General features: G+C 44.4%; 2 protein-coding genes across 2 annotated transcripts; one reads left to right on the top strand and one right to left on the bottom strand.

Moving 5' to 3' along the window:
- Nucleotides 1-1,868: 1,868 nt before the first annotated feature.
- FAH (fumarylacetoacetate hydrolase) lies at nt 1,869-18,436 on the top strand. The gene is made up of 14 exons (XM_015639014.3): nt 1,869-2,043; nt 4,272-4,382; nt 4,977-5,098; nt 6,205-6,254; nt 7,701-7,791; nt 8,292-8,389; nt 8,642-8,694; nt 10,077-10,176; nt 10,860-10,990; nt 11,740-11,815; nt 12,374-12,420; nt 13,440-13,541; nt 14,536-14,653; nt 18,222-18,436. Exons 1-14 carry the CDS (start codon nt 1,963-1,965, stop codon nt 18,299-18,301), a joined length of 1,260 nt encoding a protein of 419 aa, XP_015494500.3. The 5' UTR covers nt 1,869-1,962; the 3' UTR covers nt 18,302-18,436.
- A 6,005-nt stretch (nt 18,437-24,441) lies between these two features.
- CTXND1 (cortexin domain containing 1) lies at nt 24,442-59,127 on the bottom strand. Its single transcript, XM_033517067.1, has 3 exons — nt 58,716-59,127; nt 32,101-32,275; nt 24,442-28,089 (listed from the first exon to the last, which is right to left on the bottom strand). The coding sequence occupies exon 3, from the start codon at nt 28,033-28,035 to the stop codon at nt 27,856-27,858; it is 180 nt and encodes a 59-aa protein (XP_033372958.1). The 5' UTR covers nt 28,036-28,089; nt 32,101-32,275; nt 58,716-59,127; the 3' UTR covers nt 24,442-27,855.
- Between the last annotated feature and the right edge of the window lie 3,072 nt (nt 59,128-62,199).

Raw genomic sequence — 62,199 nt, 5'->3', positions numbered from 1 at the left:
TTTGGTGTGTGTTTGTTTGCTTTCCTCTTTGCTGCTACTTCCCTATTCTCTAATCCTTTCCAGTCACTTTGATTCCTCCCTCTTCCCTATTTCTGGTCTCTCCCTAAGCATGTCCTTTTCTCTCCTGACCAATCTGCCTTTCACCTGACAGTGATGCTTCTGGGCCAGGCAGAGAGAACACACCATCAATTTCACAAGGCAGGGGAAAACCTGTTATATTTGTGTTTTCTGGTGCCTGAAAGAAGAAAAGAAAGGTACAAGAAAAGTATTCACATATTTCCTTTACCACCACCAGTTATGAAGCAACTGCTCCTCTGGCTCTTGATTACACAGTAGAGTCCTCACCTGGCAGTGCCCCTGGTGAGGCAGAACCACAGTAGGGAGTTCTGCTTCCCCACCCATCCTTCTCCACGCCATCTAATAAACCTCCTTTGGCCTGGCTTGAACAGGGGGCTCAGAGTTAATATTGAAGGAGCTTATGGTGGTCTTGTTTAAGCTTACATTTTGACTGGATGTTCACCTTTGAGTGACACCTGAGAATTGTGTGTTAGGATTGCTTTGGCAGTGGCCCTGCATTATCCTGCTGGTTGATCTGCACTTCACTCTGTATTTTGTGTCATCAGCTTGAGGTTAGTGGTTAACATTTTAATTAACACCAGCACATTCACTGCACTACAAAATCCTTGAGTAAATCTGTCTGCTCACGTTGGCCACTGTATTGGAACAGGTTTTATACATGCTTTGTTTCAGTTTTGGAATAAACAGGTTCTATATCCCAGATCCTATAAGTTACCCACAAAACATCTTCACTGTGTTTAAAGCATTTCCAACAGTCAGGGGAAATTTTACAGGAAATCTTTTGCAAGCTAGGCATTGTGATGTTTCAGCAAGACCCCTTTTCAAACAGCGCCTTGTGTCTCAACAAGTGAGCAGCTGTCACAGATGATGCTGTTATATCATCTTGCACTGAATTTCTGGCTGTACCATTTGCTGAATTTCTTCTAATGATTTCTGTCAAAAAAAAGGTTGAGCAGCAAACCAGTTCTTTGGCCTGGCAATCATAAGCATTTTGCTGTTTTTATTGGAAAGATGTCGCCTTTGCTATTTAGTTCTAATTTCAAGGATGTTCTCTCATTGGTTTCTATGTTTGACCATGAGTGAATTTTCTCCTGCAGGTGGGAGAAAGCTGGGACTGGGAGCAGAAAGCACCAGCCTCCCTCTTCTTTCTGGTTGGGTGCACATACGTGTCTGGTTTTAAGATGGTGGAACTGTCTGGAGAATATGGAAGAACTTAACGAGGTGCAGCAGTATTGCAAAACTAAAAACCACAAAAAGGTGCAGTTTGAAGTGTGAATTGTGCAACTTCCCAAGGGCTGCTGAGCCTGTGGTGGGAGAATCAGTGTGGACATAGTCATTTCACCAGGGCCTGGCACATAATGACCCTTCCAAAGGTAAAAGAGGGCAGTTACCTCTGGCCTTAGGGCTGCTGGATCCTTCACCCCCAGCAAGTTACCTGTTACAGGAAGGCCTCAGTTTCATGTGAGGTTTTGTAAAATCATGCAACTTTTAAGGTTGGAAAAGACCTCCAAGCCCAACTGCTCACCCAGCACTGCCAAGTCTACCACTAAATTAAGTGTCACATCTACACATCTTCTAAATACCTCCAGGAGAGGTAGCTGTGAGCAGGGAGAGCCCATTTCAGCAGGGTCACTGCCTGGCTGGGAACAGTTAACAGCTGCTGACTCAGGCAAACCTCTGGCACTGATTAACCACTGCCAGGGACCAGGCAGAGGGGTGGGATGGTGACAGAGCAGCCATTGGTTTGTGTCTGAGGACAGAGGGTGGGATTTGATGCTCCTCTGCTCTGGGTTACAGCAGCTGGAGAGGCTCTTCCTCCGCGGAAGGCGCGTAGCACCTGGGAGGTGGGAGCTGTGTGTAAGCAGGGACTGCTCGGGGTTCAGCATGTCTTTCATCCAGGTAGACAAGGACTCAGATTTTCCCCTCCAAAACCTCCCCTATGGGGTTTTCTCCACAAAGGAGGAGGTGAGTAACAGCAAACTCTGTTCTTGGGCTGTTGTAGTTGTTCCAGGGCTGTGAGAGTGCAGAATTCCCAGCAATGGGGGATAAAAGGAAACTTCCCAGCCTGAGATGCTCATGGCTTTCCTGACCTGATGACAAAGCTGTAGCTGCCACATTGTCTGTTTCCTTAGTGGTAACTTTGATTACAGCTTCTTTGAAACTGTGGAAAGAAAATCAGAAGTGTGAGTACTGATAAGAAGTACCTTGGCTAATATGTACAGTAGTTCTTGTGTGGTTTTGATCATTTTTGTGACATCATTAAATCACTGTTTGACCCTTCCACTCCCTATGTAGAAGCATGGCACATTTCACACTCAACTTTTTATGTTTTTAACTCAGTCTTTCATTTTCTTGGTGACTGTAATCACACCATCACCCTTAAGAGGCTCCATTAACTCCTGCTCTTGGGGAGTTTTGGTGGTTGCCAAAGCATTAAACCAGGGCATCAAATGTGTGTGTTTTACCTGTTTTTGCAGCTGACCCATTGTGTTCTATTGGGTGTTTATTTATGCAGTGCTGCATTTAATGTGTGCAAATGTGTCATGTTTAAAGCTGGGCCCAAAGCCTGCAGCTTGAGCCAGCTCCAGGCTTTCTATTTTATGATCACATAAGAAAATGGGGCTCATCCTTTCTGCCAAGGAAGTAGCTCCCAATATTCATGAGAACTGAGCCCAGTTAGGCTGAACCTCACACCTCTGAGTGCCTGATGGGATGGAGCTCCAGAGATGTGTCCTCCTGGAGAAAGAGAAACAAGCCAAGAGCTGCTTCTCAGAAGGAAAAAAATGGAGAATTAATTTGTTACTGCTGATGGAAACTTCATGATTATCTCCTGGTTTCTGCTGGTTATCCATGTAGGTTTAAAAAAAAACCAAAAAACCAGAAGATTGTGTTTTCTGATGTGGTGTTTTCCAAAGATAAAATGAGATGGTGCATTCAATCTATTCCTAGATGTGCGTGCTGTTATCTAACAAGTTTGGATTATTTTTCTGCCTTCCTCAGTAACTGTTGTCTAAAAAAAAGTCTTCACTCAAACATTATGAAATGACAGGCAAGACTTAGAGAAATTATTTAGAAGAATAATATTCTGATAATAGCTGAATGTTTTAATGATTCCAGGCTAAAACAATTGGTGTCATTCCTGACTATCCCAGTTACAAATTAACCTGACATGACCTTTAGCTTTTATTCTGTAGGAATGTTTGCTGAATAAATACTTACTACCACATTTGGAATCTTGTTTGGAAGTTAAAGGTTGAAAAATAGGTTTAATAGCATGGATCTTTGAAGATGGCTATTTTGGTGAGCTACTTTTCAGAGTGGCTGTAGTAGTTTGTCTCTTTTTATCCAAAGACACATATAATGGAGGCTGTGGTGTGTTTTTACCCCGTGCAGCTGCCGTGGGTCTGTCACCGCTGGCTCCGCAAGCACCCGGCCCATGAACAGGAGCTTTGTCTCCTGGGCTGCATCTGTCACATTTCCCCATGTGTGGGATGATGATCCTGCAGCAAGGATCCAGCAGGGATCCAGGCTGGGCTCAGCATGCAGGTCCTGGGCTCCTCGTGTGGTGTGAGGACGGGTGATGTAGGGCAGCCTCATCCTTCGAGGCACAGAAATCATGTGCCTAAGCATGATGTGCTCCCTGGTATCACCAGGGGAGTCAGAGCACCCTCAGTCCTCTGGGGAGGAGCTGGGCTGCAGAAACGCCTGTTTCTCCAAAGGCATGACTGCAGGGATGGGATCCATCCTCTGGTAGCCTCTCTGTGCTTCCGTTCCCCGCTTGTGGAAGGAGCAGTGGTGTTTTCCTGCTTCACAGCATATTGCAGATGTTTGGGCTTAACATGCAATGCTTATCATTAGTGAGGGGTGTTAATGAGCAAGTCAGCCCCTTTCTGAGGGAAAGAGGGCAGGGAGAGAAACCTCTGCTTGTTGTAATGTAATCCCAAAAGATGGGACTGGGGCTCTTTCCCACCCCTCAGGATCAGCAGGGAGTCTGCAGTGATGCTCTGCCCATAAGGCTTAACGTTTGTCAGCAGCCAGACTCAGACTGGCTCTTGATGGCCCATTGCTGTGGTACCAGACCTTTGTCCTGGATGGGTTAAACTCTCTGTGGTCACTGTCTTCTTCTTTTCTCTCTTTGGGGCATTTTTGGGTACAAGCATAAACTCTTCCACCCTCCTCTTGCTGCTTTGCAGCCTCGGCACAGGCTTGGGGTAGCAATTGGAGACCAGATTTTGGATCTCAGCGTCATTAAACATCTTTTCAATGGACCAGCTCTTGCCAAACACCAGCACGTCTTTGACCAGGTATTTATCAGAGCCTATTCTAATTTCCACATGCATATTAAAAGTATTCCATGAAGCACTTTAGCAACTTGTGGTGAGATAATGAACATGAACTGGAAATGGGTTGTCAGGCGGGTTCTGGTAGAGCAAAAACCATCAAAGGTTCAAGGAGAGCAGGGGCATCGTGCATCTAAAAGTCATTTTGCAGGAAAGTGTCATCAGCATTTGGCAATGCAGGTGTCTGACACAAAGCCTAAATGTTAATTCACTCCTTTTTGTGCCTTTAACACTCCATGGATGGGATATTAATGACAGGGATGTTTTGTTAACAATAAAGGTGAACACAAACCACCTTTGGCTACAGCTGGTTGAGATATCAAAGCCACCAGGGCCTGCAGTGGTGTGTTAGGACGGGGTGATGCAAACATGCTGCAGGTCCTGCTGCAGAGGACTTGTGGGGTGTGGATGGGGCTGTGGGCAGCCATGGGCAGGGTGATCATGGGCCACATAACCCTGGCCACGAGCATCTGACACCGGGATGAGGGTGTGGGACATCTTCCTGCATGATAAACAGAATGTGGTCTTTTCTTTCCCCCACCTCTGTGCCACTGTCAGCCCACCCTGAATGCCTTCATGGGGCTGGGCAGGCCAGCGTGGAGCGAGGCCAGGGCTTTCCTGCAAAAGCTGCTGTCAGCTGGAGAGCCCACCCTGAGGGACAGCACGGAGCTGCGGAGAAGGTGAGGGAGCGGAGAGTGGCTGCAGGCACAGTGAGGTGGCAGCTGTGCCCTGTGTCACCTGGGTGACAGGGCACCAGAACCCACAGTCTGACGTGGCCACCTGCCTCCTACGTGGGAATTAACCGGGGTTTGTGCACATCGAGTGCTTCCTTCTCTTAATTACGTAAAGATTAATCTGTGATTAATCCCGTGACTGCCCGCAGATCCAGGGTGTCACCCTCCACCTGGAAACAGCGAGCACCTGGAACACCCTGGGGTGTGTCCAGACCTGCTGCCTCTGTGGGGGCTGAGCAGGGCTGCCCAGGCCGGCGTGGGCTGCTGCTCTGACCACGGCCCTTCCAGCATGGCATTCCATGGAGACACAGCTTCAAGGGTCTCTGCCTCTTCCACCTCCCCCAGTGCCTCCCTCCCTGCCTGTCACAGCTGGAGCAGGTGTGGGGACACCCCCCACTTTGTCCTCAGCAACTCCTGGATTTTGCTAAAAGTGAGTGTGTGGTCACAAATTGGCCTCAGATTTGGGCCTGTGCTGTGGTGTAGGGGCAGAGGGGGAGAACTCTGTGCTGTGCTGCTGGAAAACCTGTGTGTCCATTAATCCCACCCCTCTCGTTTGTCCAGAGTGATCCTTTAAGCACCACAAGTGCCTGTCCTGGCAGTGAGCAGGAGTTCTTCCTCCCTGTCCTGCCAGGGGGATTGGGAGGATGAGGAGGAGAGGGGTTGAACTGCTGCTTGCCACGTGGATCTTCCCTGAGCAGGGCCAGCAGTTCAAATCAGACACCCCAGGAGCCATCCTTCCCACACAGCAGAGGCAGTGGTGTCCTGGCTGTGGGCACTGGGGGTTTCTCTGTGTCCCTTGGGACTCCAGCCAGCCCCAGGGCTGCCCCCTCCCCACTCACACCCTGAGGGCTGCTCCTTTTGGTGTAGCCATCCCAGGAACGGCAGCCTGTGCAGCCACCTGCTTTTCTGCCAGGTTTTTTGTTGGGGTTTTTTTTTTTTGTGAGGCACAAAATTAAGGAAGGAGCTGGGAGGGCAAGTCAGCCTCTTCCATGGTGCTTACAGGTGGGAGCTGCAAGTTTTCTGAGATCTGAAGGCATCATTTTTCATTTCAGAGCGTTTGTACCCCAAGCTTCTGCGACGATGCACCTGCCTGCCCACATTGGTGAGTCCTGCACAGCCCAGGGCTCCTCTCTCTGCCCTTTGCTCCCACACGGAGCAGCTGCTGCATTTCCAGCTTGCTCAGACAGACAGATCATAGCTGTGACAGGGAATGGGGTTTGCAGCAGCCACAAGTAGATTATTGTACATAATGAAAAGTTGGTGCTGTCTGTGGCACAAGAATAAAAGCCTGGGGAGGCTCAATAGCAGCCAGAGCACTCCTGGATGCAATTTCCACTAAATCAGGGATGTCTGGTGGGACATAACTCCTGTCATCAGATTGGCATCACCAAAGGCCTTTGTGACTAGAGCCAGGAAAGAAATGCTCAGTTTCCAACGATTTCCCTTTCTGCCATCAGAAAATAATTTGGGTGTTGCAAAGTTTCCAAGGCAGATACTCCAGCCTCATAAATAAGCAGGAGATTCCACTCCCAGACCATTACTCCGCATCCCAGATCATTGCCATGGAGCCCTGGACTGCTTTGGGATTACTGTATTCTTACAGCTATGTTGAGAGTTTCCTGTTTGTGGCAGGAGTTTGTTTTTGGACCCAAACCAACTTGATCCAAGTCACCTGAGGGCATGACCTTCATGGGGTGGGGATATCAACTTGCCCCTTTTCTATCCAAGCTCTGTTCTGAGTTGGATTTTGCCTTCCATGGGGCACAACCCTGGTTTGGGACAAAGTCTAGCCTGTCCCAGAGGAACCACGAGGAGTCCCCATAGGTGTGATACCTTCCTGAGAATAGTTTCAGGAATGGTTTCAGTTCATGTCCTGTCAGAAAATTGCAGGCTCCCGGCTCTCCTGAGTGCTGGGAACAGAGCTGTGACCGAGCTGTACCACACAGACACGTGCAGGCGTTTAGGATTCCGCAGCACTCGGGTGCAGCTCTGTCCTGTGGGTGGTTCTGCTTCTCCCGAGTGGCCGGGTCCTCCTCTGGGCGGCTGGAACCGGGGGATAACCTGCTGCTGGAGCTGCTGGATGTCCTACTGAGCTCGCTAACCAGCACCATGTCAATTCCCGCTGGCAGGGGTGTTCTCCCCCGTCGCCCCGCTGTGCCAGGGATGCGGAGGGCGGGAGCTGTTTGCAGGGATGGCAGCAGAGGGCAGCAGATGTCCTGAGCATCCCCGCCGGGTACCGCCGGCTGCAGGAACCGCTGCGGGAATTGCTGGGCCCTGGGAGCGGGGCTGCAGCTTCATGTCCTGCGCTTTCCAGCCTCTTCTCTACCGGAGACTAAGAAAAAGAATAAAAAATACCCATTTTTGTCTGCATAATTTATAGATGAACTGTTAATCACCCCTTTATGCTATTAATGACATCCCCTGAGCGCTCCTGCTGGATCCCTTTCTGCTCTTTTCATTGCCAGCAGCGCATGATGTGCTTTAGCCCCCTCAGATGAGGGACTTTGCTGCCACTGATCCCCATTTCATGGCTTTTTTCCTCGTGCAGGAGATTACACTGACTTCTATTCTTCTCGCCAACACGCCACAAACGTTGGGATCATGTTCAGGGGGAAGGAGAACGCTCTGATGCCGAACTGGTGGGTGCCTTGGATTATTCTCTAGTGCAGCACTATTTTGCAGGCATATCTGTACATATACATGATGTTTTAAAGGTCTGAGTAGTTTTGCAGGGTCACACTTCAGTTCCTAGCAGATGAGAGTCGGTGTTGTCCAGAGTTCAAACTCCACACATCCCCAGCCCCAGCTGAATCCACCCTGCCCTTCACTGCAGTGGCCACACCAGTTACTGTGCAGCCCCCTGTTCAAAGACAAACATACCTAAAAAGTTAGGTTTTGCTGAGTGACAAGAAAGCAGGTTTTAAGATCCAAGGAATTAATTGGAGCAGCTGCACAGAAGTGCATTAAGACTGCAACAGGGCTTTCACTTCCATCCTTATATCACCTGGAGTAAGGTGCTGAGGTCTGTGCCCCTGTATCCAGAGCTCCTTCTCCTTGTACCTCACACTCGTGCTGTGCTTCCAGCCCCAAAAGCTGCTCTGGCACACAGCTAACCCCAGCACTGTGGTGCTTTCTCAAGGCTGCACTTACCCGTGGGCTATCACGGCCGGGCATCGTCTGTTGTGGTGTCTGGGACGCCCATCCGGAGACCTGTGGGACAAACAAAACCTGACAATGGTGAGTCTCTGGGAGCATTTCAATGTGCATTCTTTTTGCTTTTATTCTTTAATTTTGCTCAACATCACAGCAGTGGAGTGGAAGGGTCTGGGATGCCTTGCCCTAAAGCCCAGCCTGGGGTCAGGGCAAGAGAAAGCCCTGGTTTAAGTCCATCTTCTGTTCCCTGTTGAGCAGCACAGCTGTTTCTTCTGGCCATTATTCTATTTTCCTAGCTGCCTCCCTGATGTAAAATATTCTTTCTTCTACCCACAGATAAACCTCCAGTGTTTGGTGCTTGTAAACGTCTGGATATCGAGTTAGAAATGGTGAGAGGGTTTTTTTTTCTCCTTATGACTTGAAAAAGGTTAAAATAGAAACAGGGAAGAAAGGGTGGGGTTTGGCTTTTTCTAAACTGAATGTCCCATAAGGTCCATTCCTGTGCTCCCCTCTGAGCTGTCTGTGCTGCAGGCAGTAAAGATTTCTGTGGAACAAACCTTTGCTTTGGATGAGGAGCAGGGTGCCTTAGCTCATTGGGAGGTTTGCTCAGACAGCTCTCAGGCTGGAAAAAGCTCACCTGGCCAAAGCTGAGCACCAGGGGTGCAGTCAGGCAGCAGAATTCTTTTCATCAGCCACCCCAGGCTGTTTCCTGGTCAGCAGTTACCTCTGCACTGCAGCCAGCATCTGTCAATGGACACTGGGGTTTGGCAAGTCCAGCCTGTCTGCACCTTGTGCTAGAGCAGAGGAAGCCCTGAGTTCTTGGCAGTGGGATTCAAACTCCTGATTGTCCTGCCTGGAAAGTTAAAACCTGTGCTGTGGGTGTTGTAAAAAAATATGGTGGGTTGGCACATCATGCTGTGGCTTAGTGTGGTCCAGAAGGAAGTGTATCATAGAATTGTATTAAGATTTATATCATTTTAATGGCTTATATAATTTTTGTATGTTTTATTCCCAATCTTTTCCTTTTAAAAACAAAAAAAAAAAGTAGTGGAAGAAGTGTAATATTGATGGAAATGGTTATAAAAATGTAGTGAAATGCTGTGTGCTTTGCCAATCACTGCTATAAGGGGAGATCAGTCCCATAACGTGGGGTTCCTGTGGTGCTGCCATAGCTCTGCTTTCCATCCTCAGTTCTACTGCTGGCTGCTGCAGGAACAGAAGGGAAAACTTCCATATTGTAGACAGAAAGAGACAACTGAGATTTCCTATAAAATCCTCTGCATGAGCAGGCTGTGGATTCCGAAGGGAATGAGTGCAGGCACACAGTTCATGGCCTACTTTACTTAGTGGGCACATTTCTCCACCTGCCTCTTCTTCCCCACTGTCTCATCAGACTCCAGCCACGTTCAGTATCCCCTTGGATGACTTTAAACTCCTTCCTGTTCACTGTCTGCACCAAGCAGTCCTTCAGTGGGCAAACCTGTTCTGCATCCAGACTGTAATTAGGAGGGACCATTTTAACTCCTGCATTTTGACAACATCGTGCCCTTGTTTAATGCCTGTCTCTTAGCAACACAGAGCCCTTAAGTAATTCAAGCCTGCCAGCTTCATGGAGGGGAAGAAAAGGGGACTAGCCATGGGTTTTGTCCAAATGTGTATGGGAATTGGTGCAGAACTCATCCTGCCCAGCCTCTGTTGCTGCTGTAACTCTCTGTGAAGTGAAGATTTTTATCTTCAAAAGCATAACCAACATGTTGCTTTTTGATTTCAGGCATTCTTTGTAGGTCCTGGAAACAAGTATGGGGAGCCCATTCCCATCAGCAGAGCCCAGGAGCACATTTTTGGGATGGTCCTGATGAACGATTGGAGCGGTAACCGGTGCTGTGGGGATCTGCCTGGAGAGGGGCTTACAGCATCATGGGAAACCCTAGAGAGGGTTTTATTTCATATTTAATGGCAGAATGCTGATGGCTGAAAACACTGGGTTCTGCTGAAAGGGATGAAGTGTTGCCTGTATTTTTCAGTGTCTGTATCAATCCATCTTCGATCAATTAGTAGAACCAGAAATTGCTGCCTAATGAAGATTTATTTACTTATGAAAGAGTTAATATCAGTCTAAGCTTCTTCTGGGCAGGGATGGAGGAGTCCTAAGAATGGTGATACCAATGATGGTGATTGATTTCAGTGTCAGGAAAAGGAAAAGGATTTGGCAGTCACAAATCCCTCAGTCTCTGCAAAGATTTAGCTTGAAATTCCCCTTATGGCTGGCTAAGGTCATTAGCTGGGTATAAAAGGAATAATTAAAGTCGGGGTAAAAATACTGGTTATATGGGGATGATCTGGTTTGTTTTACTTATTGCTGATTTATCATCCTAATCCAGCTGATCTAAGAAAATTGGGTTGAAAATGGATGGGTTTAAATTGGGATTTGGGCACAACAGCTGGAAAAGGCTGGGGATAGCAATTTCAATTTGTGTTACTCTTTCACGGGTCTGATGGATGTGCAATTCCTAGGGTATGTTTAACTGCATTGCATTCAATGTTCTCTTCCCAGCCCGTGACATCCAGAAGTGGGAATATGTTCCTCTGGGTCCTTTCCTGAGCAAAAGCCTTGGCACAACCATCTCTCCATGGGTTGTCACCATGGAAGCTCTCATGCCGTTTGTGTTGCCAAACCCTGTCCAGGTCAGCAAGAGAAAAGGTTGAAATAAAGGAAAAGGCATTGCTAGAAAAATGTCAGCAGAGCTGGAAGGTCCCATCAGTAGAAATCACTGAGCTGCATCCATGCCAAGGATTGTCTCCATGGAATTTACAGATGTGATTCTGCTTCTGGGCAAATGAAAGCACCCAGGGCCCTCTGACTTCAAGTGCTCATTGATGTCACTGGCCCTGGCACATGTTGTGCTCTCATCCTGCTTCAGCAGGGCGGAAAAATCATCTTTAAAACACTTGGAAAATAAACTAATCAGAGCTTCTTCAGGGTCTTTGGGAGCACTTAGCATACAGTAAGTGGTGGAGAGAGGGTGGAGTCAAGCCAGAACACTTTGTTCAAGCATTGCCAGTTGTCTCCATTATGTAGGTGTTAAAACTGGAAAAGATAACAGAGTCTTGCAGAGGCCTCACCATCTTCTCTGTGTGGGCACAGAGCAAAGGTGTGCTGGCACATTATTTGTGCTGGATTAATATCCATGCTGAAATGATGGGCATGGCTTTTCCAAACCTTGTGAAGAAAAAGGAATTAGATTATATGGATATCATGTCTGTTCAGAAAGATCTTTAAAAGTGTGTGCATGAGACCAAGCAAAGCGAGAGCCTGAGCAGTAAGAATGGTGAATGGTTGTGCAGCACAGGCTGGGTACACCAGTACTCACTGGAATGTCTTGTGGATTTTTAAATTTATTTTTGTTTAGACTATGTGTTTTATGTGCTTTTAGGATCCTAAGCCACTGCCCTACCTTCAGGATAAAGAGCCCTACACTTTTGACATCAAGCTCTTTGTTGCTATTAAAGGTATGGCAAAGCTGAGCGGGTTGCAAAGCTGAAGTTGCCAATTAAATATTGTGGCAGCACCAATGTTCAGGCACTTTCTCTGGGCTCTGTGCTCCTTCTTCTCCTGCTTTTCCCAGATTGCTTCTTTCAGAACAAGAGCAGAACTCCTGTTCCATGCAGCAGTGTGCCAAGCAGGGAATGTCCCCTGTGGTCAGTGTCCCTTGAGGAGTGTCCCTGAGGGGTCTCAGGGGATGGAATGAGCAGATCTGGGTGGGTTCCAGGTACTCACCCAGCTCAGCCCCCACCTTATGGCCCTGCTGGCCACTAGGTCCAGGTGTTTCTCCCACAGGAGAGCAGAGTAGGAAATGGGCAGCTCGATGCTACTCCAGTGCAAGCCACACACTTGATTTCTATGAAATCCCAGTGTTTGTAGCAATAGAAAATGTTATTACTGGTTTCTCACAAGGGATTACAGTGATAAAAGAAGCCTCCATTCATCTGTAAAATAAAAAGACTCCAACATCATTCATCCAGTGCAAACAAATTGCTTCTCACTTTTTTGTCCTTTATTTTCTGCAGGAGAAGGAATGACTACACCAACTACTATATGTAGATCCAATTTCAAGGTAAGACTCCAGTATCTTTTGTTTATTTGCAATCTTGCTGATGCCATCAGCTCCAGTCCAGGCAATTTCAAACACTGCTTTTTTGCATTAGACTCATGGAATAGAATCACAGAATCACTAAGGTTGGAAAAGACCTCCAAGATCATCGAGTCCAAATGTTAACCCAGCACTGCCAAGCCCATGATTAAACCATGTCCCTCACATCCTCACACCTTTTGAACACTTCCAGGGATGGTGAATCCCTGAGCATTCTGTTCCAGCACAGCTGAAGATCAGATCTGAGTGACTGCATACGAGACAGAGGGAAATTTTCAAAAAAATGAAAATCTTTCAGGTGTTTCCACCTCACAGGGGAGAACCATCACCATCTTCCAATGGTGATACACCACTGGAAACACCTGAATGCCTGATGGAGGGGACAGCTCTTTCTGCTGCTCAGGTTGGGGTGCTCAGAGCATCCTTAGCTGTGTGCCCATTTGGCAGGGAGCCACGAGAACAGAGGACTACAGGAAGAGGGAATTGCCTCTTGCAATACAGCTCTAATTTAGATGCCACTCACTGCTGCCAGCCTGGCTCTGCCCCATCCCCTCTGTGGGCAGCGTGATGGCTCTGCCTCCACCCACTGATTGAAGCCAGGAGATTTATGTGCCAGCTGCAGCAATTCTCAATCAATTTCATATTCACATTTGGCTCTTTACATAGTAATTACCTTAATCAGTAAATCAGTAGTCAGCAAATCAGTAATAAGTAGATTTTTCTACAAGGCTGTTAAAATACTGGGTGTAATCATGGAGCCTAGGTCAGCAGTACTGGTCTTAGGGAGGAAGAAGAGGCAAAAATGACATCCAGCTGAAATAAGAAAAATTTTAAGGGGCTAAATTTCATGTTAAAATGTGGGGTTTATGAATGCCTTAGGCCAGGCCACATGGCTCCATTCTGCACAGCCTCATGGCCCACCAGAGAAGTCTGTCCTTCCTTGTCCTTGCTTTAGCTTCTCCTCCTCTTCCTCCTTCCTCCAGCACATGTACTGGACCATGAAACAGCAGCTGGCTCACCATTCCATCAATGGCTGCAACCTCAGACCTGGGGACCTCCTGGCCTCTGGCACCATCAGTGGACCTGTAAGTGTTGGAACAGTCACAGCCACTGCTCAGCAGCCCAAAACCAACAGAGCAGGGCTTGGGGCTAAGCCCTTCCTGATCTGAGCACCATGAAACCATCTGCAGCTCTTTCCCAGGCACGCTGGGGTGCTGCTGTGACAGCCCCAAATTCACACCAAGGAGAGGATTGGTTTGGGTGGGGTTTTTGTTTGGCTGGTTTTTATGTTGTTTGGTTTTGGGGGTTTGATCTCTGCTGTACTTCTTTCCCTAAGAACTATTTTACAACAGATGCAAATTAACTTCTATGTGGAAGCATACTCACTATCCATTTACCCTCTATGAAATGCAGCTTTTTATTTCTGAAAGAATGTAAAAGGTGCCTGGGTATAACTTTTAGTTTCTCCAATGAAGTTGGAGCCAGCTTCACAAGCTGTTGCTCCCCATGAGCTGCAGTTTGGACAGTGGCTGCAATATATGAGCAACTCTCACCTCTGAATCACCAAATACAAATCCTGTGTATGCTGTCACAAAGACAGCCTCAGATAAGTTGTTTGTAAGTTGGGATGCCTGTACTTCACTTTTGAGCATTTCTGAGGTGCAACAGTCTTCAGATTATTGTACAGTATTGTACTGCAGAATGACATTAAAGGCTCACAAACACCAGCTTTGTTCTTCTGAAGAACAAAATGTAAGTAAAAAACTGAAAGGTGACTACATAAAAGCACTGGATTTGAAGAAGTCTCCTCCTCCTGTTTCCATTCTTGCTGTGGCAGACCCAGACTGCTTTAACAGGTTGAACTCTGTGTTAATTGCACAATAACAGCTGTAAGCATCACTACTAATAGCCAGCAAGAAATTAAAATGCAAAGTCAGGAAAAAGACCCAATGTATCAATGAATTAAATCAACAGCAAAACTGTTCTGTGAAGGTAACATACTTGTGTGTCTGCTCTCAGCAGCAATAAGCTGGGAAGATACTAAAAAGTAGTTTATTTGTTTATGAACTCTTGCTGCAGGAGCCAGAGAGCTTTGGCTCCATGCTGGAGCTGTCCTGGAATGGAACAAAAGAAATCCCTCTGGGCAGTGGACAGTCTCGTAAATTCCTGCAGGATGGAGATGAAGTAATTTTGACAGGTAATGGCTGGATAACTGCTCTTACACTGCAGCAAGGACACATTTCCACAGGCTGATCCCAGCAGGACAGACAGCTGGTGTGGAGCTGGGCTATTCTCTACATACCTGCCATGCAAGCACAGTTGTTTCCATCCTACCTGTGAGGAGGCTAAAGCAAGTGGATGGAAATTTCCCTGCCATAAATGCTTTCTAGATTAGATTATTTGCTTTGCTAAATCCTTAATGCTCTTGCTTATGCTCCTGTGTGAGCACCAAGGAGATGATGGAGGTAGGTTTGCTGTTTTTTATTATATTTTTATTTTACCCATTTTATGGGTAAAATACCCCAGGACTAGGAGCCATTGATGAATTGTTTCCAACACAGTCCAAGTTTGCATGTGGAGCAGAGCTTGATAAATGCTACAAAAAGTTATTTTTCAAATAATATTTAATTTGTAACCTACATGTATTCGATGAAGTGTGTTGCAAATCAAGTATGTGGGAAACAGCTTGAAGCCTTCTAGAGCTGACCAGCTCCCTTCTGACAAGGGCTCTGCTTGAGAGCTGTTTCATGCTGAGACATGGTTTTAGTTTTCATCTTGATAATCTAAGGATTTTATGAATTAAAATCTACCATGGTGTTTTGTGATTTAAATACCACTCCTACTTCTTTTTAACCCAAAGCCTAGTGCAAAACAAATCTATTTTTTCCTTTCCTTTCATCTTTGTGGCTTTGGGGCAGCAAATATTTGGCAAGAACCAAAGAGAGTGAGGAGTGTTTGTTCCAAGGCTCCAATGTCTTTGTTATGTGACCTAGTGGGATTCTAGGGAATGTCCTGTGGGATGTTGTGTGTCACCAGCTGAGACCCAGCCAGTGCCACACCTGAGCAGCTCCAGCCTGCTGATGTGAGCAGAGATATCTGCACAGGAACAAATGGCTCAAGCAATGGCAAAAGCCTTCACAGGTGTGACTGAGGGCAGAGAAAACGTGAGTGACAAACACCCAGGCAGCTGCCTCATGCTGTGATGCCAATATGTGCCTGCACACCTGGGCCTGCTCAGTCCAACCAGGACTCCTAGGATTTTTGACAAAACAGTTTAAAATTATAATTTTTTTTTCCCCTGAAAATATATTTAATAAAAGCCAAGATTTTAATTCTGTGAATTAAAAAAACCAAAACAAAACAACAAAGTAATGTATGTATTCCAGCCCCCTGGCAATGACTCCATAGTGGTTTTGGTGGTGCTGCAGCCAGAGCCCCAGTGCCTCCTGCCTGGCAGCCCATCCAATAGCCTTGAAAATCGTGTTTCTGTCAGCTGCTGCCAGCTTGACAGAGGAAGATGCTGAGACAACTGGAGGTTGAGGTGTACTAGAGAGAGTCATGAACTCTCAGGTGATGAACCTGAGGAGTCCCCAGTGCCTCTGACATCCTTCAGCCTCCCAAGAGCCCAGGGACTGCTCATGCTGCATCGTGGAGCCAGCTGACACTGCCCTCAACAGGCTCCCCATATATCCAGGGACACTCCTCCAGCAATTCAAAGTGCCCCTCTGCCCTCCAGAGTCCCCAGTCTCCCTCCAGCAGCTAAATTAGGGTACAGCAGGGATGATGGACATCCCTGTGGAGTTACATGTCCCTTTTGGCAAGGGGCACCGTGCAGTTTGGGAGCTGCTGGCATGGGGAGCCAGCTCAGGGACAAATGGGACCAGCCCATGAGCCATGCTCTTCATGCCCATGACAATCTGTGTTAACTCATGAAATACTTTGAATCCTGAATGTCTTTAAGGATGGCATGATGGCCTTGCTGCTAAGCTGGGGGAAGGCAGAGGGACAGTCCCATGTCTGCTGCTCCCACGAGCACAGTTTGTGGCTGTGGACACCAGGGCGTTTGGGAGCTGCTCTATTTATTTAGTGATGTATGGCAGGTCCAGGGCCTTAAGGCACCCTTGAGGCAGGGCTGGTGCTATTCCATGCTCTTGCCAAGTGCTCAACACATCATTTCTGGTTTCCTGTTTCAACTTTGTATTCTTACTCCCCATGTGGGACCTATTTCAGAGATCTAACGCATAAAATGAGAGAAATGTATTTCTCCCAAGAAGTGTCTCAGGGAGGGAGCACGGCAGGGGAAGGGCTCCTGGTGGTGCTGGCAGCTGCCTGCAAAAACCTCTCAGGAGCTCCTTGGCACACACAGAGCTCAGGCCAGGGCTGCTGGCAGCACAGGGCTTGCTTTGTTCAGTGTGCTGCTCCTTGGTGCTGCTCTAAATTGTGCCTGGCAGCAGGGAGAACCAAACTGGACTGAAGTAATCAGCTGCTCCTCAAAGGAAAGCTGGCAGTGAAGCCTAATGAATCAAATGGAAGCTGAGCTGAGCCTTACAGTGCCTTACTCCACTTCTGCTTAGGGATGAGGATTACCTGGCAGATACCAGGTGTTGTCTGTGGCTTTACACAAGCATTTAGAGACACCCCTGTCCTTGGAAAACTTCATTTCAGCCTGGCTCTGAGAGCTGCACTGTGGGTTAGAGCTGGCAGGGGCTCTTTGAACTGAGTAACTTTGGCTGCCCTGCAGCCTGAGCCCACCCTTTCTCTTCCTTGGGAGAGTTTTCCACTGGGAATTAGGGTCTGTTCTGTTGAGCTCCTTCTTGGCTTCTTGAAGGAAGCTGTTTTTTTGTCATATGCAGGTGATGTATTCCATCAGGAAAATCCATCTCTAACTATAAAATCAGTCCTTAAAATTCAGCATATGTCACTTGTCCTTCCTTTGATCAGCTTTGGTCAGCTGCTGTAGCAGAAGGTCTCCTCAGCTGTTCTTCCCAGAACAGACTTCTCAGATGGGCCAGAAGGCCCTGGCTGTGTCCCCTGCCCTGCTTTGCCTGCAGCTTTGCTGGTGGCTGCTGTTTGTGGAGCAGCTTGGCTGGCCCATGGCAGCGAGAGGAGCTGCAGCATCCCTGTCCCAGTGTGGGAGCAGGGAGAGACAGAGCTGTCCCACAGTCAGAGATGCTGCCACAACCCTGTGAGTCTGCAGCAGCAGCCAGCAGAGCTTCCACGCCCTCTTATATAACAGGATTAATGGGAACTTGGAGTCAGATGCTGAATTTCTCATGGAACTAAGCCACTTGACTTTAGCAAGTGAAACAGCTCCTGCAAGGGGAGGTCCTGCTGTTTGAGGGGGTTTAATGACTGCCTTTCTGGCTGTCAGCATCCTGATATCCCAAGAGCAGCCCTGATGCTGCAGAGAGAGAATCCAGATTTATTTGATTAATTGCAGGGCTGGGCCAGGCAGAGAATCAGTTTGCCAGGTAGATTGATGGTGCTGCAGGTTTGGTTTGAAAACAGAAATATTGCTGGCACATCTTGTTTGTTCTTTGATCAATTCACTGGACTTGAATATTGCTGTGTTTAACAGTTTGTGCTTCTTTTTTCCTCATATTCCTGGGCTTGAACTCTTCCAGGTGTTCTTCTTTTTTACCCCTCGTTGCATATCTGAAATGTTTTCACTTGGTTTTGGTCTCTTTATGCCTTTATTCACTTTTATCCCTGGCAAAATCCTTCTGTCCTTAGGGAACGAGCTGTGTGCTGTTTTCTGTCCCCAGGTTACTGCCAGGGCAATGGATTCCGTGTGGGATTTGGCCAGTGCTCGGGAAAAATCCTTCCAGCCCTGTCGAATCCATGAGGACTGGAGTTACATCCAAGGAGGAACCCTCCTCCCACCTCTACCAGTCTTTCTGCTTTAGTCAGATTTATTATTTTTATATGAGTGATTGTAATCTCACTATTTTTAATTATCAATAAATATCTTAAAGGTGAATGTTGCTCTCTGGTGTGATAAGAAAAGGATTTCAACTCTAGCTTAAAATTCTCAGAATATGAATAAGATGATTGAAATGGAAAGCAAGATTCTTAACTCTCCTACCATATTAATGTGGGGTTTTTTTTATAATTATAAAAAGAGGCTTTCAAGTAAGCTTAAATATTCAGAGTACTAGGCTGATGATAAGAGCTGAGATTCCATGCTGACTTCCTTTTTCCACAGTGTTAATATGCTGGAGGTGAAATCCTGAAGGCGAGTTGCATATGGATGTTAAAACTTGTAGACCTTCCTGAGCAAGAATTGCATGACTGTGCCCTAAAATAAGTTGCAACAGAGCAATTTGGAGATGTGATAATCAGCACAACTGAAGGCAACAGGCAGGATGCCCCTGCCCCTCCTGCCCTTACATAACCAGAGGCAGCTCTCCTGCCCCAGAAAGAGATTGATTCCAGCCCAGAGATGGGAAACTGTGTTGGGGCACCCCTCAAAAGGTCAAAAGATCACCCTTGTGCCTCCTGCCCTGGTTTAGAGAGGGGAATTCCCTGTTTCTCTCTCACCCTGTGCACCAGCATCCCTGGGGTCAAGGAGGGAGGGGGAATTTCATCACTGGAGTGATCCCCAGGCACTCGCTGGTGGCAGTCACACCCTGCCACCCAACAGGGGCTGTGGCCAGAGGACACCAAGCAGGAAAACCCCCTTCCTGCACCCCTAAAAGGCATCTTGTGCCACAGCATCCCCTTGCAGCAGCCAGTAAACAAATCCACATGCCACTTTCCTCAAGTGTAAAGGGCATCTGCTGTCTCCTGCTGGCCTACAAATCAATTTAACTCCATGGCCAAGTGCCAAATCACATCAATTAGAGGATATTACCGACTGAAGGAGCTCGGGAGACTGGATAATGAACTGTGTTGTAGTGCAAGGGGAACTTGTTAAATATTTGCTTGGTCCTCAAAGTGAAGAACCTGATGAGGCTGCTGGCTCCATGTGGTGACAGCAGGATGAGCCCTTGCTGCTGCTCTTCCAGGCTGTCCCATTGCTGCTCAAAAGCTCTACCAGGAAGTTCTGCTGATGTGGGCCATGAAGGCATTTGATGTCATCCTGGGGAGTGCCTGGGGCTGACCAGGAATGTGAACCTTATGGCCATGCAGAAGAGGAAAATGAATTTGAAATAAAAATTAAAGAAAAAATGTGGCAGTGCATATAAATCACTGCTAATGGGGCATGTGCACTGTAATGGGCTCTCTTCTAGCATGCAGCAATAATAGTTCTTTAACAAATGATACTTGGAGGTTCATCCCCAGATCAAGGATGACCTGGCCAGGAAAACACTGGCTCATTGCTGTTTATTAAGGAAAAGCTATTTTGCCTTCGGGCTCTTGGAGCTGAACTAATAGGCAGATATTTATTTAATGTACTCTGACTGGATCATCAATTTATAGATGCTTTGTGCTGTCTTTTGACCTCAAAGGACAATTGTGAGTTGACACCTTCCCTCTTGGATTTAGAAATAACCCATCCAGTTCCTCTGAGCACTGCCTGGCTTTGCTCCTGGCAGCAGCAGGAGGACACACAAAGCATTTATCCAGGAGAGAAATTTCTCTGCAGAAGCAACATCCACGGTGCACCTTGGCATGTCTGATGTTCTGGAAATGCAGTGTCTGAGGAGAGACAGAGCTGCTGTGGGACAATGTGTCATTACTCATCATCTGTGACCTTGGGGCAAGGCACTGCCAAGAAGGACTGTGGTGTCAAGGTGCAGGAATACTTAGGGGAACTGTAAGTCCATAGTGCTCTTCCTGAACTTTGAGAAAGGTAAAGATGAGTCCTGTACACACCCAATGAATTCCTCTTCCAAAGAGCCACCTGGATGCTGAAATTCCTGCCAGAAATGGGAACTGGGCTTGTTGTCTGGTCAGGCAGAAGGTCAGTGGTACTGAAACCCCAAACCCAGCCAGGATGGAGGCCACAGATCCTTCCAAGCTGACTCGTGCCCAGAGCCAAGCTGCCAGGCCAGCCCCAGCCCTTAGGGAGGGTGGCTTTGCAGTCCTCTGTACACCCTGGGCCGAGCACCCCTGCACTGCCTGGGGATGGGTGGGAGGAGGGAAGGGCCTCCTGTGGCCCCAAGGTGACTGAGCTGAGCTTCTCTAGCCTGGGGACATCTGGAGAAGTTCCAGATTCCCAGAAGGTGGGTAATTTCTGGAAAGGACCTCAGGCACAGCAGGTTTCAGAGGTGAGCTGGACAAAGTCCAAAACCTCTCTCAGGACAGAGCTCAGAGTCATCTGCTGCCTGCTACGTGGATGGGGGCCAAAATGCCAGGAGATGATAAAAAAGGAGACAAACTTTTCTGTGTGCCCAAGGCCACTTTCTCTCCCTCCAGAAGAAGGCAGTGGGCTCTTTTTGGGTGGGCACTGTGGAGAAGGGGGGCCCATGGCCACGCTGCCCTCGCCCAGCACAGAGAGCCCAGAGCTCTGCTGATCCTCATCCCTGCCAGGCTGTGCCAAGGGGAGAGTGAAGGGCACATCTGTGCTGCAATGTGCAGGGCTGCCCACAAAACAGCTTTGGGACCAGCAGCACCCACTGCCTGGGGGGAAAGCAGCCTCTGACCCAAATTTTGGGAAATACAAAGTGTTATGGGCACCTCCTGCTTGCTCCACCTCCCCTGGGGCAGCTGGGACCAGTTTGCACCGTTGTCCTCTAAAATGAAAGTCATGGAGCTTTCTTCTGGTTTGGGGGCAAGCTGAACACAGGTGAAAAGACCTCTTGGAACAAGAGTGGGAACAAGAACTGTGTGCTCTCAGTTCAACAGGCTGACTGGTGCTTGTAAAAAAATATTTCTGAAGTGCCAGTTTCAATTGGGTTGATTGTCTTTACAAAGAGCTTCCCATACACTTCTGGAAGATTTTGTTTCAGTTAGGGTTGAGCATGGCTGTCTCTGTCTCTAGAGGTTACAAATTTTCATTTGATTTAGATGTATTTTTCTTTGTTTGCTTATAACCTGTCTTTGAACAAAAGTGGAAAATACCCACAAACAAACTCCTTTTTCACTGCCCTGTCTCAGGGTTTTTAACCTGTGTGCAGAACAAGAAAATCCTTCTTGGATCTTCAGAAGCCTGGAGGAAAAAAACCAAAACCTTCCTGCTGTGTCAGCCACCTGCAAGGCCCCATTCAGGGTCATGCAACATTGTGTGGGGAGACAGACCTGCACCCATGACCAGAGGAAATGGAAATGAGTGTCCAAGTGGATACCACAGCTCTTGTGCTGGCCTGGAGCATCCTTCTCCTGCCTGGTGTTTGTCTCTCAGCAGAATCCAGCAGCTCCCAGCAGCAATCCGTGATGCCAGGGGTGAGTGGTGCTGGGGTGTGGGGTGAGAGCTCCTGGAGGGGTGCAGGAGCTGCTTCTGGGTTGTGCTGCTTTATCACAGGGTGGGCAAAGAGGCAATAAATCATCCTGCCTGAGACTATTCTACCTGATTTTGTTATTTTTCTGGTAGCAAAACTAAAGGCAGGCACTGTTTAGTACTTTGAGATGCATTTTCTTGCAGATCAAAGCATCGTCTGGTTGGTGCGTAACGAAAAAGCTGGGTGTAATTTATAATAGTGCTGTTGGTATAATTAAGTGTCAAAAAAAATATAAAAAAATAAGAAGCATGGACTAAACCCCTAATATGTATTACAAATTTTAAAGGAACCAATGGCTTTTTGCTGTGAAATGCAGGCACTCTGCACCTGAAGTAGTTTTCTGCAGAGGTTCTAATTAGCAACAAATGCAATATCTTGGGAAAAAAAATTAGTTTTGATATAAGTGTTTGGGTCAGCAATATTCCTAATTCTTTCATCACCCAGGCAGTAATAACTCAAAGTAAAACACTCTCTCAGTAGCTATTCAGGGTCAAGGTAGGGACTTTGTGAAGAGAGACAGAGCTGGTAGATGATATTCACCTGGCTTTTGGCATTGAGCAGTGAGGCAGGAGACCATTTCTCAAGTTTGATTGCTGCTTCTGCTCAGAATGCCCACACAGTTGCTGCTTAGTGAGAAAGAAGGAGATAATTTCTGGGATTCTAAAATTGACTGAAGGCTTTGGAAGTACGTGAGGGACATGCTGAGGTACTGGCACCGTGCTGCTGCACACAAAGCTGCTGTGAGCTGTTCCTCCTCATCTTCCCTCATTCCCAAGAACTTCTTCACCTCAACTCTTTCTGTGTTGCACAAGTGCTTGGTTTTCCATGAAGTTTTAACTACAGACCTGTGCTTTCTGATTTTACTCTATTTGTTCATAAGCAGCTGAGACAGAGCTGGTGTTACCACAGTCAATGAACATCCAAGGGAAATGCTGCAGGAGCAGAAGTCCCTGGAGGCAGCTGGACATCCCTTGGGTCAGCCTGGAGGATCAGCACCTTGGTCCATGAGTCCTGAGGGGCTGGCTGGGAGCTGCCACCACAGGGAGGGATTCTTGTCCCTCTCCTCCAGTGGATGTGCAGGATCCAGGGCAGCTGTGCTCAGCAGGCATCTCCAGTGCCCTGTGGATGCCCTGGAGCTGCCGTGTCCTGGGACCCCCTTTGGGGGGCTCTGGGATCTGCTGAAGTGCTCCCAGCTCTGCTGCCTGCTCACCCCTATCAGAATCTTCCTTTCATCTGCAGAGGCAAGCTGGAAGCTGCTGGAGAAATCCAATCAATCTTAAATATAAAATAAGTTTTGAAAAACTTTGCTGTCTTTATGGCTTCTGCACACTTAATGCAATTTTAATACATTTCTGGTTTCCCTGTGTGGGCTGCCTGGCTAGGTTCCAGCATGAAACATGGAGCTTTGTAAGTAAGAACTCTGTCATTCAGTGTTTCTTAGCACCATTGTGAATTGAATTACATATGATGACCTGAGAATAAATGCAACCAGGATTTTCAGATTGTTTATTGCTTTAAAGATGCACGTATGATCAGAGTTTTCCTCCTGGTTAGCAAGGTATTGACTGTTTTTAATGAAAATGGTTTTTAAAATAATTAAAATATGTGAAGGAGATGGCTGAAGTCTGAGCAGTCTGAGCACAGCATTTCCCAGCCTGAGTGCTGTGTTGTCTTCTGAGCTGAGGTGATCTGGGCTGAAGGTGCCTGCTGAGACTGTAATGACCCAGCAGGCTGGGGACACCTTTGGCCAGAGCAGGCTGCAGCAGCATCACTCATGTGCATCTCTGGCTTGCCAGCAGTCCCTGTTTCTTTCAGAAAAAAACATTTCCAGAGTGTCTGCTCAAATTCAGCTGCTTCTGGCCTCGGTTCAGGTCTGCTCTTACCTCAGCCAGAGTAGCTGCACTGAAAAGAGTGTAAGGACTCCAGCCTCTGCTTCTGACTAGGGGAGAAATAATGATTTATCAGTGGGGTTTAGTCTTTGTGGCAAACTGGGTTCCAGGCACAAAGATCCTTCTGCCAGAGGACTTGCTGCAGGGACAAGCAGATCTATAAAGCACCCAGCTTTCAGGCAACAGAGCCCTTTTTCAAGATGAAAGAATTAGCAATTCGTCTCTTCATCTTTTTCAAGAGGAGGAGTTCCCTAGGTGCTTTTTACCCTGCATATCCCATATTCTGGAGCTTCTTCAAAGAGACCCCCACAGATGCTCCATGCTCTTCATTTCCAGTCACTAGAAGGAGGGATTCTAGTCTCAGTGGCCCTATTTCTTTAGGTATGCAATTTGTTACCGATAATGAATTGCTGAAATACAGATTCTGCAGTCCCCCACTGAGCTGAAGCTCAGCTGAGTGCTCTTCCTGGCCAAGGGAGTAACCTGAAATAGCCCCTTTGGAAAGGCTGACCTTCTGCAGAGCTGCAGGAACACCTGGGGCTCCGACAGCTCTGCCCTGAGCTCCAAAAACCTGTAGTGGTGCAGCTACACAGGGAGCTGCGCTCTGCTCTCACTCTCCAAGGAGGGCTGTCACAAATGTATGCCCTTCTTGTAAGTCATGTTGTGTCTGAGTATTTTTAAAGATGTCCTGGCAGCTGTAAGAAAACCACAACAGAGACAGCAAGGAGGTTTCCCATGTAGAAGCTGTTTATTATGTTAGATAAATACACTTGCAACAAGTTTGACTTATATCCTCTGAGTGCAGTTGCTGGTAGTATGGCACAATGATTAAAAAAACAACCAAAACTAGCAGAGGCACTTGTTGCATGCAGCTGAAGTTACTACCAAGCCCAGCAATGCAGCTCCTGCTGACAGAGCCCTGTCCTGGCCGTGAGCACGGATTTGCCAGCGGGGTCGGACCAGCCGGAGCTGCAGCGACGCACCTGGGGTGGGAGAAGAAAATCCAGGGGGATTTTCTCCTCCCAGGGGAAGGAGCAGAAAATGTCTGGCTTAGGCATGATGTCCAGTATTGCTTTTGGTTAAAGAGGAGTGAGGTTGTGTGATTGTAACCAGTGGGGAAAGGCAGAAATTAGAATGAATCGTAGAATATGCTGAGTTGGGAGGGAGCCATCAGGATCAGAGTCCAGCTCCTGGCCTGGCACAGGACATCCCAAGAATGCCACCACGTGCCTGAGAGTGTTGTCCAAAGGCTCCTTGAACTCAGGCTCGAGTCCTGTCACTGGTCACAAGAGTAAAGAGATCAATAAATTTACATTTGCTCTATAAAAATGATCTTGTTGACTTTTATGAAGTCATGTATGTGAATATCCAGATTTTTATAAAGACATTTTTTATCAACAGAAGGATGGACTTGACAGGAGGACAAGTGCCTTTTTATTAGAAAATAGAGACCCCAGAGGGGTCTTTTCATTAGGACTTTCAGGAAAATCCATAAAATAGCTTTTTTCAGCTGGACAAAGAGAGGAAAAAAGTGGCAACCATCCTTGCAGAGCAAATTTGTCAATTCACTTCCTCAACATTTGTAACCTGTCATTTTCAGACAGGCTGTACTTGTGTGTGCCACTGCCCCTGCCCTGCCAGGAACATGCCACAGGACTCACCCTGGTCCCTGTAGTTGGGCAGCCTGCTCAGAGGCTTAAACTTAAGCACCTGAATAAGTCCTTAGCTGAAGTGGGGCTTATCAGTGACATGTGACAATGCCAGAGAGTCCTGCATGCAGATAAACACCGAGTGGAGTGCTGGCACTGAGAGGTGTGAGGACAGGCTCTGTCCTTGCTCTGCATCAGCTGTGAATTCAGCCAGGTGACCTGCAAACTGAAAATGTCACTACCCTGGACATCATTTGGTTATTTTGCTTGTTTTTTAAATAGCCCCACTAGAGGGATACAAGATTTAATGACAAAAAACAGGTTCCATAGTTTAGCCCAGGGAACAGAAGCGTTGTTCTTTGAGCTAGGACATCCATTCCTGTGGTACAGATAGACTTGCCCACAAAAAAGAGAGAACAGTGAGTTTGCTCCAAGTATGATGAACATTTAACATTCAAGCCTGGAAAAGTGCTCTGTTACTGGTGATTACCTGGCTAGCAGAAGCTGAGGCTAAGTAACAGCCTGAGGAGCAATCTGCAGTGGGTAGTGGAAGCAGTGGAGGTCTCTTGCTAGGGGACATCAGGAGGAAAGCCAATCTTTGAATTTCCTGCCTCAGGAGTGGGATCTCCTACAACGGAGATCAGCAAAAATTGTGTGGTTCAAAAGATCCATGCAAAAGTCTCCATATGCCTCATAGCCTGCTATTTTGGGATCTCTGTGTTTGCAGTGTTGAGCACCTTACACCCTCAGAAATCAGTGGGCTGTGTAAAAAAGCCAGGTGCCTTTTGGCTTGGCTCAAAATACTGCAGTGAGACAGTAAATGGGGGTCTGGACAAGTCCTGTGCCTGGGGAGAACATCCCTGCTGTGTAACAAGAGCCAGACCTTCCCTACTGGTTTTAGCAGGAAGAGTTGTAAGTAAGAACCTCATTTCTGTGTTTCTATCTAAGGCTCTCCAGGTGCTTTCTGGTATTATTAGATAGACAAAACGAGGTGTGACAAGATGAAATTGTTACACCCATTTCACTGATGAGTAGACTGAGGCACATAAAAATTGACTCTTGTGATCATCAAACAAATCTGTCGGAGATAGAACAGTGCCTTACAATGTCTATGTCCCAATTTTCTTGTCACAGCCTTTGCTTCCACCTTTCTCACCCACTGTGTGTTTTCTTATGGCAAAAACCTGGGGGTCAGGTAGGAGGGGAAATGGAGAAGTGTCATTCTTGAAGTGTTGTGCTTTCAAGCCTTGTCTGTTCACGGTACTTGCTCAGAACTGCTTCCTTTCAATTCCACAAGTTGAACATGTAGCCATGAAAGAAAAGGCAGGCATGAGCAAACCTTAGAATCTGAGGAATAGAGAACTTTGGAATGCTGCATTCCCCACTCTTCAAAGGTAAAGAATAAATTTCCAGCACTCACATGCTCACTTATGCCTTCTTGCATAACAGCTGTCTTAATGAACTGAGAGAAGGAAATGTACCTTATAAATTTGTGGGAAAAATCTTCCTTTGAAAGAGCTGAATTTCTCCGAGGTAGAATGCTTATTATTGTGTGTTGCTGTAAATGTTATGCTGAGGAGTCTGAATGACAAAGCTGGCAGAAAAGTCTGCTTATTGTCCTTGTCTTTCTAGTCCTGCCTCATCCCACTGAAGTGCACCTGAAGCAAAAGATGGGTGAAATTGCATGTGGAATCACTCTGAAAATCACAGCAAGTTCTAGGTAGTTGACACCAGCAGCATCCAGGCTCTGCTCCAGGGATTTTTTTGGTGCCTGCCAAGCTCAAAGTCAGTGGCCTGACTAATCCAATGGCCTGTGACAGAGGATATGCCTGATTTTTGCATGACTAGGATAGAGCAAGGTGGTGCTATGGGGTCTACAGCAGTCCAGGAGCCCCTAATTCTGAGTGCTTCCATATCCTGGTCACTGGAAATTTGGCTGCAGTGGAGGAGGGAGTGCAGAACCAAGGGATTCAAGAATAAATCTGCTTGTATAATTCTACTTAGCCAGAGGTACTTCAGCACTTCTACTTAGTGATGTTCTGCTATATAAAATCTGGGCCTTTCCTAAAATGCACCCATAATGACCGAGGAAGCAACCAATATTTGAAGCAATCTGTTTCCAGGAAAGACAGAGTTGCTTATTCATGGTATTGATGGTTACCCTGGGTTTGTGGGTGATATTGAGGGTGGGACAAACTGTGCTAGACCAAGAGTTATATTAGGAAAAGTCTGGAGAATCTTGTGCTACTTGAGTTAAAATGACAACTGTAAAATAAGAGTTGCTGCATAGTAGTAAACTCTGCTGCCAGAATGGCTTGCTGATATCTTGACCTGTTGAGCAAAAATAATTTAGGCTATGTGCTCTTGGAGATAATTGCCTTTGCCCTGCATATCTTGAAATGGCTGTGGGTCAGCCCTTCCCGAGGGAAAAGGCCTCCTGGAGCACAGCATCCTATGGCTGTGTCTGGGGAATCCCTGTCAGTCATCCAGATGCTGCTCCTCCCACGTGGACGTGGGGATGGCACTGTAAGGGTCCATGATGACTTTGGCACAGCGAATGATCATCACAATCAGGAAGAGGCAGAGGAAGACAAAACATGCCAGGGTCAGTCCCTTGTCCACGTCAACGTACACGGGCTCTGGGGTTGGCACCTCCATTGCTTGGGCCGCTCTTCATCTGGGCTTGAATTTACTCCTAACATCATCAAGCACCTGCAAAACAAACACGGTGTCAGGCACAAGGGATTGCTGCTCCTGGACATGGGAAAATCCCAGGTTGTGATGGACACAGATACAGGTTACAGGCCTGATAAATTCTTGCAGGGAAATAAAGCCAGTGGAAATGTTGTAGCTCAGCTGACTGAGAGCTGTGAGAAGAAGAAACCTCATCTCCACCTTAATTTAGCCCACAAATGCTTCTTGCTAAAATATTAGGCACTAAAATGAGATGTTAACAAAGAGAAGCAATAGTGAATGAGCACTATCCACTTGAAATATCATCTCTTAAAAGAGGCACAGACACTGTTCTTGTCTCAGCATTTCCTAATCATAAAAATATTTCCATTCCTCTGCTAGTGTGAAAGATCAGACAAATGGCAGAGCAGACTGTTTCTATCCCAATTTTCCTCTCTGTCCAAACATTCTCTGTCTCTCACTGGCACAAAGCAAAGTGAAAATTATGCATACTTATTTTCCATAATCTTTTAATCTCTGGTACTCAAGGTTCTCCAGGCAATAGAAGATTTTTTTAGGAGCAATATCATTTTTAAGTGGATGTTTTATCAACCAGAGAGGTACAGGTGATTATGTGATTAGAACAAGGATTATCCTATTCACTGCAGATGTCTGCATAGCTGAAGGTCTCCTCTGGCCTCCTCACCTGAATCCATAACCAAAATCACTTCAGCAGTGATTGAATCCCTCTGGAAGTTTGATTCTAGATAGTTAATCAGCTGATAACACAAACTGCTTTGCACAATTGTGCTGTAGGAGAGGAACTGACCTTACACAGAGTTGAGTCACTGCCCAGGGATGGGGAAACTTCTGCCATCCATGTTTGGCCAGGGTGGGAGGGAGAAGTGTTGGGGATCAGGAATATGGAATGCCTCTTTAAAGCAAACAAAACAACAAAGTTGTTCACATCAAATGCAATAATCATTTGATGAGCCAGTCCCTGCTTTAACTGGAGAGATGGGAACAAGAAGATATTGAGCTACAGAGAGAATTTGGTGAAACTAGGGCATCAAACAGCCCAGCTGCTCTGTATTACTGCACTAACACAGTGAGGAAATGCCAGGTTTTATTCCAGACAAGTTATCCTGGTTTGTTTGCAGTGAGCTGGTGCTGCTGGCAGGGCTGTTGCAGTGGTGGTTCACATCTGGCTGGAGCATTCTGCTCCTGCAGCATCGTGCTGTGCCAGCTGCCAGTGGCTGTCCCAGAGACTCCTGAACTCCTCTGCCCTGCAAATCTCCCTCAGCTGAACTGAAGACCTTTCATTTTAAAAGCTCACAGTTTCTTCCCTGTCCCATAATTTTCTCCTTTTCAGGTGGTTTTCCAGCCTCACAACCTCCTAGATCCCACAAGGCAAGTACAAATCAGCTGGGCTCTTGAGTCTATTTTAAGCACAAGAATGTCAGATTTTTTTTTAAATTTCCTGAAAGCATAGAAATTACTGCGACAGCCAGTCCTGCAGCAGGGAAATGAAAGAAGCTGATGGCACAAAGTGAATAAAACCAAGCAGATTCCTTGTGATCTCATGTATTTACCACTCACATCCTTAGGAGCTCATGAAGAAATCTCTGAGGAGTGAGGTCAGGCTTGTAAAGCTCACCCTGCCTGGTCAGAGGTTTAATATTCCCAAGAGACTGCTACCACTCTATTTCACCAGCCAAGAGATCTTACATTGCAGTTAATAACTTCATTTGATGAAAAAAAGGTTTGTCAGCAAAGCTGAGTACTAAGTATGAATACTTTATGGATACAAAAGAAAAAAACATTGTCAAAACTGCTAACATATCCCAGTCTTTTTCTGTAGTTCTCTTTTGGAGGTGCAACAAGGATGGGTGTGATTTTTCAATTTTTTTTCTCCCCTCCTGGATGTTGTACCATGTGGGGTTATTTCATCCTAAATTACCTCCTGCAGAATAGCAGAATGATCTGGTAATTTCCATCAGTAGTGATCTTGGAGGGAAAACTGCATTTTCACTCAAATGTACTTTCTTTGGAAAGATGAATAATTTACTCAGAAAATGATCAGAGGTTTCAAGTAGAGATCTATCCCTTGGAGATTTTTCTCTCCAAAATGGCATCACTCAATCTCATAGGAGTCTGGTGTAAGTGCTGCATCCCTCTGCTTCTCTCTGCCCCCAGGACTGTTCCTGGAGGATGCTTCTCTCCTGCTGGAAGGGAAAAGCTCTCTTTGGAAGGGATAGGCCAGGCAGAAGGCTTTACCCAGAGAGCAGAGTGAAAGGCTGTGGCATCTGAGCTGTAGTTTGCACAGTAAATTACAGTGACAGCTTGAACCTAATGATTTCAGCTTTATATTGATCTGTTTTGACAAAAGTAGGCATTTTCAGTGGGACTAGAAATACTTTTTCCAAAAAAGCTGTATTCTTGAGGTTGTACAAATCACATGTTTTCTCTCCTCCTGGTCTCCCCAGATGTAAAATGAGTGATTTGTGTGTGTTCACCTGGAGAGTTTCCCCCTGGGAATGTCCAGCTCCCAGGTGTTACCATGGGCATGCTGTGTCCTGCTGCCTGCCAGGTGTTTGTGGCCCTCCATCTCTGGAAGAGCTGCACATCTTGTCCTGCTTAATTCCCATTTCCTTGGCCAGCACCTCCACTCCCCTTTCTCACCTCCCTGGTGCCCAGCAGCACAGCCAGGCTTGCAGTGGGGTGTGGAAGTGTCTCCCAGGCTGAGAGAGATGGGCTCCATGCTGGCTGCTCTGCCTGCACATCCTGCCCCCATCCCAGCCCAGGGGATGTGCTGTGCAGCTGAGCAGAAGGGTTTTGCAGTCAGTTTTCCTTGGTCTGGTGTGTGAAATCCATCAGTACTGTTGGAATTAGCTCTCTCCAGCTACAGACTGGTTGGCTGGGTGTTTTGCTCTTGTTTACTAGCGGGGTTGATGTTGACAGCATTGTGTATGGGGGGAAAAAAAAGATCAGCAGAAACAATTATAAAGTTTCACACTTGAATGATCAAGTTTTCTCTGAATAGCTGAATTGTAGAAAATTACTTTTATTTCCCAGCTTGACAGAAATGAGCTGTAGAATTGTGTTTTTTTAAATTTCTCCATATTTGTTGAAAATGTGATTAGGTCTAAACAAAGCCAAAAGACGAAGCAGGACAATCCCTGGCTCAAGCTAGGCAATTCAGGCATCCTGAGTGTAGGTGTTCCTGTAAATCCCTGGGTGTTTGAGTGCAGTGTCTCCCCTGTCACTGAGAGTAGGGGTGTTCCCCAGGCAGGCTCACCCAGGGATGGGGCAGTGCTGGGTGAGTAATTCAGCACCAAAAGTGGCTGCACTTGGCTCCTGAGGGCTGCAGAGGGCCAGCACCAGGCAGCAGCTGTGTCACTGCAGAAAGGGTGACATCCTCCAGTTTTGGTGCCCTGCTCCCCTGGCAGGTTTTTGGGTCTGTTCTGGCAGTCAGGGGTCCCTGGAGCTGGGTCAGGGATGTGGCCCAGGGATCAGGAACCCCAAACCTCACTGAAGACTCCATCCTGAGCATTTGATCTCTGCTGGTTCTTTTGTTACCCAGTGCCCTTTCCAGGAGGGATTGCCACAGAAGAGAGATTATATTTAATCTTTATGACCTTATGCAGGATGTTGGCATCCTCCTTAGTGCTCCAGCTCTGTTACAGGCTCTCTGCAAGACTTGTGCTCATAACTGTGCCTGAATTTTGCAATCAGCCCTACCTATGAAAGACACTTTAAAATATTTGATTTTGGGTTTTTATTCCTGTTCTGGCAATCTTGGCACTGTCACTTTAAATATAAACTAGTAATGTACCACACATATTGCAGAGAGCTGGTTCCTGTGCTGGTTAATCATGTTTCAACTCATTTCAACCCTTTGGATTAATTTCAAAAGAGTCTTTGTTTTTAGTTTCTTGGGGTTTCTTTGTTTTTTTTTTCCTTTCTATACTCCTTTCCCAAAACAACAGATGTACAGGGAGGGAAGGGAGGGGAAATGATGAGATTTCACGTATGCAAGCAGATCCATACCTTCCAGACCTGGGTAGGAAGCCTGTCACATCCCAGCATCGCAGCATGGTGGAGATAAAATCCTCCCTGCAGTCATATTTCAAAAGTTTTGTCAGTCAGTGGAGCTTTAGCGGCGTCCGGGCTCCGCTCAGGTTCACCTCCACACAGACCTGGAAGCAGTTCTCACCGGGGTGTTCTGGAAAAAAATAATAATTGAGAATTGCTCCTCATGCAGGATGTGGGCGTGACGGACTCGTGCAGCGTTGGGAATCGCTCCAGCGCCAGCCTGAGGCAGTGCAGACACTCATGCACAGGATGGATTCGTCTCTCTGACATTCCCTAGAACCTTTGTGATAGGAAGAACAATGTTCCAGCCCGAGGTCATATCAATATTTCTTCTTAAACTAGCAGAAAATCTTGTTTTAAAATCACAATGAAAGATCAGCCAGGTTTGAATTGATCCTGCTCAGGAGTCTGCATATTTATTTAGGGCTTGGATGGTTTGTTTAAACAAAACTACTCGATTTACCAGAACTGATACACCAGGACTTAAAAACTATTAATTATTTGCTTTGTTTTTTTAGTCAGTCTGGTTTGGGGTAATATTTTTTTATACATGCACATAAAATAATTTCAACCAGCAACACTTGCTGGATGACAAACCTGGCTTTTTACACATTGTTGTGGAAAGGAGTTCTAGGGTGTAGGATGGGAAGGCTGAGAAGAACAAGCCAAAAGATGAGCCCCAGTCCCTTGTGGGGGGTTCAGCAGGACAGGGTGCTCAGCCAAGGGACTGGAGGTGAGTGGCCAGGAAGGTGAAATGCTGCTCCAGATAGGTATTGTGTGTGTTTGTCCAACGAAGTCACCTTCAGTTTGAAGTTCAAATCTATACAGGAATAGCCTGGACACTTGATCATACTCTAATATTCTTAACAATCTAGTTTCTATTAAAAACTCACTGCCTCTGAGCACAGGAGTCAAATGCTGTAGATGGATACAGACAGATGAGCTTCTTGCTACACCCAGAGAGCAATAATATGACTGTTAGCTTGGTCTAAAAATTAATTGTCCTTTTATACTTACAATCCTTTCAGCAGAAAATCAATACTTCATTTCAGTAACCCTGCCTTCCTCTAAGCATGATTTTTCCTAAGTAGCTGAAGGCGGGTTTAATCTTTGTTTTTAACTCCCTGTCTGGCATTTTGTTTTGGTTGTTGGACTATTTTATTTCTTGCTTTACATAATGAATTTCAATCTTTATGCTTAGCTTAGTTTATGCAAACTCCTTTTTTCGATCTAGCCCTCAGTTATGGTCAAGAGACAAATAATCTTCCCTCCACACACCTGCTTTCAGCCAGTTATAAATCACTGGATGCCAGTATTCCATCAGAAGACTAAAGACATCATTTACAAGAGCCCAAAAGTTGAAAACAAATAAACACATAAATCAATCTGGGGAAAGTTTTAAAAATTGCTGTTGCACAAATGTTTCCTTCCTACATAGCCCCATGGCAAGAATAACATTAATCTTCATTGTGAAAAAGATGCAATATACACTTAAAGTAACTGTGGCTTGCTTGTAATTTGAGAGCATCCTAAATCAAATAATCATTTCTCACTCACTTCAAGGAGCATGTGGAATTGCTCATTAACAAAAGATTAAAAAATAGATGGTTGTGCTTGGGAACAAGTTGGTGTTCAGAACTATTGAGTGAACTGATGGACAGTTGGCATCTGGAGTAAAAAGTGTTTCCAGCCTCCCAAAGCTCGACTTGTGTGAAAAACCCTTGATTAAAATTTTCTGGGGTGAGAACATCTGTGAATCTTTCTCAGAGACTGGCAGTGGTCATTCAGAGGTAAAAGAGAGGGGTAGGATCAGTGATGCACTTTCTGGGTTGCTGGCTGGACACAGGAGTGGGAAGTGATAGGGCTCAGGTGCCATCAAGAAGGGCAGGTGATGCAGGAGGAGGTTGGGGTGTCGTCTCTCTATCAGTTCCTTTACAATCCAAAGGGGAGCAGGAGGAGAAAGAAGATCCAGGGCTCCCTCAGAGCCCAGCCCAGGGATTTTGCTTCCCCTCCCTGGTGCTGTCCTGGGCTGGCCAGGCCCATCCCTGGGGAAGGGAGCTGTGTGACTCCTGTGTGTGCTGCAGGGACAGCCCTTTGGTTCCCTGCTGTGTTTCTGCTGTGCTGAGGGAGCTGCAGGGACTGTACAATGTGGTTTAACCCATCCTCCTGGCAGTGCTGGCTCCCACCCCACTGCTGCTGGGATCATTGGTTCATCCTTCAGCAGATAATGCCTGGAAAATGCAAAGCAACACCTGTGATAGGAAAAGTTGAGATGAGCTTGGGCAGGAACATCTGTCTGAGCAGGACCATCCTTCATTCCATGTGTGTTTTGATAAGGGGGCTGAAGCTGCTCTCCTTATCAGGGCTGTGATGCACTGGGTGCATCCCCTTTCATCGAGGCAAGAGGCAAATGGAAAGGAGTCTTAGAGAAATAAATGGATTAGCCTTTGAAGCCAAGGCTTGTAAGGCCTGAATAGATATGATATAAACTCATTTTAATGGAGTATCTGCTTTTTAAACTCTCTGCTGTTTAAATCCTCTGAAAGGAGACAAACATTCCTGTTGGTCCTGGCAGTTATTTTATAAATTAAACAATGACTCTTAGCCAGGAGAATTATAAGCAAAGCTATGGAGAAATTTTTCACTGCAGCAAAGCTGACAAGGAGGAAAAACGACCCATATTTTTCTGTACTGCTCCAAATTTTTTATTATTTTTTTTTTTACAAAAACAAAAGGCTTTCTTCAAGGTGGAACAGCAACTCCTTTTTACATAAATATTACCTTGTGGTAGTGATGTCCAGTATACTCTAACTTGCAGGATACCTCTCAGAGACACATTTTGCTCTTTCATCTTGAAAAGCTACATAGAGATCAGATTGAGACTGTATTAATATTTTTCCAATTGAGGAAAAGTATTGTGGATGAATTCTCAGCAAAAATAGCTGGGTTATGCTTGTAGAATTGCCACAAAAATAGGCAGAAATAAATCATACAGCCCTGCCTCATCTCTGAATCACTTATTTCAAATCAAAAGTTAAATTATTGCTAATGAATGTAACTCCTAGTCAAGAAAGTTCTAATAAGTGAGCAGAAAAACATCCAAAATAAGTACAGGTGGCATTGCCATTGTAATAGCTGGAGGTACTCTTTAATCCATACTAATAACTAATTCATACACTCTTTTTTAATACAGGCTTTTCTCAGATACTTCAGAAATTTGTGGGAAGAGGGATTTGATCAGTTAAACATAAAGAAAAATAAGGCTCAAAGTCCAGAGCATGCTTTGGCTCAAAACAAGACAAACAGGCTTTACACAGGGCTTCCATCAAAGGCACTGCTCCTGTCTGTTCCTCTTCTGAACCAGCCTGGTCTGCAGGGGATGGTGAGGATGGATGTTTGTAGCTCGTGCTCATGCACAAAACCTCCTGTGCCATTGCTCTGATCCTTTGTGGTGATCTAGCCAGGGCTGTGATGTCAGCTGAACCACATCTTATCTCAAACTGAACATAAAAATTCTTGCAAAGGAGTCCTAAAGACTGAATGAATAAGCCTGAGATGTAGTAGAAATATGGACCTGACTGCAAAGCAGGACATGGGATTAAACACTGTCAGCATCTGTTGCCAGCTCACTGGGCAGAAATAGACCCCCAGGAGGAGCAGCCCCAGAGCCCAGAAATGTTGTTTTGGTAAGGATCAAATACCCTTAGAAAACATTGGCAAAACCAGCCCTATTTAAACAGATTTATGTCTCCTTATTGGTATGAGGAATAAGGAAGAAAGCATATTTGAAGATGTGAAATGAAAAGTCAGGGGTCCCAGGTGATCCCAATGAGTTTGGGTTAGGGCAGTGTCAGGGAGCAGAGCCTTGTGCTACGTGGGACACCCACAGCAGCTCACTGCTTCCCTCCCTCTCCAGCTGGAAAGTCAGAATTATTGCAGCATGTTATCTAATTTCAGCTGTAATTTGCCAACAGGAGAAGCAGAAATATCATTACTAGTTTTTCCCTGTTTTCTTTTCTCAAGAGAACAGTTTTTCTCTTGCTACTATAAGAACGGGGAGAATGAAAGTTGGCTGGTTTTCAGAGGCACTGAGTGCCTCCAGCACCATCTGGAACCAGTGTGAGCAGCCAAACAGCTCAACAGCACAGAAAATCTTCCTGTTTTCAGATCCCCCCCTTTCTGCACAGCTCTGCACATGAACGCTGCACAAAAGATTCTTTCTGATGAGGATCCAGTTGGCACCCACATAAACTATATTTTCCACTGTCTCCCAACAGGGATGGATTGCATCTTCCTTCAGAGAGAGGCCAGATGATTTTTATTACAAATGAACCAAAACCTTGAGTCAGGACATGCATTACATTTTCCATGACAGCCCTGGCTGAAGGATCCTGATAAGAATTTAAGGATAATTGAGCTCTAGTCCAGAGCTCTGTAGGTAGGTAACAAATATAGCAGCTTCCAAATTTGGCATGTCACCAAGCGAGGCTGGGTGAAAGGATAAATGGCCCATTGCTGAGATGAGCGAGGATCAGTCAGGATCCTGAGTCAGAGCCCCAGCTGTTCACGGTCTCTGTCTCCTGTCCTTCCCAGGACATGTGGGCAATATCTGCTGTGGTAAATCAAACCTGTCCAAGGCTGGTTTTTGGCATCAAGGCTGGCTGGTAAAGAGCTGCTTGTGCAAATGGGGACAAATGTTTTAGCAGGGCCTCTTGGGTTAGGATAAGGGGTAATGGTTTTAAACTAAAACAGAATCTATTTAGATCTGATACAAGGAAGAAAACTTTTACAAGGAGGATGGTAAAACACTGGCACAGGTTACCTAGAGAGGGTAATGGATGCTCCATCTCTGGAAATATTCAAGGTAAGTTTGAGCAGGGCTCTGAGGAACTTGATCTAATTGAAGACCTCCCAGCTCATTGAAGGTGGCTTGAAGCTTGATGACGTATCCCAATATATTTGGTCCCTTCCAACACAAACCATTCTGTGATTCTATGAAATCCTGCTCAACTTGGCCTCTGTGACAGATTGTTACATCACAATGTGGTTTTACAGAGATGACAAACTAAACTTGTGAACTTTGTGTATCTTTTAGTTGAGGAATACATTTATTAGAAGTGCCAGATGGATGGGCATAAAATGCTTTTTGTGTTTAATCAAAGACAGAGAGCAGTCAAAAATGATCTCTGAGAATGGTGAAACAATGGGCCTCTTTCTGACTGGGCTTTGGTGGCAGGAGCTGGGCAGAACACCAATTTAGTGATCACCACCACAGCCTGACATGGAAAACTGCCCTTACAGTGAACAGCCACCCCGTGATTATCACCTTGGTTGTGGTTCTCATTTCTGGGGAATGTTCCCTGGATCACCTTTGGGTGAATCCTCAGGTTCCCATGCCCTGGGGGGCTGCTCCAGGCCAGGATCTAATTCAATTTCCCTGCAGCAGCTCTGATCCACGCTAGTGATGGCTTTGGCCATAGCTTTGTTTGTGCTTGGGGCTTTGTGGGTGACTGATGCTTTTTCATTCCCTCCTTCCCTCTCATCCCAATCTGTATGGAAGATATTCCTGAGTATAGCCCATGGCCTGAGTGCTACTTGTGTTTCTCCATGGGTATTTTTCTGATCATGTACTCACGTACACTCTCTAAGTATACATGCAGCATTTTTATCACATCAAGAAAGGTCCTTTTCTCAGCTGGAAGCCCATTGACTTTTCTATAAAACTTGTAGTCAGAAACACTCTTTAATTAAGACTGTACAGAAAAGAGCTTTGATTCCAGACCTGTGTTACAGCCCGATGTTGTTTTCTCTGTCACTAAGGAGATTACTGGAAGTGTACTCCTTGATTAAAAAGATTGTGGGCAATTACATTCCATCTCCACATCTTCAGCTTGTCACTGGGTCACTGGGAATCAGACTGCCAGAACCTTTGTACATGTTCAATTTATAAAGAACTGTTTTTGGCACAGCACCCAGCAGTCCCAGACAGCCAATACCTTATTAATGTGCCATTAGCCACAAGGAACATTTTTAAGTGAACCTAAGGCACAGGGAGCCACAAGGGCTTGCCTGAACTGACTCAGCAGTTTGGAAGGTCTTTTCTCCCTTGCAGGGATCACACTGACTTCTGAATGTGCCCAGATGTCCCAAACCTAAGTGCTCTTTTACCCCTTGTAACCTTCTTTTATTTTGTCTTTTCTGGATTGGGATCACTGTGGTTTAAAAGGTGAGAAGTGGGCTGAGGAACAGATACCTGCCATAAGGGAGTTCTCTTTAGGATAACTAAAGTGACCAAAGGGATGATCAGTTGCTTTATAAGTGTCTGAAGAAAATGGGGAAAAGGTGGCTGAGGAATCATGTTTGAGCTATGCAAAAATCCCAGATCAGGTGAGTGGGAAAATTATTTCCTCACAATTAAAAAAAAATAAAAATCACTGGTTTTCAAAACAGGTCAACTGAGGGACATCCAGTGAACTAGTAGTGACTTGTTCAAAGCTACTACTAAAAACCAGCTTGTTATTGAAAAATGGAGTTCTTTATTCAGCAGGTAGTGACTTCCCAAAACCTGCTACCACAGAGGGCAGGAGACAGCACCAGCAGGCTTTTTGAACTGGATGAATTACAGACAAGGAGTCCAGAAATAGACCCTGAGACCACTAACCAGAGGTCTTCCCTATGGCTTCCTCATACACCAGGTGTGGGTGTTGGAGGATGAGCTGCCAAACGTGCCCAGGCCAGCACAGGGTCCCTAACAAGCACCTCCCCTCAGACCCTGGGCTGCCCCAGATACAGGTTTTTTATATTCTCATTTCTTGGACTGCCAAAGCTTTTGGGCTGCCTCTGGAAAGTCCCTTTAAAAGAAGAGAAGATATATAAGATGTGATCCAATTTCAGCTCCAATCTCTATTTGTATCTGTAAGTAATACAGCTCTAATACTTTTAAAACCAGGCACTGATCTTTGCTTCTAGTTCAACTCTGTCTCTTTATATTTACTGAATATATTTATATTCAGTGCAATAATGACATTCCTCAAAATCTCTTCATGCATGAAAAGGAACTAAACTCAAACAGCTCAGTCCTATGAATAATAAGGTGAGATGTGTCCCAGTGGGTCTCTGCCTGTCCAGGGCTGGTATTTCCTTATTGCTGCAGGCTCATTTTACACCCATGCTCTTGGAAGTTTAATTAATTGCAAATGCAGGCATTGGAGAGTTTGCAGTCCAGGTGACTTTGGGCCAGAAGCAGGTATACATCTAACATTAGGAATTGCATCCCCACATCTGTGTGTGCTGAAGAAGAGACGATTACCTTTGAGCAGCATCTCGCCAGACACGTAGCTCAGTCCAGAGATCCAGCCACTGATCTTTAAAACTGCAGGGAGCATGGCATGATGACACCATTAGGATTAGCTATATTTTCCTACCTCATTTGGTGTACTTCTGTGTGAAGATTTATGCTAGGACAGGAACTAACAGGACTGCAGTCATGACTCAATGCAGAATGAGATTTTTCTAAGGCAAAATTTTATTTATGTGCAAATGCAGGTCTGGAACTGAATTATTATTATTATTTTTTAAGTATTCTTTGTTTCCCCTTGGACTGTTTTCCCTGCAAGGTCTTCTAGATGATTCTAGTGCTGAGCCTCATGATAGGGAATGACTCCAGATCTCCCACAGGTTCAATGTGCTGCAGCTGAGCCTGGAGCATCTGGAAGGACAGGACACTGAGCTCAAAAGCAGCCCTTGCTTTTTAGCTGCTCAGCTGCAATTCTGCCTGGTGATGTTCCATCAGCTCTGTGCTCAGAAGCTGCTCCTGCTCATGTGCCAGCAACAGTCAGACTTCTTAAACCAGGGGTTTGATGAGGATGGGGAGTGTGAAGTGGCAGAAGGAGATTTATAACTTCATCATGGTTCAGCATAGGTCTTCTCTTAGAAGGCAAACAAGGGCAACTGGTTTTGCACAGTTCTGCATTGTTTCTGATTCACAGAATAAAAAGCCTCAGATTTTCTCCCATGTCACTGCAGATTAACACAGTTATCTGGATGCTGTGGCTGGGGGAAAAATGGTTCCTCTATACCAAAACCCCTGACATTCCCTTTTGGGTGGAAGCCCCTGTGTAGGTACACACAGCATCTCACACAGAGGTGTGTAAGATGCTCAGGGTTTGTGCAGGGGTAGCTAACACAACCACAGGGATTACCTAGGGCAGGACAAGGCAAGGGACCATGTTTTGTTTTGTTTCAAGCTGTCTAGAGTAGGATTGTTCAAGTCACTGTAACAGCAAAGCACAGACCTCAATTCTAGCTGAGTTTAGGAGTTAACACTTCCAAAGGAAGGCAAGTAAAATCTTATGACCTCTATTTTTCTGAATTACTGAAACTAATTATTAACTGAGAACACGTTAAGCAAAGATATGAGGAAGCTCTTTTAACAGCAGAAACCTCCAACACTGGCCCCCAGTTTGCAAGTCTGGGCTTTGCCTTCTCTTGGTCTGCTCTGCAAACTGAACTCTGCAAATGGAGATTTCCTCCAGCATCTCTGTCCAGGTACATGACTGCCCCAGCTCTGAGGGTGGGCAGCAGTGGAAAGTAGCCTGAGAGTGCTATAAAATTCAGTTCTCATAAATATGCCAAGCCTGAAGTAGGAAAGTGATGTCCAGGCTGGTGGCTGAAGCAGGTGCAGGGTGGGAAGGAGGCTGGGGAGGTGCTCACACACCTGCTGTGTCACCAAGGTCGGCAGTGATGCACAGGGTAAATATCGTGGGACAGGGCTGCCTCAGGCACCCTTCCTGGGCTGAAGGAACACTGCAGCTGCAAACCATCCAAAAGCAGTGAGATGTACAGCACTCAGCTAAAAACCAGCTCTTTATGGGCATGCTAAAATATAGCCTGCATGTGTCTGGGCACCTCTCTTTGAATGACTTTCCCCCAGCAGAGAAAAATGTCTGGCTTCTATTTACATGGCTGTGAGCACCTTTGAACTAAGCTAGCTTTGTAAATGTTGGACTGGCAGTGGGAAGGTTGATTTCTAGAGAAATTCTTTTAATAATAAAATCAAATAATAAAATGCCTCATAAAAACTGCATTGACTTCAACCAGGCAGACAGTGGGCAGCTAAAAACTTCTGACTGCTTCACTTTAACCCAGCACTTCGGGGCTAAGCAAAACACAAATGCCACCATGGCTGTGGTAAATGTCCCTCAGGAGCAGGAAAATCAAGGGCAGCACTATTTACTGAGGAGAGTGTGATACTCAGTGAGTAAACTTTGTGCTTCCAAGACACCTCTGTGGAATCAGTGGGATGTATAGGCTGGCAGCCTACACTTGGCATTTCCCATATTGTGCAGTGCTACGACAAACACAAACTTCAGACCTCCTCCACCTCAACTGCTTTTATTCCGTGCACTGACTCACTAGTGACTTCGCAGTGAGAAAGGCAGTGGGGTTTCTGCATTGCTGGGTTCATATGCCTGAAGGTACCATCTCAACATCTTCCAAGGCCTCCATAAAATCAGGTCTGAGAGCTAAACAGTCTCAGGAAACCCTGCTGAACTTTCAGGAAAGCCTTACTGCCAGAAAGGATGCTCTGATGGGAACACTGCATTCCCAAACCAAATTGCCCTTGGAATCACTTCCCCTTCTCTGCCAGCTAATAAACCCCTGATTTTCTCAAAGGGAAGTTCAAGCAGAGTTTTGACTTTGAAAAATAAGTGCCAGCAATTATCCGCTGTTTGATATAGCCAGTTCTATTGATATGCAATATTTCATAGGAAGTGTTTAAATATTATAATAGCAGCATAAAAACCTGCACTTGACCACAAAGAACGGTGTCCAAATTATTCCTTTGGCATCTACTGAAGGTATGGTTTTTTAAGTCTTCCAGAGGTTTGATAAGCTGTCTTGTCACAACTTAAAACTTCTCCTGTGAAGTAGTTTCCTGAATGCTGCCCTGAGGTGGGTTTATTTGAGTTTGGTGTTTTGCTTTTTTCTCTTGGTGACCTACTGCAGTGGACACCAATTAAAGCATTTGGCAGCTTTCTCATAAATATAACCTTGAAACTGTGGAGCAATCTACTGGTGAAATGTGGCCAGCCTATGCATATCTGTCCATCAAATGACCCTGGAAATGCTGTGGTTAGGAAGGAAAGCAGATTTAAGAAATTGGGGGTATCCTCTCCCCACAGCACCCTGGTACATGGCCCCTTCAGTTTACACTGCAGGGACTCCTCTCCACCCCCTTCTATTTCAGGTCTTCTGACAAAGCTAATTATGGCAGCAAGTGACTTGCATCAATGACACTCAGGGAACACAAGCAATTGTGGGCTTGGGAGTTCTTGAGCATTGCCCTGTCTGCAAATTTTATTTCTTCCAGTGAAAGTGTAATGGTTTGCTATTTATATATGTTTAGGAAAACTCTTTTGCTATACATTCACCTTTTTTACTTTACCACCAGTCTTGGATAATTAATAGCCTCAGAGACCTGCTCTGTTACAGGCAGAGGCTCTGAAAACTTCCCTTCTGTTATGTTTTTTTAACTTCAGAAGCAACATTTCTTTTCTAACCCTAAGAACATAACCTGGGAACTGGATCTAGGTTCTTTGCTACCTCATGAATCACCACACAGGGAATGATTCCACACTGGAACTTGGAACAGCCTAATAATTCAGGAGCCAGGAGACATCCCAGCTCCCACACACACCCTGGCCTTACATATGGCATTGCTGCATTGCTACTGGATATAAAAAGCCTACAGGATCTGTTTCAGTCAGGAAGCAGCCAGGACTGTGAATGCAGATGAGAAGTAGACTTAATTCACTCAAGGAAAACGAGGCCAATAGAAAACGAACATTATTTTCCTGTCTATAATTGCATTTTAAGTGCATAATAAGTAGATGATGGTAACTATGTGCTAAAGGGTCCAACTGTTCTTAATTGATTAAAATAGCTTCTGAAGGCTGTTCTGTTGTGGATTTAACACAACATGGTGTTATACCATTGCACCAGGATGAGTTTGTAGTTAGCTGCATGTCTCTTCTCTGGGTCAGAGAGATTTCCACAGTTCAGAGAGTATCACTTGGTACTGGCAGCCACCTGTCTCTGTCCCACTGACCTCAATAGCAGGGCAACTGCAATACAGCAGCACCAAAACCCTGCTGTCTCCCATGCCAGCTGAGTCTTTCCTGCTGGTTAGTATAGCATTCAGCTTCTAGAAATAAGCTTGGTGGTCAGACATGCTGAGCTGGGGCCATTGTGCCCAGCTGCTCTTTTCTTTATTTCTTTCCCTCTACCCCAATGGCAAATGTCTGATCTAAAATTCTGTGGTGTTTCAGATTGAATGTGTTAATAAATTTCCCCCTTCCTCAATAACCCAGAGCAGGCCTGGGAGTGAGCACAGGATGAGGCACACTCAAACTGCAGGGAGGGGAGAGTGATGGAGGGCTTGGGATGGACAGGTGGAAAAAATCATTTATCCCAGGCCAGCAGGGTGAGGGGGACCATGCCTGGCTCTGTCCTGGTAAATACTGCATTGAGTTAAAGAAGCATGGTGAGACAGGAACTGAGTTTGTCCTCTGTGGGAAAATTCAGACCTGGGACTACATCTGATTCTGAGTCTTATATTTCATATCTCAGAGATGGGGGAAAAGAGGTGAGTATTCTCCCTGTGAGACCCTGTAGGAAAATCAAGAGTTTCTTTTCTCTGGGCAAGGAAGATGTTAAGAAAAGTATTTTTCTGTAGGGTCCTAGAATGAAAACATAATTTATCCTACCAAGGCTTTTGTTCTCCAGCCAGAGAATGAGGAGTGCAACTCTGAAGTGTCTTGAAGTTGGCTGCAGTACAGGTTGCTCAATATTAATTAAAAAAGAAATAACAACAGCATAATCACTATGGCCAGCCCAGTGTTTTATTCCACCTTCTTTAAATAGACTAAATAAATCACTGACTTAATAAATATTTTCCATGAAGTAGCATGGCAACTGCTCCAGTTCACTGGCAGGAGTGCAGACAGCAGAGTCCTGGCAGAGCCTGAACACCCACGTTTGAAAGGCAGCATCTCTTGTCTTTAATTGCAGAGCCTTAAATCACACAACCCATCTTGCTCCAGGCTCTATGTCTTATGTTAACCTGTTGTCAAAATAAATTTGATTTGCAAATATACAAGAGCTGGGCTGATACTTTAATTTTAGATCACTTATCTGAATGCAGTTTTCGTGCAAGGGTTTAAGCACATGCCTGGTTTTAAATAGGTACTAAGGGCAGACCTGAGAATAAAACAGTGAGGACAAGATATATAATTGCATTTAGGTTCCTAATTTCTTGTAGACTTGTTTAACACTTCACAGATTCACAGAATGTTCTGAGCTGGAAGGGGCCCATGAGGATTACTGAGTCAAGCTCTTGAGCAAATGGTCCACACAGGGATTGAGCCCATAACCTTGCTATTATCAGCACCCTGCTCGAACCAACTGAGCTAAGACTTGAGTGAGAACAGGGGTTTCTAGGCAGGATTCAAGAACCAATTTATTCCTATGCCTTTGACTTTTAACCTAAGTGCAACTAATATTGTCAGATTTGAAGTATGTGCTTGGATGTCACCTGGAATTGCCTGTACCTTGCAGCCTCAGTACTGGACATGGCACTTCTCCCAGTCTCCACCTTTACTGCTGAATGTTGAGGCAGAGAATTGAAGCATTGCTAATTAAAGTAGGAAGGAACTTTTCAACTTTAAAAATTAATGCATTTACCTGGAATCCTCCCAGAAATTCAGATTGTTTCCTCATACCTCAAGAAACAGTAACCATGTCTTTCTTGTAGGTTAATGTGCATGAATTAATTTTAATCCTTGTGATAAGTGACATAAGATTGAGCTAAAAAAAAATTAAATCATAAATCTGTGCTGACTGTGCATATTATTTTAAAAAAGGCTCAAAATAACTTGGTAAGTAAATGAATACAAAGCCTTTGACATCATGGGTGCTTCAGACTAACATCACACAGCTGCTAAAATGGAAGTTTGTCATCCCAAGTATTAAATGGAAGGAAGGTCAGAGAAATTAATTAAACAAATATATAGGAAGCCTGACCTAGCAGTCATTAGAAACTCAAATCAATGGGTATTTGTCTTGCAGGACAAAACCATTACTGCTTACAGAAACATTAAAGAACCATGGACTTAGACCAAGTAGATAGAAATCTATTTTTGAAGGCTTTTCTTCCTAGCACAGGACGTTTTCAAGAGCATTTAATTGCACTTTTTCATTTTGGAACTGGATGGTAAATCCTATACCACATTGACTGAGACCACAGCCTCATAGAACTCCTGCAGCAGCATTTGCCCTAAACAACAGGAAATTTGTCAATGCCTGACTTTATTAATATGAAAGCAAGAGCTCTTGTAGCTAAAAGAGAATTCCCTGTGATAAGTCTTTGGCCAGGGTTGTAACAAGCTCCATTCTAAGTTTCAAACTGCAGTGATGTTAGCAAATGGCAGAGCCAGCCTTGGCTCCTGGGATGTGCTGAAGTTGTGAATGGCAATTCTGTCACTGCCAGAACTCTGAAGACAGCACAGGCCAGACCTGGGAACATCCTCTGGATACCTGGAGTTCCATGTTCTTATCTTGGAGACATGCAGTAAATAACACCAACACATATTCATTTTTAGCCTTATTTTGCATCTTGGTGAGAGATTCCTGCCAGTTTCAATCATGTTGGGCTCATGTCTCTGAACCCTTTCCAAGAATGGCAGCAGTCATCTCAGGCTGCTGAGAGAGCTGAAAGGACATCTCATGTCATTGCTCACTGTAACACAGGCTGCTCTTAGGTCTCTGAATGATTTCTGTCTTTGTATTTCACAGGACACAACATCGGTAACTGCAGTTAGATGTTTCAAGTGCTTATCTTTTAAGGAGAAAAACTACTTAGCTTTCAGATTTATCTGCTTATGGCCTACATGGTGCTAGATCCTAATTGTAGGTAAAGTTCATCAAATGCTGGACTTGTGACAATAATATAACCTGGGAGTGTTTCACTGGAAGCTCTGAGCAGTGACTGGGAATAAAACTTCTCCCTGGCTGATGTGGTTCAGCTGTAGATAAATAAGTACTATGTGCTTTGGTACATTCCCTGTGCATTCTGCTTCAGTGGTTCCCTTCCTCTTATTTTGATTTATTTTTTTTTTCTGGCATAAACTTAACATAAAGACAGAGCTGTGCAAACTTGATAACCTTAAGGAATTATTTGGGACACGGTGATGTAGGCATAATTCTCTCCTCCTGTATCCCCATAAAGAGTGAAGACCATAAATCACCTTCCATCTGCTCTGGCATGCAGTGGCACTCAGGAAATGCTATGCAGAGCTCTCCATCATGCAAATCTAGGCAGGGACCCTGTGGCCAGTGAAATCAGCAATGTCAAGACTTGCTTCCAAACAGCAAGCAAAGAAAACTAGAAGACTAAATCTTGATTCCTCATTCTTTTCCTGTTTTTTTTATTTTTAGGGGTGAGGGGGGGAGTGCTGGGAGCAGTTGGGTTTTTCTGTTTTTTGTTGGTTTTTTTTTTTTTTTTTTGAGGGGTGGGACTTGTTTTGTTTTGGTTTTTTAAATGCATATAGAAAAGAAACAACGCCTGCATGTCCTACAGCACCTATCTATTGGTCTGCTTTTACCATAAAAACATCCTTTTCCTCATTTGACCACCTCTGAACTTGGTGAATTTTATGAATCCTGTTTTAAAATATGTGAGAACTGAACTGTGTATAATACCAGCTTATTTTTGAGGAGGGATAGGTGAGTGGGGTGTGATTTTTAAGAGAAAAGCTTCTTTTTAGAGGTCTGACTAAAGTGGTTCTCCACTCTGTCTGAAAATGTGCACTCAGAAACTTTAAACTACAAACTGTAATATTCAGTTGTTAAGGCAGCAAATTATGTGAGCAGGGTGTTGTACTGCTGTGATTTGAACACCTTGGAAATGCTGAGGCGTATTAAAATATTTTGAAGACATTTAATGAATAATAAATGTATTTATTATTGCTCTGCCACTCAAGCAGGGAAAACAACATCAGCTTGCATGAAAATACATCGGCAACTGCTCTGCAGCAAACAGAAGTTGATTATACACAAATCTTTCCTGTGGCTGGGGTAGAAGTATTTTCTTCAATGCCTTTTACACATCATTCCTTCCTTTTTGCAAAGGAGAATTGTGGTTTTCCCTCTTTGCATGCACTTGCACTTCCTCGCCTTTTTTAGTTCCAGCAACTGGAAACTATTTCTTCCTTCTCCTTTTTTTGTAACCTGGTGAAAAAGTGCTTTTATTCCTTGACAAATTCCTTTTCTAAACAGTAGCCAGCAAGGACTTTACGGGGCAGTGATTTTCACAGCACCCTTTCAGCGTCCCCGGAGTCGTTCTGCCGTACAAGCAAATGCAGCTCAGTGTTTTTGAAAGTAAATGACTTCAGATTTTCTGCTCTCTACTCACACCAGTGTTTTAAGCACAGCTTCTCAGAAAGTTACGGAGATCTAAAAATATATCTGAAAGAAGGAGTTATATAGAATCATCTTTGCTATTTTGGTGTGATTGTTATTCATTCAAGCACATTCTCGCCTGCTAAATGTATTTTTAAAGGAGCTTGGGTAGTTATTTAACACCCTGCATGTTAATTTGTTTATGGGCCCCATAGGCAACATGTTAATGCAAGTTTATATTAGCAAGAGCTGTGTGGGGAAAAAAAAAAAAGTGCTAATACATTGAGACGAAACTGTAAGAACAGAAATCAGAAAATTTTGCTGAGCAAATCTGTTTGGAAATAGAATTCATCCTTTGTATTCAGTTCTTCAAATAGAGCAGGAGGAAACTCCTTAAGATAACCTTACAAAGAGATCAGCTGGGGGGGAAAAACACTGTACTTAGCCCATGTTATATTATAAAAGTAAAAAAATTGTAGAAACTTGATTGTTCCTCTCCTTTTTACTCTGACATAAATTGCAGTTAGAGCATTTACTGATTTTTATTTCATGATAACACAAATATGGGAAACAATATAGTAAGTACTGGACCAGATCCCACTTTCCTCACCTCTACATGTTTGATCTTCTAATTTTATTCCTTATTTTAAAATTCTCTTTGATTTGGCTTTCAAGGTGAGGAATATTCTTGACAGCAGCAGGGACATGGCACAGCAGCAGGACTGGCACAGCCATCTGAACCTTTTCTGGAGCTGCTCCTGCTTCTTCCTCTCTCTTACAATAGCATTTTGCAAAAATCCATTCTTTTAGAGACTAATGCTTTAATAATGGAGGAAAAACAGAGGTTTGGAATAGACTGTTGTTTGCTGCTATGAATAAGATGGGAGATTAAATAATAGATCATGCACAGAAAAGGTTGAAAATTAGTCTAATCACTCAAAAATTCTGAAGGAACAGCTATTCTTATTTTCCCCTGCTGTGTCTTATGGTTTAAACTGTTTCAAAAAATGCTGACTTTCTCTATGCCATAGAACTTCAAAATATTTCAGAGAAGTGCTGTTGGGCAGCTGTGTAATGAAATTACTGTCTGCTTTCAATCATATATTCTGCTGCTGTCCAAAGATCATTTTCTCTCAGGACACCCACAGAATTTAATAGAGCTGGGGGAGAAATTTTTCTTTTCCTGATCAAACTTATCACATTTCCCAGACAGTCAATGGGTGAGACACTTGGATTGTGTGGTGAAGAGGGGGAGAAGCAAGGAAAATGTCCTGGCCATGGAGCTGGGGCTCTAGTTTGGTGCTTTAGGATTATTCTTTCCACAAGCCCCTTCCTCCCTGAAGAACTGAGCACCGTGGTGGTGCTGCTCTAACTCTGGGTGAGGCAGTCCTGGTTTTCCTGCAGAAAACAGATTTGAAGCACTGTGTCTGCTGTGTTGGCTATGGACCATGATCTTTTCTCAGAGGAACAGTGATGGCAATGTTCTTTGAGAGGTTCCCAGAACTCCTCTGCCTCTTCTCCCCCCATTCCTGAGAAGGGTGACCTGGAATTACCAGCTGTGTGATTTTGGAGTTAGGGTGTTGTTCCTTGCTCTTGGAGAAGACGCTTTGAGCTGATGCTGAGCCATTTTGAGGAGCTCTGTGTGCCCCCAGACAAGGTCACTGTGCCCATCTCAAACCTTGCCACTTCACACCCCTGGATGTTCTCAGAGCCGTGGTGTCCTCCAGACACGCAGCTCCTGCACCTGCCACTGCTTAAATATCCATAATTATCTCCTTAGAACAGACCTAACCATGCTGCAAAACATTTTGCATATCATGAACTTTGTGTGAGCAGATGTAACTTGCAAATGGAGGAAGAAAGATGTTGCAGAAAACTTCTTTTTGTTTGTTTGTTTGTTTGTTTTTTAAAGAAGGAATAAAAAGTAGGTGAGGCAGCACAGATTCCTGTTGTTTAGTGTTTTTCTCTCCTTGTGGGGTGACTTCTTCCATTGCCTCCTGTTATGTTTACTAATGTGTAGCTTAAATTATCAGTTAAGCCACCTCTCAATTTAGCCAAAGGTTTTAATGTAGGAACATAAGGAGATTACAGGAACAAATTGTCAGGAGAAAAGAAAGCTAAAGACAACGGTTCTGATCCCTACACAAATAAGGAAACAAGACTTTCTTTACACAGAGTATCCCATTCTTACCAAGTCAAACAGAAAAAATTCTGCTAGACTGCCAGTGTTATTTCCTTCTCTGCTATTGGTTTTAAAAATGCTTCAGGCATAAATGTTTTGCAGATACTTGCTTTAAGATACAAATAGTTGTCCAAATGCAAATAGGAAAATACAATATTTTTTTTCCTAGGAGATGGAAAATCACTTGGAAAATTCTTCTGCACTGTGTCCAAAATATCAGCAAAGCATTTGTGCACTTCAGTGTCTCAAGGCAATGTTCTGAGAACGATGCCAACCATCATTGATTTCCATTTCGGAAAGATTCCTTTAAAAAAGTGTTTTGGTCTGAACAAAAGTGAGCATAAATTTTTTTCTCAATGTTCCCATGCTCACTCTCTGACAACTATCCACATAAAAGCCTTCTCTTTGGTGGGAGGGTAGTAGGAATGCAGAAAGTCACAGGTTAGTACAAAAAGGGTGTTTGTTTTGCATGTGTGTGTTTTCTGGCAGTGTCCAACACTCCCCTGCCCACACAGGCTGTCACTTCAGCATCTCTTCAGCCCCACACCTGAGAAGGGTGGGCTTTGAGACCCTGACAAGTTCAGCTGGCTCAGAGCTAGACCTGGGATTACCCCTTTGTGACATTAAAATGTCAATAATGTATGCACCAACCTTGCCAAATCTCTCTCTGTCCTCTGCTTAGAAAGCGTTGACTCCACAAAACCTCCTTTTAGATGCCAAATTCATTTATTTCAATTCCTGTGCTGGAGTCAGCTTCCAAACAGGCTCCACAGCATTTTGCTACAGCTCCTGCTTCCAGTTGGCCAAGCTTTGAAGTGCACTAGAAAGGCTCATATGTTCCTGGAGATGAAAAGTTTCTCTTTACTTCATTCACCTGAAAAAATGGCTTTCTAAGCTGTTCTGGAGCTATTTCCAGCAAGGTTCATGTCAATGTGTTTCTGTTATTACTGTGGCATAGCACATAACGTGGCCATAACTGCAGATGGGGTAGGGAACTTCAATAAAAAGTATTACTTCCAGTGTGGTAGGGTTATTATTATGTTTCCAAGACAGCAGGAAACCAAGGTCATGCATCTTTAGAAGCTACCACTTGTCAGCCCAGACAGAGTAACACACTGCCTATGAGCTCTAGACCCTCTCAGAAAACCAAATAAGTTTAAATCACTAAATCAGAGCTCATAAAAAACCTCAGCCTAGGTTGGTTGCTCCTGTGGTTCCCTTACACAGCCAGTCTGTCCCTTCCAGTGTTAAACTATAACTCCTGTGAATTTTAACTAAGAAGAATTCAGTCTGGTCCTCTGCTTCCAAACTGCCCAGTGAAGCCACTGGAGCACATAGGAATGGTTTTGAGGGCAGCAGGTTCACATATACACTTAAATTTTGAACATATGGGGCCAAGTTGCTATGACAGCAATGGTAACTGCGGGGTAAAGGGTGAGACTGATCCCTGGTATTTGCAATCTGTAGGCTGATAAGTTTCACCTACCACAGGTGCAGCATGTCCAGACATCTGAAACCCAGGCAAGCATCACAGAAGAGTTTGTTCCATCATCAGTAGAAGGACACTTCAGTGCTATCCAAAGGGAAAAAAAAAGCCCAGCAGTCAGCTGAGGTGTTTTCTTATGGATGGTGACTGATTAAATATCACCTGAAAGCATAACATCACTTTTAAAGCAAGATGCCAGGTGCAGGGGAACCAGAAAGCTGTTCTGTCAGGTCAGACAGAACATTTAGCTCAATCTCCTCTATTTAATCTGTGCCTCCCTTGCCCATGGGCAGGGGTAGGGAGCAATGCTTGTGAGGTGCTATTCTTTCAGGTCTGCAGGCTCAGGGAAGGAAACTCAGAGTGTTAAAACAAAAAAGAGAAATAGAAAAGCTCTGACCTTCTTTTGTTTCATGAGAAACTTAGTATGTTGTCTTTATAACATAGACAAATGCTACAAAAATCTTGTGTTGTTTGTGGGCTCCAGTGGCTCCCAAGTCCTTCTCAGCAGCCTTTTTTAGTGAGCAGCTGGTGGAAACCCCAAAGATGAACCCCAAGGTTTGCATGTGTGTGTGTGCACTTGTACACAATTATAAATTAAATACCCTCTCTGTATTTTTACCTCTACTCAACCTCTTCCTCTCCCAGGCAGTGATGGTTTCTGTACAGATTGTGCTTCCTAACAACTCAAGAGGGTCCTTTTAAGTCAATCCCATTGTCACAGGGCAGTTTTGGAGACAAACACTGATGTCAGCCACTCCCTGACAGGTTGCTGTGCAAGAGAGCTGGAAATGAAGCAGGACATGAGTGCACCCCTTCCTGGGCTGCTTCACCAGGAGAAACAGGGGTACCCAGCTGGGACCACTGCCTTTCCTCTTACATTTGAGACAGAAAATGCCTTAGCACTAAGTGATGCTTAAGGAAACTTACTGCAGAATATATGCTGCTTGCATTTTCTTTCCAGATCTTGATTTATTTGGGGTTTTTTTTGGGTTTTACTTCTTTCAGAGACTCTGCTTCATTTGTATGCACTTATTATTTCTCACCAAAATCTTGGTTTTACAAGGATTATATGAAGGAAATGTTTTAAATATAAAAAAAAGAGACACATTCCTTTGCTGGTTTTCTCTACATTTTGAGATCTAAGGATGTCCAAAAGGCTTTTTAAATCAAATCCCAAGTTATGGAGTATTATACAAAACACCCTCCCTAGGTGCAGTATTTCTTCATAAGAAAAGTTACTCCACCTACTTTAATTCTGTCTGCAACCAAATTTTACTTCTGCCTGTATTGTGCTTTCATTCCTCTTCTAAAATATTATTTCCTCTGTTCTGCACAATTTAAATCAAGGCAATATTAGAAAACAAGAGGATGGCACAAAACTTCATTTTCTGTATCTGCCCAGCTATGAATGTTCCATGTGTGTGGGACTTTAGGCAAATAAAGGCCCTGAGGGGAGCTGGGTGTTGCTGCTCACCATGGCCAGGGTTTGCAAGGTCATGAGCTCCTGCACTTCTTTTTTTCTGCATCATAAACATCACTAAAAATACTCCCAATATTCTTTCCATAGAAGTCTTTTAGGTGCTGATGCAAAGCCAGTGGGAGTCTCCTCACTGCCTTCTGTGGGTATGGGATCAAGACCCAAAGCAGAAGGCAGCTGGGGAAAAACTCCTTCACAGATGCAATTCTGAGTTTGTTTTGGTTTGCTGTTTTTTTTTTTTTTTTACTTGCTATTACCAACCTGTTCCCATTCTCCAGGCAATTCTTAAAAGAGCTCATTACTAAGATGTGGCAGAAGGAAAATGAAAGCAGGTGTTTCCAAACAGGAGAATCTGCTTCTTCCCAGAAAATACCCATAGTGAACATGGAGATGAGAACTGTCAGTGCTGTCATGGTGTGACAGAGTCTGAATGGGAGAGAATATAATGCAAGTCAACTTTGGTGTGCTGACCAAATATAGCACATGAAAAGAGTAAGGAGAGATATTTCTGAATACTTTTGCAGCTGAACAAGAATTGGATCAGCTTTACTTGGGTATTTCCTTTCTGGCTGCCTTTTGCTTGCAACTTGCAAAACTGCAGTGATGATACAGTGAACTCAGAATATAATCCAGAAAACACCATTTTCTGGTGGTTTGCTGATGAAGATGGTAGAAAATCTCTCAATTTTTCTTCCTGGGAAACATTTCTGCTGGCTGTAAGACACAAAGATGGTCATGTAATATTGTAAAAAATAAAAACAAAACAGAAGCAAGCAATGTTTTGTAAAGTTATGATTCTCAATTTAGGGATTATTTAAATGTTAACCTTGTGTGATTTTCATAGGCGGTGATGCTTTAGAAGCTCTGCTGAGGTTACTGTGCAAGGATATAAAATTCTTTATTCTAAAACACTCTCATATGCTTGAAGATGAAAGCTTTGAAGCATAAATCCTTAAGAATACCCCAAAATGAAAGACAAAATGAATGCAGTGTTTATTTTTTCAGAGTTCAGTCTTTTTGTTTTGGTTACTTTGAGTTTCTTGACTTTGAGCAATTAAGACTTATCATTATTTGAACTTCTAAAAATGTGCGACACTTTCCTGACAAGATCTTACTGACAAAAATTGTCTCCCTCTGTGTTGGGAGCTGAGGTTTCCTATTCTTCTCATTCCCACTGTTTTTCATAGTCTCTGGTGTGACTTTTGGCTCATGGCTCTCACCAGGCTTTTTAAAAATCACCTCCCTGGAAGTGTTCTAAGAGAGGTTGGATGGAGTTCTGAGCATCCTGGTCTAGTGAAGGTCCCTTGCCCATGGCAGGGAGCTGGAATGAGATGAGCTTTCAGGCCCCTTCCAACCCAAACCACCTGTGATTCTACAATTGATCTCCTCCCAGATGAATTATGTTCAGACTGAGGGCTGAATTCTAACCTAACCTGGTGAAAATCCAAAACAATTCTGCAACATATGGTGTGATATGGTTATTTGGTAAGAAGTCATAGATATATTGGTGATGCTGATAGAGGGAGTGGGAGCTTGAATTTGAATAAGGAAACAAAATTGGATGGGTGACATCAGCTGCCTTGGACTGGTTTATGAGACAAACTAAATGTGTGAAGCAGCAAATTCTCCAGTGATCGTGAAATCAATCAGATGAGGCAGGGAGAGAAATGGAAGGCTTTTCCATCTAAAGGTAGTTTAGATTTGCATGGGCATGTGATTCTTTACAGCCATCAGCACTGATTGAAAGTCTAAAGCAAAGCCTTGAAGAAAAACCCGTGATTTATGATAATAAGAAATAAATCGTTCCCTGTTTCTAGCAGAAGAAATGTGAGCATCTGTGTTTTCAGCAACCTTCTGTCTCATTTCCTCATCTTTCCCTCTGAACAAAGTCCTGGCTGACACTGGGGGATAAAATGTTCTTCCTGTCTAGGAATCTCTGGCTGATTACTATGAATCCTGAGTATCCATGGATAGGATCCTCAGAGGCTTAATCTCCCCAGGGCTGGATGAAATAGATTTGAAACTCAAATGCTAAAATAATACTGAGTAGAGGTGTGTGTCTCTGCAGCCATTGTTCAAGCACACCCTTGTTTAGTTCACACACTGTTTCCTTTGTATTTGTGTCCAAAAGGGAAGAAAAGATCATCAAAGATTCCATGAACTCATGAAGATTCAGAGCTGAGCACATGGCATTTGGAGTTTCTTCCAGATGTTTCAGTGAAAATCAGATACTGATTTGCAGTTTGTTGCTCATGACTAAGTTTGTTAGAATACAGACTTCCACAGCCTTCTTTTAAAGTTCACTGTCTTGAATTATCCTCCAAAGAGCCAGATGCCAGAATTCTTGCCTAAAGCTTTAAGGAATATTTGCAGAAAGTGATGGAACTGTGGGCCAGCTCTTCTGCACTTTCTGAAGGTCGCCCTGCCTTACCCGGTACACTTTGAAGATACTTTGCCAGATATTGTGTGTGATCTTTCTGATTCTGCATGGTTTTTGTGTTGTTTTTTTAAATCTACACTTTTTGAATAGCACTTGGGAAAGGCAGGTACCTCATTTTTGCTCCTGTTTTAAATGACAGCTCAGGCTGCAGGCTTTAGGAAGTACTCAATCTTAGTCCTTTAATCCTCCTTGAATGCTACTGCACTGCTGCTTCACTCACAGTAGGTTCTGGGGTTTGTGTGGGTGTGGAAAGTGGAGAGTCATTGAGGCAAATGAAGTATCCTGAATTGTAGCTATTACAGAGTATTAAGTAATTGCCCTTGGAAAGAAGTGATAGTAGAAAATAATAGCATATTCATTTTGTTGTTGAAAATGGACTGTCTAAGTATATATCTGAAAATCCCAATTAAACTCAATCTTGATGCTCACAGCAGATAAGTATAATGAAGATTCTAAGAGATTTTCTTTCATACATATGAATAAAATAATTACTATGCAGCATATCTAAGTAGTTGATGCCATCAGAAAGTCTACCCTTGAAAAACAAGAAAGGAGGAAAATGTCCTTTCTTTTGTAGTCAGAAAGAAAGTATTGACTATGTATGTGGCACATTTTGGATGTCACTAGCTGTAAGATGTATTTCTTTATAAACATGACAGTTCTACTAAGAATGGTACAAAAATTCTCTGCTCTTGTATGAACACAGCTAAACTTATTTCTTTGGGAACGTGCTGAATATTGTGTTTTTAATGTAACATCAGCTGTGCCTGGTGCAACAATGACACACACTTTCACTGGGCTTTGAAATTATGCAGTATGTTTATCCACCCACTGGATATTCCTTTATCCAGTTCTGTACTGGAAGTTTTGCCTCTGGTACTTAAATGACAGTCGTATTTCTTACTGTCAGGGAAAGCTGTCCGTGCTTCTCCGTGTCAAAAACTGGTAGAAAATACAGTGATGCAAATGAAAGTAGTTCAGGTGACTACAAATGTTGAGCAGCTACTCTTCATTAATTAAATTGACTTCCAGCTCATTACTGGCAATGTAGGACAAAATTAGTAAGCTTCCCTTTGCGTGTTTCTCTCTCAGGTTGTGATGCAATAAAGTGAATTTGACTTCTGAGGCAAGGCTCCTGCCAGGGTTACTTACAGACAAGATGAGGTGAAACATTTGTTTATTAATATGCTTATTCTAGACAGAGAAATTAGATTTTATACCTAATGTTCTCCATTTTATATTTGACATGAACAATAATACTAGGCAAATAATTCTGAGGTTCCAGTTCAGGAAACACATTTTGATTAAAGACTCAGAATTGCATGAAAGCATAAAACCAGACATAATCATTCTTTTTGTCTTGTGATTCTCATTATGAATCCAGTGACTTTCCAACATCCAAGTCTTTCTTTTCATTTCTTTCCCTCCCCTGTTTTGTACCTCAGAGGAAATAATTTGAAAACAGTAGCTTGTTAAATTACTGGAGTTAGTTTACCTGAAAATATCTGATGATAATGTCATCAAAACTGCACACTCTGAGCACGTTTTAGTTACAGGTAAAATCCCTGCTCTCTCCTCATGACTGATATACCAACTCTAGCTTTATAATGCTCAGTCAGAGATATCTTATAATAAATTCTCATATCTTCCAAGTTTGCTGCTGGCTTTGCTGGAGAGCTAGATGGAGAAAACAGGGGCAGATGAGGCACACAAGGATTGTGAACCTGTGACTGGAAAAATCACACTGACCTTAGCTCCAGGTCCTTAAATGAGAACAACTCTAGCACCTATCAAAGGCTCCTAAACAGAGGGGAAAAGTCAGGATTGGAGAGAAAAGGAGGGGAGCAGATCAGATTCAGATGTGATCCACCCTCCTGGTAGATTTGCCCATCTTCAAAGTTCTACAGCTAATGAAGAATAATTATCACTTATTAATTTTGCATTATTTTAGCAATTGCAACTCAATAGCACCATATGTCACAAGGCTTCTCTTAGATGAAAAGGAGAAAGTTGTCTTGACTGCAGCGCCAGAGGAAATATCTCTTTTCAGCACCTGAGCATTGATCTCAAGGAGAAAACTCCAAGACACGCATGTTGCACGGGAGTGAAAAGATGCCATAACTTCCAGGGTATTTTTCAGTCTCATCAGCTGTGCCTGGGACTAAACATTACACACATCCTCAGCAGCATCTCTGCAAAAACTCTTTTAGAAGCTGAGCTTTATTTGGCTAATTTTTTGAGAATTATCCCTTCAAATTAGTGGCACTACAAATTTTGCTCAAAACTAAAATGACAGGTATATCAGAGGAATATTTCTTTCTTCATTAGGTGAACATTTTACAAGAACTAAATAAACCCCAACTTACAAACAAATATTGAGTGGGAAAACCAAAGAATGGTTTCATTAGTGCTCCTTTACAAGAGACCAATGGCTATTTATTATTGACATTTGGCAGAGCAGCAGAAACAGAATCCCTAACTTTTGGCAGTTGCATGTACTGCTATCTTAAAAAAAAATTCACATATTATATTGCCTTAAAGAGTTAAACATGCCTGAAGCCCAAAATGGCATGGAGGCTGAAGGCAGGCAGTTATCCTAAAGCCAGAGCTCGTAAGTCACTGAGGAAGCTGTACCAAGAAACCAGAGGAATAAAGCTTGGTGTTAGTTTCAAAGTAACAGAAAGAAAACTCTATGGTTAAATTTGCTTTAAATGCTGCACAGATCTTTCCAAAGGCCTGCAATTACTGCCCAAATGCTAATTTTGCAAACACTTTCAAACAATGTAAAAATCCCTCTTCATATAAAGCAAACTTTAACTCATGCTTTCCCTCCCCTGCTCAGTACAAACAGAAAGCTGCTACTGCAGAGCACAGAAACAGAACATCAGAACCTGAAGAAAGCCACAGCTAGGCTGTGATAAAGTACTGCTTACAAACATTTATCTACCAAAAAAGCATCTGCAATTCCAGAGCACAGTGAAGAATTTACCACAAACTAGAAATTAGCCGTATCTGCTGAAGTGAAATAAAAGTATTACCCACCATCAGGGCACTCATTCACATGGTTTCAGTCTACAATTCATCATTACCCAAAGGCACAGCCCCTGTAAATCCAGCATCAGAGTACCCACTACTAGTACAGAAAATAGTTTGCTCCCAAGCACAGGAAACATGCTGCATGATTAAGGAGAGCCCAAATTCCCGCTGACATTAAGTTATTAAGCACCATCTCTGTTCAAACAGTGTCAAAGATGAGCACAGAAAGCCCCCCAGAGCGAGCAGTCCTAGTCCAGCACAGGACATAGAGCAAGCACTGCCCTGCAACACCCCCACAGCCACATAAAGCAAACACACAGTCCCTGGCTAAATCCACTCCATCCCTTCCTTTAGAAACAACAGCAAGAATCATGCAGCCCTGACACTGCTCCGGGGCTGGAGGCTGTGGCTCTCCCAGCACAAGCTGCAAAGGCTCCAGCTCCTGATGAGCCCGGGGAAGCGGTGCCTGCTGCAATATCCCAGCACTTACTGCATTGCTTCTCAGAGAGGCTGCTCCTCCCGGGCACACATGGCTCGCTCAGCCGGAGCCTTCTCTATTCAGCACAATTCGGCTCCAAAGTCTCTGCATGTGGAGGGGAATTGCCCGTGCTCGGAACCGGGGGTTTCTGGCTGCAGAGGCTGCTCACCCTATCCATTGCCTCTGGTGTATGCTAAGTAAGCAATCCCCTGGGTCTTCATAAGGAGAGGATGAAGAGTCACAGCTTTCGAGAGCAGATAAGGTGTTCTGCCGAGAGCCTCTGTGCTTCCATGGCATTTTAAAGGCAAAGGGGCTGGGGATGCTTCATCTTGCTTTCCAGTTCTGTATCGTGCAAGTTGTCATATTCTGCAACTTACAGTGGAATTCCCAGCCAAACACGAATTTGTACAATTCAAGTTAACAATAGAAATTCAAGCCAATGCATTTTTAAACGTTGAGGAACGCACTCTGTCAATTGAAGTAAATCTTCTGTTTTTCAGAAGTACAAGTGAAGGGGAGGGGTTTCCTAGCTCTGAAATGCACTGTACCAACCCTGCTGGGTACAGTCAAAAAGTAGTAGCCTAAAACTTCACGGATTATCATCTCAGATTTAACAGGCTCCAAGCACCGCTCTAGGCTTGAAGGGGGGACTGTCACCCTTGTCCTTTGTCTGCAGAGTGTCTGTCACTTATGGGGGCTCCTGCATGAAGATGGGGCAGAATTAATGAGCAGTAACAATAAAAAGGCAGAATGACCAAGAGTCACAGTGCCACTATGTTCTCGTTAGGGCCCCCAGTTTTTCCACTGTCCTGAGATGCTTGGCTCAGTGCCTTTGGGGAGCTGCAGCTGCTCTCCCCATAACCAGCTGGAGTGAGGTGTATGTGCGAGCAGATTTGTGATGCTGAACCACCGCCTGCTCCAACCCTGACCTTCAAAAGGGCTCCCAGGAGAAAAACCCCATTTTGGGGCCATGCTTACCTGTTACCCAGGCCTCCTGCAAATGCTAATGGTGCCTAACCATGTGTGGCAAATCCGTGGAAACAAACACTTTGCAGTCCTGCGGGCAAAAACGGGGATGTTTTCTCCGCATAGGCACTCCCAATAGATAACACAGCAATCATTAATAAACATTTCCTAAGACCAGGTGCTGTGTAAGGTGTTAATCCTCTCATCCCCCAGGCCTCTTGGGCAGGGGAGATGTTCTCTGCCACTGCTGGGGACATCAAGATACCACGAGAAGAGCAGCAGCCTTTTGTTGGTGAGGGAAAGTTTTGGCCCCCTTAGCAAAGGCTATGAACATCCCCAGGGGCTGATCATCCTTTCAGATAGCACAGGGAAATCCCAGCCACCAAAACAGTGTAGCTAATAAATTTTTCAGGATTATTAATTGGATTCTTTAGAAAAAGGGCAGTCAAGGACAGGCATCTCGAAAGAGCCCATTTCCCCTTTGAAAAATGTTTTATTAGCTGGATTTCAGTTTCTTCTATAATTTCTATATAAATGCAGCTTTCTATGATACCTGTCAGCAACACTGGTCCTGTACCTATTGTTTTCTGTGCTATAATTTCTGCCTGTGAAAATGCCAAAAATACTCAGTCTTGCTGGCTGACAGATGTTGCTGGGAAGGTGCTGCTTTGCACTTTCACAGAAATAACACCTTGGAGAAGAGGGGAAACCAGCACATATCAGTGTCAGCACCAGTGGATTCCCATGAAATGAGAAGACAATTCTGTAGTAGCAAAACTGACCTTTTTTTCTCACTCTTGTGCTCACAGCTGTGTTTAGCACCTCAAGGTAACAAATTTGTTGAGTCATAGAAAGCAAAAACCAACAAAGCTGCCTTGAATTTTAAGTTTGTTTTGTATCATAATTATGTATTATGTGCGCGTCTTTACTTTTAAAATGCAGACAAGGCACAGTCCCTGTCCCAGGGAGTATCCAGTCAAGGCACACAAAATGATGCAGACATAACAACCAGGATTGCCAGGTGACAGCCTTATTGCAAGCAAAGCAGGAAAACCTGGGTGGATCTGGGAGCTGCAGTATTGGTAGCAGAAACAATTAATTCACACTGAAGGTCCTCAGCCTTTATTGGACCCTGTAGAAAGGTGCTCAAATTTTCCTCTTTATTCCTGCCTCACCCTTTTGGAGTATATTGATCCTTTGAGTAAATCCATTTACTTTCTTTGGTTGGGGGATAAGCTGTAATGGATTTCTTTAAAGTATGAGTTGAACAAAAAAAATCAAGTCAGCACCGTAATTAAGTGTGGACCTTCTCAGCATTCCAGGAAACACCAGCCCTGGCCTTGGGCAGATAAGTAGTTATTCTAACAAGCATAATAATCTCATGTTCTGGAGCTGTGGTGAGGGAAAGATGATAGATTTCAGTGGATAATTTTCCTTTGGTTTTCTGGGCTCCTTGCCTCAGTTCAATAACGCAGGAACTCTGCTATGCTAACACATCACATCACTTTCTGTTGGTAACAGTATTTTAAACCCTGAAAACAAAGAAGCAGGCACCTGATTTACTGGGGAGAGGCACAAAGGATGACAGCAAGGATGTACTCAAAGCCAGCAGGAGACACTGAAAACCTAAAAGCATGGTTGTGCCCTCACCCAAAAACCCCTCAAAACAAAAAGAAACAAAAAAATGTCGTTGCAGTCATTTCAATAAAAAGCAAATATGTTGTAAAATAAGTCTCCCATTTAATGACAGACCAATAAATAGCCTGGAAGTGTGGGGCTGTCAGGTTGTTGTTGTATAGGGAGGTACCAGTGACTAAGAAGCAGTGTTGCACAAGATGATTTAACTGAGGAGCTTTTCCAAGCCAGCTGGAGAGTATATTGTATTTGCAAACTGCAATAAAGGAGAATTGAATTTTAACCTTCCTGCTAGAGAAATATAAAGGGTTATAATTGATTCTGGATGTGTAATAGTGAAGAGAGACATATAGTGCAGTGCTTGTCTGTGAGAAAAATAAACCAGTTCAGGTACGAATTTATGTTATAAATTTATTTGTCATAAATATATAAATATTTATATAGTAACAGTAAAGCTGTGTCAAGAACAGACTCTGTGCACTTTAAAAAAATTTGGAGCAGTCTGAATTAGCATTACAAGTTAATTGTGGCTGCATGGAATAGCCCTAGGAATATCCTGGGATAACTTGTGCAGTTACTGTACAGCAGGGTGAAGAGCATGGCCTGCACAGTGGGAAGCTGAGCTGCAGGCCAATGTCTGCAGGAAGATCACCCTGCTACTCCTCTTTCAGCTGGGCAAGAGAAAAATGGGGAGAAAGACACTGAACAAAGGCTGCTCAAGTCACTTGAGCCTGAGAGGTAAAAGAGAGCACAACTTCAGGTTACAAAAATCCAAGGGTGTTCTGTGCCTCCTTACAAAGCTAGGCAAAAGATCATCCTTTTTCGTTAGATATTGAAATAAGCTGTGTAATTTCAAATTTATTCTCTTACTTCATCTTTCAGCTGGCTCCATGGT

The sequence above is a fragment of the Parus major genome, chromosome 10 (assembly GCF_001522545.3).
Source record: "Parus major isolate Abel chromosome 10, Parus_major1.1, whole genome shotgun sequence".
Classification (NCBI taxonomy): domain Eukaryota; kingdom Metazoa; phylum Chordata; class Aves; order Passeriformes; family Paridae; genus Parus; species Parus major.
The sequence above is the reverse complement of the archived record's forward strand: the minus strand, read 5'-3'. Positions and strand labels throughout refer to the sequence as shown.

Excerpts from the sequence above, each read along its gene's own strand:
- FAH (XM_015639014.3), top strand. The coding sequence starts at position 1,963 with ATGTCTTTCATCCAGGTAGACAAGGACTCAGATTTTCCCCTCCAAAAC. Across the intron at positions 8,390-8,641 it reads ACAAACAAAACCTGACAATG|ATAAACCTCCAGTGTTTGGT; the intron begins GTGAGTCTCTGG and ends TTCTACCCACAG. Across the intron at positions 13,542-14,535 it reads CTGGCACCATCAGTGGACCT|GAGCCAGAGAGCTTTGGCTC; the intron begins GTAAGTGTTGGA and ends CTCTTGCTGCAG.
- CTXND1 (XM_033517067.1), bottom strand. The coding sequence starts at position 28,035 with ATGGAGGTGCCAACCCCAGAGCCCGTGTACGTTGACGTGGACAAGGGA.